At 44.6% G+C, this 72,089-nt stretch overlaps 4 long non-coding RNA genes across 22 annotated transcripts; 2 read left to right on the forward strand and 2 right to left on the reverse strand.

The window, feature by feature from the left end:
* Positions 1–10,745: 10,745 nt before the first annotated feature.
* LOC120097866 (uncharacterized) lies at positions 10,746–11,331 on the forward strand. Its single transcript, XR_005495701.2, has 2 exons — positions 10,746–10,815; positions 11,027–11,331. It is a non-coding gene; the product is annotated as an uncharacterized LOC120097866 (long non-coding RNA).
* Positions 11,332–25,574: 14,243 nt separating this feature from the next.
* LOC134482825 (uncharacterized) lies at positions 25,575–29,735 on the reverse strand. Its single transcript, XR_010059420.1, has 2 exons — positions 29,602–29,735; positions 25,575–25,745 (listed from the first exon to the last, which is right to left on the reverse strand). It is a non-coding gene; the product is annotated as an uncharacterized LOC134482825 (long non-coding RNA).
* LOC108348527 (uncharacterized) lies at positions 28,722–55,296 on the forward strand. 5 transcript variants are annotated; one of them, XR_005495481.2, is made up of 5 exons: positions 28,722–29,074; positions 33,412–33,584; positions 34,389–34,443; positions 38,096–42,475; positions 46,088–55,296. It is a non-coding gene; the product is annotated as an uncharacterized LOC108348527 (long non-coding RNA). The 5 variants fall into 5 exon arrangements; XR_001841841.3 differs by lacking the exon at positions 28,722–29,074 and adding an exon at positions 30,247–30,386; XR_010059418.1 differs by lacking the exon at positions 33,412–33,584.
* LOC102546683 (uncharacterized) lies at positions 33,578–41,941 on the reverse strand. Of its 15 annotated transcripts, none has more exons than XR_005495475.2 (7): positions 41,893–41,939; positions 40,697–40,812; positions 39,243–39,374; positions 38,802–38,905; positions 38,047–38,125; positions 36,019–36,101; positions 33,578–34,257 (listed from the first exon to the last, which is right to left on the reverse strand). It is a non-coding gene; the product is annotated as an uncharacterized LOC102546683 (long non-coding RNA). The 15 variants fall into 15 exon arrangements; XR_001841839.3 differs by having other exon boundaries at positions 36,019–36,069; positions 40,672–40,812; XR_596660.4 differs by having other exon boundaries at positions 40,672–40,812.
* Positions 55,297–72,089: the final 16,793 nt, after the last annotated feature.

Genomic DNA, 72,089 nt, shown 5'->3' on the forward strand with positions numbered 1-72,089 from the left:
GACACCAGTGTTTCCGACATAAACTTATAAGCACTTATAAAAGTATCCTTTATAATTTATTAATATCTCTTTCCTTAAGACTTTACTTATTATTGAGTGACCCGGCCAGACTTGCTAATAAGTGAATTCTTAAGGAAGTTAAGACCTTGGAGAGGACCTGAATTTGGTTCCCAGAACTCACAGGACAGCTCACCACCACCCGAAGGTATCTTCTGGCTTCTACAGGCCCTGCAGGCCCTGCAGGCATACAGTTCACATACACACATGCAGCCAAACACTCACATGCAAAAAATGAAAATAAATATTTAAGAATGTTCATACTATCACAAAGAAAACAGTTACCTATGGCCATGTAAACAAGTTTGTTTACCTTTATGTTTCAGGCAGACAACTGTAATATTTATCTATAGCTTCCATTGTAAACTATTTTTTACTTTATATCATTAGGTAAGGTTCTTTTCTTAAATGCTGGTTTTATGGTATATGGCATCTCTATTGTAAATATCGTTAATGCAGTCTATTATCAGTACAAACACTGGTTAATTTAAAATAAAAAAGAAAGGAGAGAAATCCCGAGGAACGCTTGCCCTCTGGTTAGAGTGCCTCTTCTTTTTGTGATATCCTTGTGCCTTGCACTTTGATTTTTCTTTTTCATTTCACCTCCAAAATTGCATTGAAAACATCTGCTAAGGACTTATTTAAACAGCTAGTTAATGCTTTATAAAGCTCAGAGGTGCGCCCATCTGTTCTGGGAGCGCTGTCTCCTCTCAAGAGCTATGTCATATTTTCTACCCCTTTGACAGCTGGGTTTTGCCTCAAAACTCTTAATTTCTCTTTATGCCTAGCAGTGGTACAGCACCTTGCTTCAAAGCTTCAAAACGGATGTTTTCCCATGTTGTTTTGCTCTGAGCGTAACGAAGAACAAGGAAGCCCCTTCCTCCCTCTCTGGTCTGACCTACATCTCATTCTGTTCTACGTGTTGCTTTTGTTATTTGAACCATCACTCCTGTGCATGTGTCTGTCTGTGTGTGTGTCTGTGTGTATGTGTGTCTGTGTGTGTATGTGTCTGTGTGTGTGTCTGTGTCTGTGTGTGTATGTGTATGTGTGTGTATGTCTCTGTGTGTGTTTGTGTCTGTGTGTGTGTGTGTGTGTCTGTGAGTATCTGTGTGTGTGTGTGTGTGTGTGTGTGTGTGTGTGTGTGTTTGTGGTGTATTCATAGAATAGAAGTGAGGACATAACTCAGATAGGTTTAACCTCCAGACTCTTGCTCTGTGGTCCAGTCTGATATTCGGTCTTAGTGCCAACCTCTTCAACTTAAATCTGGTCAATAGAGAACATTTCTAAGACCTTGATGGAGAAAGAAAGCTTGTCTCAATATCAACGCTGTCCTTGTAGATCACTTCAGCCCTCTGAATGACCAATCAGAACCAGCCTCTGTATTGCCTCACGAAGGGAAACCCATCCCTAGTCACTGAGAGAGCCCTGATGAGGCTCTTACCTCAGTGCAAGGTGACAAAGCTGTCCTTCCTCCACTGTTTTCTTGGGAAGGCCAAGAGCTGGACACAAATTGGCATATAAGCACGATGACACCAGTCTCTCACCCTTTCCTTATAAAACCCCTAGTACCATACTGGGACACGCCCCCTCCCCAGTGATCTCATTTAATTCTGGTTACTTCCAAAAGCTTGCACCACCAGACATCGCCAGAAGAATGGTGTGAACGTGGGCTTAAGCTTCTGACACATCCAAACCATAGCAGCGTCCCAACCGCCACCCACCCCGACCCTGCTCCCGGCTCTTGTCTTCCGTGGCCCATCCCCTCACGGTTTCACAATGAACAGGAGGGTACAGAATTACAGAAAAACTCTTCTGGTTTGTACCTAAACTGCACACATGGAGTCTGCCTCGGATTCTTTAGCCTGTCTGTTCCCAGGCACACTGGCTACTGTTGAACGAGGCAAAATGTGTTCTGTTTTGGCACAGTTATCCCTGTCTACAGTTGGTTGTGTTTTTTTTGATTTTTTGTTTTTATTTTTAAAAATAGTGACAGAAATCCAGTAGTGGTCATTTGTGTCTTGCCTTCATTACAGAAAATTTGGATGACGCCTCACAGCCACTGACTGTGCGGGAGCGGGAAGCCTCATTCACTCTGGGCAGGTCTATTTGTGTTCTGATACAAGAATCACTATTCTCCTAACCCTCCCTGCAGGTGTCACTTCCCATTCTCGTGTCTCTCCTGAGTCTCCTGCAGGCAGGCACACCCTCACTATCTGCTTTCTTTTGCCTCCTCACAGACAGGGGACACTGGAAGGGGTGGTCCTATAATCCACACTGACTTAACCTTTGGGGAATTTTTATTTGAGATTTAATTTGGAGATTTAAAATAAAGGTGTATCTGACACAGGTTTGTCTCAGAAAACAGTATTCTGTCCCCTAGTGTAGAATTCTTTCTGAAAATAGAGCCACTGTGTCTCAGAAACCAACCACAACTTCCTATGTGGTCTTCAACCAAGGAAAACACTGTCTACCCAGTGAGTCAAATACAAGACTGTGTGTGAAGATTCACACGCACCTGCATACACACACACAACACACACACATAGATACATAAACACTAATAAGCACACATACATATACACACATAACACATATATAGTGATACACATAACACATTTATACATGTACACATACACACAACACATGCATGTGCAAATATATAAACATAAACACATACGGATATATATATATACACATACATACATACAAACATGTATATGTATATATTATGCAACTACTATTAACAAATATTAATTTCCAAAGGCAAATCCAGGGAGGAGTGAGAGCATAGCTATCCTGCCCATCACAGAGAAGTGAAGGACATGTCCATGCACACAGACAAGGACCGTGTTTCTCTCTATAAGCCAGTGTCCCAGGAAAGCTCATGATAAGCAAGAACGGATAGTGGAGTGGGAGAGTGATTTTGACCGTTGTGTGCTCTGGGCTGGGAACATCCCTGCTTCTGAGGACCGGTGCTGTCTGAGGGCAGTTTGAGGCAGGAACGTCTTTGTAAGCCATTTCTTGATCTGCAAAGTGAGCCACAACCTCAGGCAAAGCCTGTGGAGAATGGAGCTGCTGTTGAGCCCAGTGTTTTCTGCAGACGCCCTGAGTGAGGTTAGGGTACAAGAGGGGATGTGCAGTGGCCATCCCGGGGAGCGGAGGGATGAAGGGCAGACCGGCCATCTGAAGGACGTCCAGAGGGACTTTCCCTCTGTTCCTCAGTTCCTTTCCGAAGCCTCAGGAAGAGCCGAGGGCTTCACTTTCCCCTCGGAGCAGACAGAGGTAGAGCAGAGGAAAGCCGGCTTTCTTATGTGGTCTGGGAAGGTGTCCAGACCCTGCTCTTAAAGTCATCATCAGTATAAAAGACAAGGGACAAAGCAAAGACTCGGACTCGTTGTGTGATAAGACTGTGTGGTGCATGGTTCCTTCTAACTTGGGGAATCCTTGAGGCTGTCCCTATGGGATCATGTAGACAGTCTCCTGTAAGAACAGGGTAATACGTATGAACTTTGAAAATGTGCCATTTCAGTGCTTCTGTTTAAAAGCTAAATGCTTTTCTGGTTTCATTTAATGCTGGCTTCACACAACAAAAGAGTGTATACAAAACTTCACGCTAAGAATTTAATTACTTTAAATTTGCTTAGAGTAACAAAGTTTTTATTTCTTGGTTTTCCCAAAACAGTTTTACTCTGTAACTCAGGCTGGCCTTGAACTCACTTTCTTCCTGTGTCTAAAAGCTAGGATTATAGACCTGGGCCAACCGTGCATGGCTTTATTCAGAACAACTTTAAACAGTAAAATCAAAAACAAATAATAACAAAGAGCACACTTAATTAGGGAAGACTGGGGAAGAGAAGGGACACAGTTGGTGACATGTTAATGGGACTTCCTCTGCCTTTGAAACAATGGACCCACATTTTCATTTTGTGCGGTGTCTCAAAAATCTACATAGCTATGGTGGGGTGCCTGGCTTCTCTCCCTCAAGACAGACAGAAGCCAAATGGGCACCCGGTGAAGGAGATGGATGTATTGTCCTCTAGAGACATTGAACAGTGCAGGGATGGAACTTGCATGGGCCAAGGAGCTCCCGGCAAATCGCAAGCTCTCCTCCCATTCTCTCAGCAGAGGCGTTCATCAGATGATGCCCTGGTTCACCCCAGGTTCTGGCTTTCCCATTGCTTCATTGTTTTACTTTATAAACAGCCAAGGACCTCAAGGATCAGAGGAAATCTTCCAATGCAAAGGGTCACCAGATAAACATCGAGTCCCCGGGGAAAGGGGACAATGTGAACAACTTATTTGACACCACCAAGCATTTGGGGATGTGGGGATGACTAAACTTGTTGCACAATTTTTGGGAAAGCGCTGTGGCTGGTGGTAGGAAATGACCAGTAACTCTTCAAAGGGGGACGAGAGCTGACCGAGGGTGAAGAGGAAGGAGATCATCAGGACGCATCCTGCCTGACCTCCGCAGAGCCCACATAGTGAGGGCGCTGAGCACTGGTTTATTTTAGAGTGCTGGAGACTAAACCCAGGACCTTATACATGCTGCTCAAGCACACTACCACTATTAAATACAAGTTTCATATAACTATATTTGGAAGCTGTGACTAGGACATGTAGAGACGGGGGAGAGGAACCAACTTTTCACTCAGCATAAGTAGAAGCCGGCAGGTATTTTCTAGCATCTGTAAATCAATGGCTACCCGTATTAAGCATATGACTGAAGAACAGAGAAGTAACTTTCAGAATAAACACATAGCTAGGTATGTGGTTCATACCTATGATCCTCACACTTAGGAGGCCGAGCGAGATGAGAATGGGATTAGCCTGGGCTACTTAATGATATCTAGGTCACCATGCTACCATAGGGTAGGTACATTGTGAGATTGTGTAAGTATTTGTGTGTGTGTGTGTGTGTGTGTGTGTGTGTGTGTGTGTGTGTGTGATTACTTCCTGGGTCAGGGCTTGAAGACAGGGTGACTGATGAACAAACCAGTGGAAGGAATCTCTTTTCACGTGTTGTTTGCATCCATCTGATCTTTTTCCTTTTTTTCTTGTCTTTTTTTCTTTCTTTCTTCCTTTCTTTCTTTTTTCTCTTTCTTTCTTTCTTCCTTTCTTTCTTTCTTTCTTTCTTTTTTTTTTGATAAGCATCTAGTAAAATAAAGACAAGACCAGGACAAGGAAATGGTGTCGGTTTCCCACTGAACTTCCTGGAAGGTTAAACACCCACACTTGGAAGTGTGGTATCGAAAAGGAACACATAGAGTCCTGGTGAGAACAGGCCGGTCCCTCATGGACAGTGGAAGCCTCACATGGCACTGCCTGAATCCAGGTCGGAAGTCACAGTGGACAGTATACATTCTCTACCCTTCCTGTTTCTGCCAGTCATGATCACCAGGTTCCAATACCCTGAGTGCCTGCCGTGCTTGGCTGAGGCTAGATCATGTGCTCATGAAACACTGCCAGCTTCATGAAACTCACTGGGGGGAAATGGCATTTAGGCCTCTCGACTGACTTTAGAGGTCACAGTCCATGACCGACCGCATTGCATCAAGGCCAGCTCTCTGTAGAGGCGTGTGGTAAAATGGCTCACTTCATGACTGAAAAACAAGAGAGAGAGCAGAAGAGACTGGGGTTCAGTATTCCCAACTGGGGGTAGTTACCAATTGCCCAAAGACCTTCCAAAAGGCCCTACCTTTTTTCGACATAATTCTAGGCCTTTATTACATGGAGCTTTTGGGGGCCGTTAGAGATCTGGTGGACAGCCCAAGTATTTATTTGGTTTAGCAATCGTTATTTCCCATTGGTTAACTTTTATTTTAGTGCTCTACGATGGTCAATAAGAAACTTGGAGTGCTGATGGATGTTTGATCTATTCCCTCAAGTTGGGGCATTGCGAAGAGTCAGGGTTAGGGAAGGGGAAGGACGTTATAGGGCAAGAAAGTCCACAGGCCTTGAAAACAACCCGAGGAATGGGCTGCCCTGATCTCGCAGTGGTTACCTATTCATACACATCCATATCATAAATGTATGTGTTGTGCAGATGCACACGGTCACATCTTGTTTGGGTACAACATTTCCAGGCTTCTAGTTCCTCTGCATTCTCTGAGCTTCCGGCTCTCTTACTCTGTAAGGTTTTCAATAAACACTTCTGAGAAGACTCTTCCACCTGGATACAAAGTCATTTGCATTTCCTCTCGTGTGAAGCCAACCGCAGGTATAGGACTGAGTAATTACAAACATCAGACGTGACTTTAGCAAGCGCGTGTCTTGTCTGAAAGCGGCATTGGCTGAGAACACGACTTTTAGGGTGGGGATAGCCAGCATGGGTGCTTGCTTGGAAAAAACCGGAACCCTGACAGGCTGCGGCTTGCTGAGTTTGATCAGCTTAAAACCGTGGGTTGATTCCTGCATTTAATGCAGCTGACGAAGAAGAAAAAGTCATTGACTCAGAGTTTGGGCTGGGGGCAGGTATGGCTTCATGCTGGGCCCAGAGGAGAAACGCATTTAAACAGGTGGCCGTGATATTTGGGAAAAGGCTGGATTGATTTTAAACTGCAGTTTCTTGTGAGGAACAGAATGTTGATACTAGCCGAGTCTGGCAGGCAGTTTAGTGGAGTATTCAGCCCTGCTAGAAGCAGGCTTCCCACAAGTCTGATGAGGTTTACTGCCATAATTGGGTATTTGACAGAAATATAGGAAGTGTTTATGCTCTGTGTTAGCCAAAAGTGGAGTTGTTTGTTTGTTTACAATGTCTCAGGGTGGCTGGCGTGATGGGTGGTGTGGTGGGAAGAAAGCCAGGAAGGTTCGAAATTACTTTGAAGGAAATAAGACATTTCTCACCTTTCAGTGATCTAACGGGGGGGGGGGGGGGGGGGTTGGAGCAATAGCTCAGTGGTTAGGGCCCCTTGTCGTTGGGATCGGATTTCAGATCTCAGCACTCGCAGGGAAGGAGGTCAGGCATCCCGTGTATACCTATGACCTCAGCGCTGAGGCAGGAAGACCTCTGTAGCCTATCGTCCAGCTTAACTGAGAAAGTGCATGTCCCAGATTAAGGGAGAGATCCTGCCTCAAGGGAATACTCAGGGATAATAGAGGAGGATGCCCAATCCCTCCTGGTTTCTATGCCTTTGTAGAGGCACATGCACCCCAATACACATTTACATCTGTACTCAAACATGCACACTGGATAGATAGATAGATAGATAGATAGATAGATAGATAGATAGATAGACAGACAGACAGATGATAGAGATAGATTGATGATAGACAGAGATAGATTGATGATAGGCAAATAGATAGATGATAGATTGATGATAGATGATAGGTAGGTGGATAGAGATAGAAAAGTAGATAATAGATGACAGATTAATGATAGATGATATATAGATAGATGGGTAGATGGGTAGACAGAGATAGAAATACAGATGATAGATAGATGATACATAGATAAACAGATGATAGATGATAGATAGATAGATGATAGATAGATAGATAGATAGATAGATAGATAGATAGATAGATAGATAGATTAAAATAGAAAATTTCTGGGAAGGAAATCACAGGTCCAAGAGTCTAATTGGCTCTTCTGCTGCTTGAACATCACCTAAACATGTTACATATGTGATCTCAGTTCTATTTCACAAGTCGATACAAAAAGGGTCTGCCCTTTCCCATGCAGGAGCCCTTTGTGCAACTACAGTGTGTTTTATAATCACCTGGGTTGACGGTCGGGTATCCCTGTTTCTTTCAACACCGATTCCTCACAGACATTGCAGCCCGTATCTGTCCTCTGAATTCATCTATTCATCAAATAGTCATCGTGCTCTCAGTGCCAAGTGACACATAAGACACTGTCCTTCTCTGGGACTAGTGGTCTCCAGACAAACTTAAGAATAGGCTGGGCTGCAAGAGGGAGGTATGTAGGCTTCTGAGAAAAGCATTTGGCTTTTCTTATGCAGACATTAGCAAAGCTATCTGGCAGCATTTGATGGGGAGAGGGTGAGGAGGGCTTCTTGTATTTCACAATTTTAAGAACTCTCATCTGTAGCTATATTTATGCATCCTATTTCATATCTGTTGATATTTATTTAAGACTTTATCTATGGCTAGCATAACTGTCATATTTGTCCCTTTATGGGTTTTTTTTTTCTGTTTTTAAAACAGCATTTGCATCCTCAAGTGTTTCTTCTACTTTTCAAACAGTATTTCCCTATTTTGGAAAACCCTTGAGATTCTTAGTTTTAATTCATTTTTACATCGAGAGAACTGTTTGAAATCTGTCCATTCAGTTGCTGTGTGGGTCACATTCTGTACGTTTTGATGAACGGGGTGTTGTGGTTGCTTAGTTATCAACAACGTGTAAAGATGTTAGCTTTGCCCCACAGTTCTCCAGCTGAGATCCTATCTGCGCGTTCATGTGAGGCTCCAATATTGTCCGTGTGCCCAGGGTCATTTTCTCTGCAGCATCCCTGACCTCTCCCTGGAGCATCCCTGACCTCTCCCTGCAGCATCCCTGACCTCTCCCTGCAGCATCCCTGACCTCTTCCTGGAGCATCCGTGGCCTCTCCCTGGAGCAGCCCTGACCTCTCCCTACAGCATCCCTGATCTCTCCCTGCAGCATCCATGACCTCTCCCTGGAGCATCCCTGACCTCTTCCTACAGCATTCCTGACCTCTCCCTGCAGCATCCCTGACCTCTCCCTGTGGCATTCCTGACCTCTCCCTGTGGCATCCCTGACCTCTCCCTACAGCATCCCTGACCTCTCCCTGGAGCATCCCTGACCTCTTCCTGGAGTATCCCTGACCTCTCCCTACAGTATCCCTGACCTCTCCCTGCAGCATCCCTGACCTCTCCCTGCAGCATCCCTGACCTCTTCCTGGAGTATCTATCTATCCCCTTGACCTGTGCAGTTGTTGTGAAAGGAGCAGTAGCATTTGCCTCTAATTAGAGCAGACGATAAGGGGATCTGGCAAATGGGTTTGTTGTTTTTCTTCGCTATGTTGCCAACATGAGAAATTTAAGGTCTGGAAAAGACCCTTGCCAGAGCAACCAGTTAAAACAAGAACAGGATTGCACTTAGATTTCGTCAGAAGATGATGAGGTTCCTTGTTAAGCAAGTGGGATGGGGCTGACTTGTGTAAGCTCATCCTCCCACTCATTCAGGGCATGCATGCGCACAGAGGAGCCCAGAAGGCTACAACTCAGGCAGACCACCAGCTGGGTGGCATTTCGGAAAAATGCCATAGCTCACCTTCTCTCCTCTCTTCTCTTCTCTCCTCTACCTTCTCCCTCCTCTCTTTTCCCCTTTCTCCCTCCTCCACTCCCTTTCCCATCTCTCTTCTTACCCTTCCCCCTCCTCTCTTTCCCCTTTCTCCCTCCTCCACTTCCCTTCCCATCTCTCCTTCCCCCTCCTCTCCCCTCCCCCTCCTCTTCTCCTCCACTCCCCTCCCCTTCTTTCCTCCTCCTCCCTTCCTCTCCCTCTTCTCTTCTTTCTTTTTAACTTTCATTTCTTTTTCTTCCCCAATGTCTTTCTCTTTCTTTTCTTTCTTTCTGACAGGGTCTCACCCTGAAGCCCAGGCTGTGTTCAAACTCATGGACCTTCTTCCTCTACCTTGGTTGTGTGCTGAGAGTATAGGTGTCCACCACTGCCCCCAGCTCCCTTTCTCTCTTAAAACCTCTCCATCCTGGTGATGGCAGGTGAGGGCACAAGCCTGGTGATCTGAGTTTGATCCCTGGACCCACCTGATGGGGAAGGAGATGTAACTCTCAAAAGTCATGTCCTGGCTGGTGCACATGCAGGGCACTGGCACAGACCCATGTCTAACCCACCCCAAGCCCCACATACAAACAAACGATTAAAAACATAGCCTTTCCCACCAATTTTCCCTCAAGATATGGTGGGTTTCTGTTTCATAATGTCTCCCCTATGGAAATTTATCCTCGAGAAAGGACCTAGAGCTTGGCATGTTGGGGCACACATGTAATTAGAGCATTTGGAAGTCGAGACAAGAGGATCAGGAGTTCAAGGTCTGCCTTACCTACATTGTGACTTCAAAGCCATCCTGGCCTACATGAGACCTTGTCTCAAAATATAATGGATAAAAAGATTTAAACTCCACAACCAGCGTGTAATGTCTCCTACATTCCACCAAGGCAGTTGTTTTAAAGAGTAGCATTTGAGCAACTGGTGTAGTGAGGACCACACTCCAGAGGCTGACAGGGCTCGCCTAGTACCATTTTTGGCTGAAGAGGATGTGCATCAGCAGAGCAGTGGTCCTGGAGCAGTAGTCACTTGTCTTTGCCCTCCCTCTGGGGACGAGCAGTAACGTCCAAAATCATTTTTGATTGTTCCAATTTGGGGTGTGGGTGCTACTGCTATCCAGGGACAGGAGGCTTGGGTGAGTCAAACGTTCTGTGGTGCCGAATCCCCACCAGTAAAGCGTTGGTCCAATGGTGAGGTCTTACCTTCAGTGTAATCTGGGGGGATGGCCTGCCCTGTGAGGTTCTGCTATTCCAGGAATCCAAGGTGATTCGAGAGAAAGAGCTAAGGACAATGACTGATCTCTGTGCCCTCAGCCAAAGTAAAAGGAGAGAGGCAGAAATATGTTTCCTAGCCGGACTAAGAGAGGAGGAATCAGCGATCATTAGCAGAAGTAGCGCGTGCGCGCGAGCGCGCGTGCGCGCGTGCGTGCGTGCGTCCATCTTAGTTTGTAAGATGTGGTCTCTCATTGGGACCTGGGACTCTCACATTAGGTTAGACTACCTTGCCAGCTCCCACGAATCTGTCTCCCCTCCTCAGTGTGGGATTGCAAACCCGTGGGACAGTGCCTGGCATTTTATATTGGGGTCCACACTTGCAAGGCAAGCACCCCACTGACCGTCTCAGCTTGCCAGTTCCCGTTGAGGCACTTCGATTTTCCGCCTATAAATCTTACCGTATTTCTTTTTCCTTCCTAACCTACAGCACCGATTGTTGAAGGGATTAAATAAGGTAATACTATGTGAGAGTTCGCGGTCCTGGCGCGGAGTCGTCCTGCACTGGGCTTTAGTCGGCTGCCTACGAAGATGAACCCTGCCTGTGTGAACGGGGCCATCGGAATTGTTTTCAACGGCACAGAAGTACTGACCGGGCTCCCGGGGTAATGAGCTGAGTTCACTGGCTTGAATTTGGAGAGTGAACACATACCCTTTGTGTCTGGGAGGTATGCTTGTGACTTCCTTTGTCTCTCCCGGCTTTGAGGGGAGAAGTAAATTTGGCATGGTCTGTTGTGTTTGCCTCCCCCACAGTTTTTTTTTTCCCCCTCAAGTGCAGAAGCCTTTGTAAGATTGCCTTGTTAAAAACAAGCACCATCTTCATGCCTGCTGAAACCCAAGTCTCCTGCCGAGGAGAGGTGATGAACATGGGGGTGGGGTGGGGGCGCGGTGATACCCAGGGCGCAGACAGCCGCCCACAGCCCACGCAGGTACACTGGCCTGGCTGGGCCCACAGTGAGGGAGGCCTTTTGTAAAGAGCCTTTTCTATTGTGCCCAGCACCTCCCCCAACCCTGCCCCAGCCGTGAGAAGAGGAGAGTTGTCAATGAGACAGGCCAATTTTACCCTTTCCACACAATAGTACATTACAGACTTTTCTAAGACAGGGCCATTCAGAGCGAATCACCAAATGGGGATGAAAGGTTTTGATTTGCAAAGGCGCCTAAGCAGCTCTCTTTTTTTTTTTCTGTGTTGGAGAAGGCAGGGGAGGAACCTACCCCCCATTCTTTTTTGGGGGGTCCAGGTGTGCTGGCAAGTTCTGCCTGCGGGAGCTGGGTAAACGCACCCAGCATCCATGCTGCCTACAGAGACTGTCTCACTAAGGGTTCCAGGGCAGTAGGTCCTGAATACCTGATATGAGGTGGGGAGAAATGGGAAGGTGCTGGTGGCAGCCGAGCTAGAGAAACAGTAAGTCAGAAATTGTAACATTAACAGCAACTGAAACGCATGCAAAGAAATGTGTGCAGAGCTGGGAGGCAGCTCAGTAGGCATGCACAAGGCCTTGGGTTTGAAGCCCTGGCTGGGCACAAACCTGGTTTAAGGAAGGTTGCTTTTGCCTGTAATCCCAGGATTCAGGAGGTGGGAGTTGGAGAACCAGGAGTCCAAGGTCAACTTGGATTGGAAGAGGCACTATTTAATTCATAAAACAAACAAAACCCCACAAGTTCTCAAGTGATTCTTTCTCAAAATCACAAATTATCAAGAAAAACGAGGAATGTCTGGGAGAGACAAGGATTAGAAGGCTTAAAGGAACTTTCTTAGGCTAGTCTAATGCCTTCATTCTATAGATGATCAAAAGGTCTATGTGATTTACACACCGGTGTGTATCACACACACACACACACACACACACACACATGCACGCACGCACGCACACACCCGTGCACAACGATCTGTCCGGATGGGAATATATCCTTTTTAAAATATAAACTGTCATCCTATTGGGAAGGATGGTTTATTCTTATAATATGAAATCTGAAATTTGAAGACATATATAATTTTACTTCTAGGAAATTTGAGTAACAAAGGAGAAGGAATAACATAATATCTTAGGGTCATCGAGGGGAAATGATACACAGCTCAAGGCACAATCCCCAGAGGGCAAGGGAACAGGTTTGATGCTACTTGGAGTGTTTGTGGACCCCAAGCCGGGGTTGGGGTGGGGGCAAATTATGTATATTTCTCTCTACAAAAGGAATCCCTCACTCCACCCACCTCTACCACTGACTTTCCATTTTTGCTGCGCCTTGCTCTTACTGACCTGAAAGACTGGAACAGAGCCAGGGGGCTGAGAGGTTGGTATTTCTTTTTTCACGATCTTATTTCTAAGAAGTAGAAAAAGCAAATGTGCTTACACACAGCCTCAGGTTGCATTAGTAAACACATCCGGTTTAGGTTGAGGGAGATGTAAAATGGGTTCATACACTGGGAATGTCATTTCTGTTTCCATCGCTGGGCCAATGACCATCGTGCCTTCAAAAGTTAGAGCTGTCCTGGTAGTGAACGTCTTTCTCCGTCTAACAACGCAGAATCTTTATGAAAGAGAAGAGGAAACAGAAGCTGGGAAAAAGAAACCTTAGGAGAGTTACTGAAGAAAAGCCCTGGGACTTAAGGTCAGGGTGTCTCTGACCGCCTGTGTCCTTACACAGTAACACTGGATGTATCTGAGCGTTGCTTATATGAGGCATAGTCATCAGTGTAATGTGCTCGTGAGCTGGGACGCACTGATTATTCTCTTTTATAGCTGAAGAGACAAGGGAAGCCAAGCTCCCTGAAGCAGCTCTCTCTGCTAGCCTGAGGAACCGCCATCATTTGAGCCATGTCTAACAAGAGAGCTACTGTTTAAATGTCAAGAAATGTAATGCTTTATGCTGTGCTGGTGTTAGGATTTAGAAAGACTTTCCAAGAACTTGCATCAGAAAACTGCATTACCTATGTGTGATCGGGCCAGTGGCAAGTGTCACTGTTATCAGGATATAGTGGGATTTATTGCATGTAATTAGGATATAATTGGGTTAGCATTGAAGTGTTTCAGTATAGAGTTCTGAAAATTCATTCTCTCTCTCTCTCTCTCTCTCTCTCTCTCTCTCTCGGCAGTTTTATATTCAGGACTAGGTCATTTTCTTGATTGACACTGTTGTGTTCTGCAAAGACAGAAGAGGTTGGGTAGAGGAGCACACTTCATTTCCCTCTGACTTGCTCTCCCTCCTGGGTATCCCACCTCTAGCTCCTCCATTTAAACACCTCCACTGCTGTGTACTGTGGAGGCCATATTTCTTTGTCACATCTGGATGGGGAGGCCTTCAGGCCTTAACTTAAAATATGTATTTCCAAAGCCCTACCCCTAGGTGAAGAGCTACAGAGATGAATGGCTGCTGAGGGAAGGAGATTCAGTCTAGGGATAAGGCCCCTAAGAGATTATCCAACCCCATAGTGGTCAGTTTTGGAGGAAAATGTCATCCAAAGTTCACGTGGTCAAAGACGCCAACTATGACTTGTGACTTTTAGAAATGGGCTTTCAAGTTATCAAGTGTTGTTTGGAAATTAACACAGTAGTCAAGCCCTCATTTTAAAATTAAGTTTACACACACACACACACACACACACACACACACACCAATAATTGAAGACAGGGTCATGAATTTGAGAGGGAATTGGGAGGGTGTGGGAGGAGTTGGAGGGTGATAGGGAGTGGTATAAATACAGTACTAGTAAATGAAATTTTTTTAAAAAATTAAATTAAAAATTTTATAAATGTTAAATGGGGTGTAATGGTTCCCAGTATAATCCCAGGACTCAGGAAGTTGAAGCAGAAGAATCCCAAGTTTGAGGCCAATCTGGGCAACATAGGATGACTCTGTGTGGAAAACAAGCAAACGTTAAGCTGGACAGCAAAGCTTAAAACTCAGTATGAAACTGAGAGCTTGACTCTTCTGTTAGTTTCCAAACAACACTGGATAACCTGAAGGCTTGTGTCTAAAAGTCCCAAGTCATAGTTGGCGTCTTAGACCACGTGAAGTTAGGGCGATATTTTCTTTCCTCCAAAGAGGCAGTAGCTTGTTTTTTTGGAGAGTTAAGACAGGAGCCACTGTGAGCTCTGATCTGTTTTGGAAAATGTGAACAAAATCATGTTTACCTGGGAAGTGTTTTCAAATGTCCATTCCTCGCCTTGGCCTCCTTCAGAGTGGAAAAAGAAAGGTGCCTTTGGTGACTTGACTGGTCAGTACGTGGTCTAAAGCTGCTTTGGCAACGATGGCCCGGAGTGCTGGGACCCACCAGTCAAGCCTGACACTGGGACAACTGACACTGGGTACTTTTGTCTTTTCTCCCCCCTGCCCTCCCTCCTCCCATTCCTTACCATCTTTCTCCTGTCTTCTTTATTTTGGAGATCATTGGCTTCAGAACTGTGTCAGTAGCTGTTTACTTTTGCGTGCGTCTGGGTTCGTGGAGATCCTGAAATTAAATTAATTTTAAATGGGCTTTAATTGCTAATGCTCTGGGCCATTGCCTTCAGCAAAGTCAACATCACAATCAGGGTTACCTTAGTTTGTCTCGCAGAGGAGCACGTGCTCGTTCAGTAAACAGTAAACAGCCGAGTTCTCCAACTTAAAAAAAAAACAAAAAAACAAACCAAATAACATCGAACCACAGCTATATCTGACAGCCTGGCTGTTATTTCTCTCTCTCAAAAAAAAAAAAAACCAGCCACTCTTGACTTAAGAAGGATTTTGAGTGTGCATAAAAAGATAATTGTTCGTCCTCGGAGTCTTGCTGTTTTTCCAAGGCAGAGAGAGGGACCTACTGTAATGTTATGCTATGTAAATGGTAAAGCGAAGCTTGAATCCTGACCCCAAGGCTGGCAGTCGGTTCTTAGCTCGGCATCGAGTGCTCTGCATGTGACCACAGAAATTGGCTTAGTTCTCAACACAGTGTCCCTTGTAAATTAAGGGCAATCAACTCCTGGTTCAAAAGTGAAGGGATAATGAGATAATGTTCAAAATGGCTTTTAAGTTTCTACCTATGGAGGTTGAAGGTGAGAAGGGAACAGGATGTCTGTGCTCCCCACTCCAGGGAGGAGGGGATAGCTGCCCGCCCCCGCCCGCGTCCCCAGCGGAATGTTCTATTCAATCAGAGGCCATCACTTGAGTGCTTTGATAATAATAAGCTCAGATTGACTGTAGATAAAAGCGAGGAAGGTTGATTAAGTCATTTAGTCCCCTGACAGTTTTGCAAGCCAGACAATTCTCCTTAGCATCCATCTTAAACAGGGCAATACGCAGCCTGGTCAGATAACGAAAAAAAAAAAGCCTTTCTTCCGCATATTCTAGGATCCTGACTTTTGACAAATCAGCACTAAATTTCCTTTGTCTCACGATACATGGTTGCTGGAGGCAGTCCACACGCAGGTGGTCTTCCTCAGTTTCTCCTCCCAGATGCAAAGTGCCCACACCGAACTCTAACTGCCCGTGGTCACAAACGGGTTAATCCCTTAATCAATTAAATTTATCACTCACTGTGGTAAGTGTAGGGATCCCCTAGGCGGAATATTAAATCTATGCCCCACGTTACGTCCTCCCGGTGTCCAGACGTTCGTGTGGGCAACCATGCGTGTGGAGGGCGCTGTTCAATGGAAAACAAATGGAAATTTGGAGCAAGAACAGCAACTATCAGTTCCTGGGGGTAAAAGTCAGGAATAGAAAAGTAGTATTTCTCCTTCTTCCTTTGTGAAATTCACCCCGGGTTCATGTGTAAGGCGGTTTCCAATTGTGTTCACCACCGACCCCCAGCACACACACATATGCTACATTAATGTGCAAATATGCATAAAATCGCAAGAACGTTACTTATTAATTAATCAATTTGTTACACGCGTCTAATGCTTTCCAGTTTCTTGGGGGGGGGGTGGTGGTAAACTGACTCTTCTTTTCTGTATTTGCTTATTTTCCTCAAAAAGTGTTTTGTTTTGTTTTTTTTAAATTTGCCTGTTTATAACTGTTTTATCTTCGAGCTGCGTTCGTGCCTCTCATTGGTCCACGGCTTACTTGTCTGGTTCACATGGCAAGCAGAAAAATATGAACGTGGGTGATATCTAAGGACACCCCCAGAGTTCAGATTCCATGGCTGTGGGCCAACCGTGCCACAGGTGACACATATATGCACTCAGACGCTTACGCGAGCCTTTAGCTTCGACGGTGCTGTGGCTGGAATGTATAGTCAGAAATCACCTTTCTTTCGGCTCTTCCTTGAAAACAGACTGCACACAATGCCTTTCAGGAGTTGGCCATTACTGGGGACTTTTCCTAAAAAGGTAAAGAGGTTGTGTAGACATAAAGTAGTAAGAAAGAGAAAAACTACTCGGGAGAGGAAAACACGGCAGAGGGACAGAGAGAACGAGGAAGGCTACTCTTTCAAACCCGATGGGCTCACTCCCAAACTTGTACTTACCGGTGCCGTATGTCATTGTGGTCCCTGTCCACTCTTAGAGGACTTGGCTTAAAACTGTATTTTCTTGTTTTGAATAAATACAGATCTCTGTTTGTTAAAACAACAACAAGAACAACAAAAACAAACAAACAAACCAAATGAAACAATGACTGGTACTTTGCTTCCTCAAGTGACCAGGAACCCCAGAATGGCCACGGGGAACCCTAGAATGGAGACCCTGCAAAGAGAGTGAAGGGGTTCTTCACGGTCGCAGCACACAGGGCTGTCTGGACCTAAATGTAGGAGCACCAAGTCTTGGGATTTGAGAGCTGAAGGGGCCACAGGTTCTCCATTAGTTTCTTTACCCAGCCTTAGGCAATTGTAAGCACGGGGAGAACATTTTTGCCCACATCTTGTCACTGCTGTGCTCCTTCCTCACTGTGGCTGTGCTGCTCTTAAGAAAACAAAACCAGGAAAATCAACCAGAAACGTAACTTCTGAGATTGTCCAGGCTTTTCTGGAACATTCACCAGCCAAAGCCCTGACCCAGACTGTGCTTACTCCATGGTTGGCGTAGCAGGCTCTACATATACAAGGTGACCCACAAGAACCTTATGCTACTACAACACTCAAGTGAGGCACCAGGGCATGCTGGGAAGAGAGCAGAGAGTAAGGAGGGTGGATGACATGACATCAAAGACTCCCGGCTGCCAAACAGCAAGAGGAAGCGGCATAAGAGGAGACAGGTAGTCATGGAAACAGGAGTATCAGCTCAGGGCAGTCTTAAGATATAAAAGCGTTTTGAGAAAACAGATATAGGCGGTATCTCATGGATGCTGTGTTAGCCACAGTACCTAGAGCAAGAGCAAATTTTACAGATGTGTATTTTTATATCCACCCTATCCCCCACTTACTCAGTCATCTATTATCTCACTGGTCCTACAAACATTCATGTTTAAGTAACTAGATAAATAAACTTAAAATAAATCTACAAATTCATCTCATGCCAGGGTGAATTCTAGGGTAGGAAGTACATTAAGGAGGCAGAAAGATTAGTGTGTCTTGGGGCAGGGGAAACATGAGAAAACTAGGTGGGATGTTTACATGAAGAGCAGGTTGAAGTGGGACAGAAGGTATTTACAGTGGAGATAATGACAGAGATTATGGCTTTGTTAGTAGTGACCGTGAATAGGGTCAGGGGTGATGATTGACAGGGAGATGATAATGGAGATGATCAATGGTGGTGAGAATGACGATAACGATGAGGATGACTTCGGTGTTGATAATGATGATTAAGGATGGTGACGGTGGTGGTGGTGATCGTGAAGGCTTGAAGAGGTGTCAAAGTCAATTATAAGGAGGGGATGATCAATTGTTGAAGCCCAAGAGAGATATCAAACTGTGATAAGAACAGGAGAGTGTTCTTTGCATTATTAGACTTGATCAGGTCAAGGGTGGTTGCGATGTCGTGTTTGGAAAGGACATTGCCTTCAGTGGGTTAAGGAGGAGAAAATGGGAGAAGGCTGCAGGGAAGACGTTTTGAAAGAGTTTGCCAATGAAGAAAAGTGGTAGATAGGTAAAGACTACAAAGGAAATGGTGTAAAACTAAGGTTTGTTTGTTTGCTCTGATTTCTCTTAGAAACCACTTTGCCTGTCTGTCTGTCTGTCTGTCTGTCTGTCTATCATCTATCTATTTATCTATCTATTTTTTAAACTTGAGACTATTGCCGACTTGGGCTTCCTTGTGCTGACTAGGGAGGGGGCTGTCCTGTGAGTGGAGGGCAGGCAGCAGCTGACCTGGACTAGACCTTTATAAGCCATGTCTGGGTGTTGCAGTCACACACAGCTCTAGCTAGATGGCTTCTGGAGGCAAATTTGTCCCTGCTTGGGGATGATTGCTCTCTGACAGACCCTGTGTATGTTTTCAGTGATGGAGAAAGAACTGCTGAAGAGGGAGGGAGGAAGGAAGGACTATAGTCTAAGACCCTCCCTCCAGTCCCAAATTCAACGTGTTTCCCTGGGAGGAAGAAAAGATAGAACTAGGAGAGTTAATAAATGCTTTGTTTTATGAGTTGAAGAACAAATGTTGTCATTCTAAATTAAAAAGGGGCATTCAAGCTGAAAATTAAAAGAATAAGATATATTTGTTGTAACAGTTTAGAAGTCAGCATGCAAACTTTCAAGGAAATGAAGTATTTTTTTTTTAAGGGAGAGAAATCATTAGTTGAATTAGGTGAATTAAAACAAGCAAGCAGTCTGAGTTGGTGAGTAGGTCTGGCGGTCTAAAACTTGTCCCTTGATGTAGGATGATCTTGTTTTGAAGGCAGACTTTTTTTTTACGTGTTTTACTTTTTATTAAAAATACTTTCTCATGGGTATGAGTTTAAATAATTCATCTCACTCCCATCATCAGGTGACATTAGCATCATACTTGCGCAGGATGAGCCTTCTGGAGTCGTAGTTGGCCTTTGGACAAATAGTACATGGTAAAAACAACTTAGCAGCCGGCTTCTCTGGACAGAATGTACTTGTAAGCTCTAGGAGGGCAGGCTGGGTTCTGGGTTAGGTATACCAAATTCAGAAACTGGGGAATGTTTAACAGCATTTCAGACCTGAGGGAGATTACTATGATTGTTTTCATAAACATCATGTAATTTTCCAAGTTGCCATTTCAAGGGTGATACAGTGAAAAATCCACAAAAGTACCCTGGCAAGGCAGCTCCTGCCTATAGTCTCAGAATTCAGGAGGCTGAGGCAGGAATCTTGCAATGAATTCAAGATCCAACCAGTCAATATAATGAATTCCACTGTAGTATTTGCTGTAAACGTATTGTGTGTGGGGAACGATGACATTTTCAAGGCCTCCTTATAGCTCGGTGAGCCACATATGCACAGCTTTACATGAATTTATCCTGAAAGACTCACAAGTGTAGAATTATTTTATGCACAAAGCTTATCTTTGGATATTCTTCTGCAAATGACTTTTTACCAGTTTCTGATATGACTTCAACTCTTTCGAGTATCAAACACACAAACTGAAATGTACTCAGGGTACATCTGGGTAGTCTCCGCCTGGCCATGGAATGGACTTGATTCTGGCCAAGACGCTTTCATAATGGCTTCTTGGGCCTCAAACCGGTTGTTAACAAGTACTTCTCTTTGAGACTTGAAACAAAGAATGGGTGGGTCTGGGATATGGCTTAGTCACTTAAGTACTTCCTGATCAAGCATGAGGATTTGAGTGTATCCCTAAGTACCCATGGAAAAAGCCGGGTGGAAGTGTTGGCCTGCGATCTCTGTACCAGGGAGGCCAGGACAGCAGGACCCCTGGAAGTCTAGGGTCAGTGACAGGACCCAGTCTCAAAAAATAAGGTAGTGAGAGATTGAAGAAGACACCGGACACTGACCTCTAGTGAATGCACACATGTGCATGGACATTCTTGTGCACGTGTGTGCATGCACACACACACACACACACACACACACACACACACACACATACACACAAAGAAGGGAATGAGTTTGGTCTGCAGATGAGAAGACAGTCAAGACTGCTTTAAATTAAGAACGTTTTATAAAGCTGGAGGGATGGCTCAGCGGTTAAGAGCACTGACTGCTCTCCCAGAGGTCCTGAGTTCAATTCCCAGCCACCACATGGTGGCCCACAACCATCTGTAATGGGACCTCTCTTCCGGTGTGTCTGAAGATGGTGACAGTGTACTCACATATATAAAATAAAACTTAAAAAAAAAGAAAGTTTGTTACGTTGCAAATTTGTTTGCCTTTGTGACACCTGAAAGAAAGCCCTTTGATCACGAATGCCTTATTAATGATATTTATATTATAAGGACCCTCCCTTTCTTTGTGTGACACACTCTAAGCTATTTCTTTCCTTCACTCTCATACTGGCTCTTGCTATGTAGCCACATTTTTCATGTATATTTCCTATTTCAAAGATTCAGCTACTACGAGCTTGCTTTTTCTTTGATTCCTAAGAGCCCAAACATCCCACCAGAACCTGCCTATTCTATTTAGCTTCCAAGAAAAGCACTGCTTCAGGATTATCCTCACCTGTCCCAGACCTGTAAAAAAGGATGCATAGAAGTGATTTAAAACAAGACTCCATGTGTAGATAGAAGCTTCAGTGTATCCAGCACAAACCTTTCTCCACTCTCCGTCAACCGAACAAGGAATTGGCCCCAAGGAGCCTGTGGAAAATACTTTTCCAAGGCACAGGTGGGTGGGCCAGCAAAGGAGATGGGAGCGCAACCTTGGCTGTGGGGTGGTCAGGCAGAGGCCCAGCCCCCTCTGCCGACTCCCGTGGCCATGGGTACCACTCTTTCTCCACACAAAGACAATTTGCTTTTCATGTAGTAATGAAGAACAATGTTTAACAGACAAAGGAGCTTCTAGCTTACTATTGTGCTGTCTTTGACTGGCGCTAGATGCTGGGAAAATGGTAATTGACAGTGTGAATGCTTCTTTTTCCCTGCCTTACGGGTTATGGCTGAGCCCGTACATTGTACATTGCAGATGGGACAATAGTAAGCAGTGTGAGAACGAGCCAAGAGTGAATTACGACCTGTTTTTTTTTTTTTTTTTTTTTTCTTCTTCTTCTCCTGCCGGTCAAGAAACCAAGAATGTCTTCACAAGGTTTTTTATTTTGTGTGTATGTGAGGGACTCCTTAGCAATGTGCACTGCTGGATTCCAATAGATGGTTTTAGATTTAGAGTGTTTAAATCGATGTCTGAAAACCGCCACGGAGCTGGGAGAACACCTGGGCTGCTCTGCTCTCTTCCCCGGCACGCCGAGGAAGGCACAGGTGACGCCTCATTAAGCTATTTCATGCAAATAAAAACATATTGCAGGATTTCTTCTCCTTAACTACATAATCACTGAAACATGACTGCATTGATTAACGAACAAACTTTGGGAGGGAAGAATTCCGCATCTCCTGTCGATTCCCCCTGCCTTGAAGGAATTTATGATCCACGTAAATCTGATTTTAAAAAGTGGTGTGAGTTTGTCTTTCTTATGCAAAATAAATGAATAAAAGTAATCCCTAGTTCATCCCCCCCCCCTCTCTCTCTCTCTGTGTGTGTGTGTGTGTGTGTGTGTAAAGACACTTACAATACAGGATGCAGAATCTGATGAAGAAAGATCAAATATCTCATATGGATGGAACCACTGGAAACCCAGAGGACTGATCTTGCACAGTAGGGCTACACGTCTTGATTGAGTGTTCAGATATTCTCACCAATGTTTTTCAGAGAGTGGCGTCGACTTTGCCCTAGAAGCCATGATAGAAGAAAGCCAGTGTGCATGGGGGCGCTTTTAGAGCTGGGGAACCATCCCTGACAGTGTCCGAGGAGTCCAACACAACCGTAAATAGTCTGGGACCGGGTTTACGAAGGGAGTGAGTCTGCATTTAAAAGTCCTTTGTGATATGATTTCTCTGTTTTTAATTTATTGAATTAAAGCCAGATTTATTCAATTAAGATAATACACTTCAAGGTTAACTACCATTTGCTGTTCATTTAGGCAAGCTATTGTATAGTTATGTAAATTTCGTGAACAGAGACACTACTGGAGTATCTTAATTACAAGCAAAAAGGTGCCATTTAAATATGAATTGGGCGAGTGGTTGCTGCATTTCCTGCTTCTGAGTTTTCTGTCTTCCTAAAACCTAAATGCCCAAGGACCTACATTGCTCCGTAAGATTTTACTCCCCACACCCTCATCTCCACCCCGTACTCCCCAACCCCCACTCCCCCACCCCCACGAAGGAAAAACACTCCTCTTCCTAACTCTTAAAGAAAGTGGAGAAACGTGGACCCGTGTTTTGTTACAGTGATCAATCTCTGAAAAGCAAGCTGTCCTGTTAGCCAATGGGAACCATTTCCCCAAGTGTTACTGACTTTAAAAAGGATCCCAGCTTACATGCGTTTGGTATGAATGTCCTCACTCAGGTTCTACAGACGTGCGACTTTACATCTTGAAATAGATGCTTTGAAACAACTCACTCATAATGTATCGAAACACACTGTTTTCAGAGTCTATCAGTGGTGTGTGTGTAACACACGTTGTGTACACACATACACACACATGCACACACACATGTACACACACACATGTACACACACACACACACACACACACACACACACACACACACATTTACCGTTCCCCTGCATCTGCCGAGATGTTCGTTCTCAATGTACAACTGTCCTGACTACAGATGTGTTTAGTGAAAGTGACCGGTGACCTGACCCTTGCTGATTTTACTGAACCGGTTCCTGTGCATCTCTTGGATTTACTAACAGATACTGGGTTTGTCTGTCTCTGGGTTTTCAGATGATTCCTGTTTGTAAGAACAACCGAGAGATAAATCTGGCATTAATCAGGAAGAATGGGAGGGATTCGCAAATGAGTTCATGAAAACCACACAGGGTCCCCTAGAGTTGGTTCCCAGCTCCTGTCCCGAGCCTGGGACACAGGCTCAGCCTGGGAAGATGTTCCCAGAGCCCCCCAAGGTGGCTCCTGCCTGCTCCCCACCCCCCTAGGAGACCGAATCTCCCTATTCAGATAGCGCTTGCATCACCCTTCCCAACATGTTCCCACTGATACATTAAAGGAATTAATCGCTCATAATGATCTCAGCATCTGTTAACAGAGGTTCATACCTACAGGCTGGTGGCATGTGGTGGTTCTATTCAGGGATCAATAGGCAACCGGGGCAAAGGCTTTCCCACAACGCCTGTCTTTGCCTGCTGAAAGGGGTTGGTGGGGGGAGAGCTTGGTGCTGGCCATCTGCTCCCTGTCTTTCTCTGTGAGACCTTGACGCTGTCCAGCACAGCTCTGATCTGACTGCAGTCCCATTGGAATGTGGCTGATCTGAGAGCCTCTCAAAGCTGTGAAAGTGAGTCAAAAGGAGATGCCCATTGTCCGGCATGGCTGAAAGAAAATGATCACTTTAAAATTCATAACTCCCAGGTGCCTGCCATCTATTCATGGGGAAAAAAAAAAAACCCTCTGAACTTCTCTTCATTAAAGGGAAGGGCAGCCCTGCTAAAAAAGAGAGAAAAGGAAGTAGTTTGTGGGAATGTGTGGGGGGCTTTCAGGCTAGACAAATGAGGAATTTGGAATTTTCACTCCGCATTGAAGGAGCTGTGCATAGGGAAGCCCTAATTTTAAAGAGAGGGAGACAGAGACGGACCTTTCCTGGGGCAGTAAGCATGAATGAAGACCTTCTGAATATTTGTCCAGGGAAATTTAAAGATCATTCCGTCCTTTTAACTTTTAGTGCCCGGAAGGGAGAGAACTTTGCCTGGTTCTGATCAATATTCTAATTTCCACTCTTGTCCCACATAGGAATGGAAATTAGGTGTTGAATGGGAATTTAAGGAAGAATGGGAGTCTGGGAAATTCCTCCGTGCGCCACAGGCTTTCTGGACACAGCTGGTTTCCCAGGTTCCTCGGGTGTTTCTTAGACATTTAATCCGAGGGGTTACCCACACCCATTTTTTTTATTGCCTTGAACAACACAGGAGAGTAAGAAACCGTACAGAGACAACAGATCTCTGGGTGCAGACAAGATAAGATATAACGGGGTCGCCAGGTGTGGGGATTGGTCCTGGTGGATGTTGGCCATTGGTCATAGCAGAAAATCAATGTAGCATCTGCCTCACAGGAACTCAGATAGGATTTATGGGTTAATGGACGGAGGGGGGAACAAAGGTGGGGATATTGGTGCTCCTGCCCTGTCTCTTGAACATTCTTCATTTTAGACGATGACTCTAGCCTCAGAGGTGAAGTCGGGTCTTCAAAGTTGCCCAGGTCTCTCCACAGAAGCTGAGCTCTTGCCTATCGGCATTTTTCTTTCCCAAACTACGACCATGTCTCCTCAAGTCATGTGGGACTTAAGCTAATTTTTTGTTCAGCTTTCAAGTCTAATAGTGACGATGGCGATGGCGATGACGAGGATGAACTTTACTACTCTACAGAATTTGGCAGTTTCTTTGAAAATAATTTATGAGCTATCGGGACAATTATGGTGGCCAGAATTCATCAATACACACAAAAAGAGTCATCATCTAAGATGAGGGATGTACAAGTAAGATACTAACTTCTGACAGGAAACATGGCCGTGGAGCACGGAACTCTCTGGGGAAGAGGGGTCAAGCTGAATTCTCTTTGAGAGCAGTCACCAAATGCAGAAAGTGGAAGGGTAAGGCATTGAGGCATGGCTGTGGTCAACTGAGAGACAGAGAATCGCTCCGTTGGTAACAAGGGCAAGCAAAACTAAACAAACAATTGAGATGTGTCTCAGGCAAAGCAAAAGCATTTAGGCAACCCCGAAACAAGGAACAGGATCGAACGCACTACCGTCCACATCTGAGGGCTGGCTGCGGCTAACTCTGCCTCGTACGTATTAAATAATAACAAGGTCTGATCATGGCACTCCTCTTGCCCTACCTAGGACTTCATTTGGAGTCTGCAAATGAAAATACTTGACCTGTTTTGACTTTTAAAATGTGGGGATTTTCAAGTCGGACCATTTAAAAGGATCCGTTTATTTATCGTTTGGTTGGAGTCGGGGCAGGGTCTCACTCTGCATCTCTGGCTGGACTGGAGCTCACTGTGTAGGCCAGGCTAGCCTCAGACTTAACAAAGCTCCATCTGCCCCCACCTCCTGAGCGCTCGCATTGAAGGTGAGTGTCATCATGCCTGCAAAAAATAAAAATAAAAAAAAAAAACACTTCAGTCAATGATATATCATGAGCCTCTCACCTTACCAATAAAAGAATAATCTAACATTCTCTTATTCTCTGTGTGTGTCTGTGTGATGGGGTGTACATGTATGTATGTATGTTTGCATGTTTACCCACACATCTGTGGGGGTGCGTGGGTATGTATGTATGGCCTGCAGTTGATCCTGGGTGCCTTCCTCTCGGTTTTGCTAGATGAGTTAGGGTATCTTGCTGTACCCAGGGCTCACCATTTCTAGCTAGTCTAGGTGGCCAGCTTGCCTTGGGGCTCCCCTATCTCTGCCCCAGATGATGAGATTACACCTGGATTGCCATACCTGCCCGGCTATTCACGGGGTACGTGGGCTCCTCCAGCTCTCCTGCTAGACAGCTGGGGCTTTACCCACTGAGCCATCTGTCCAGTTTCTTCCTTCAAAACTGTGTTAAATGGACTCTTACACAGATTTGACGATCTTAAGAACGTTTTTTTGAATGGACTCCTGCACAGCTTAAGAATGCTTTTGAATAAGTCCCAAATATTCTGAGAATCTCGGCTCTCTTCGATGTTGGATTTAGAATTATATGCACATGTCACATTTGAGTCACTGCCATGTCGGTTGAAGGAACATAGATCATTAGATGTTTGCTTAAAAAGCTTGGGATATTTATGTCTTCAGTGAAATATTAGCCTCTTCCCCACTGATAAATACGCCCCCTTCACCATTCAAACCTTATCATGGGCCGTGCTCACAAACACTAGAGAAGGAATATCTGAGAATCCCCCTTAAGAATGAGACGTAGAAAGACACTAGTTTAAATACTGATAGTGAACACAGGAAAAACACCCGCTCAAACAACAACAAAACAGTGAAACACAACTCAGAACCAAGGGCCAGACTCTCCTGGGGGACAGGGAAGGGGTGTGGGAGGCATGGGGGGTGGGGTGGGGGGTGGGGAGAACAGATAAGGAGCGTGACAACCAACTGCTGGGACTTTAGGTCCCGAGGATTTGCTGTGCTGACTTGCAGAGGAGCGCACATCTGGGAAGCTGTGGACAGCGACTGACTTCCAACCTCTGTCTCCCTGTCACATGACTCTGACACTGGACAGCCAGGTTACCTTCTCATGTCCTTGTTTTCTAGATTTTTTTTTCCCTCTCTCTCTCTCACAGATATGACTAGACCCAGAAATGCCCATCGTTTCTAGAGGGAAGCTGCAGCCCCCTGCCTCTGGCCTCTTTCAAGGAACATTTCTAACCCTTTAAGCTATCCCGTTTTTTGAATTTCCTTTTAAACTTGACAACTGTCCTTGTCCTGAGTTCACACATCCTCAATCACCGGGGACTCAATTTTCCCACCTTCTTGTGTTCAAAATTAATAAAGTAGGGAGGGTTTTAAAAGCACACAGGAGAATGAACTGCACTGTGCTGCCCTCTCCCACTACCCCTCCCCCACTACTCTCCCCCAAGCCTTCCCTTGAGAGCAAGCACAGGCCTTGTAGGGTTAGCTGGCCCCTGGGTTTTATTATCTCCCCTCTCTTATTTATTTATTTCTTTTTCTCCTTTTTTTAAAGAACAGTGCAAGGAAAGCAAATGTTTACTAGGCGCGAGGGTTCAATGACTATTTTCCCCCCTCGAACAAATTAATCTTGTATAACCTGCATTAGAGAGGGGGAACTTTAAAAGGAGGAGGAAATGACCACTGGGGCCCCGATTTGGAGCTCTTGTGGGTCTGAGTTCACATTTGTACCAGCCAGAGATTTTCAATTAGCAGTGCCTTAGAAAAGCGGGGAGCCAGGCCTTTGTCAGTATCCTGTGCATGGACAAGAGCAAATAAATTGGAAATGGTCTTAGGCTCAGGTTCCTGGGAAAATGTAACAGGTGTTGCGGCTGTGCTGGGTGTGAGATTTATAAAAAAAAAAAAAAAAAAAAAAAAAAAGCCCACTCAGGCTCTGCCCATAGAATTCTTCTTTCTAGCCAGGGCTTCAAGTAGGAAGAAACTAATGACTTCATTACCATCTCAATTCTGGGAAATGCAGCTCCAGACCTTGACTCATTAGAGGGAAGGTATAGACCTTACAATATCAAAATGTTATTTAGGGCTCTGCCCTTAGTGGGGGGAGGCTAGCCCGAACAGAATGTATATGACTCTGTGGCCGGGAAAATAAGAAAAAAGCCCAAGCAGGCAAACAAACAAACGAACAAGAAAACCCTCAACCAAGCCCATGCAGAAACTGGGAGGGAGACAGAGGAGGAAAAGCATCCTCTGTGCCTCACACTGTGAAGTTTTCTCCACTCTCGGTGAAAAGCCTCCGCTTCTACCACTCCTTGTCCTGTGCCGTGACACATTAAATGGCTCTTGTTGCTGCCCTACTTCTACTAGATTGTAATTGAGGATGAGCTGGAAGGTAGGAAAGATGTCAAATTTCCACACAATGGCAAAGGAAAGAAATCCCTTCGGTCCCTAATAGGACTTAACAGGACTAACTGTAGTCCTGCTTAACTGGTATCAATTAACGGTAAATTTTTTTTATTACATAATTGCCTCTCTTATTAATCTGCAATGGGAAAAAAAAAAAAAAACAGAGCCTAGGAGAGCCTGCTCCTGTCCTATTTACTCTCACAAAGAATCCTTCCGAGCCATTGTACTGCTTCATTTCCCACTGACTGAAAGAGAACTTGGCTAGGGACTGGCAATTCTAGTAACCTTCTCACAGTCCATTTATCTCTAAATGCCAGTCCCCTGGTGGGGGTCCTCCATCCCCTCAGACTATTTTTTTTTCATTACGTTCCCTATATGCTTTGCTCTCCAAAACACCTTTGAGAAGAGAAAAAGAAAAGGCAAAACAGACAGACTCCGGAGCTTTAAGGCAGTGACCTTGCTTTCGACCCACCCCACCCCCCATTCCTGAGAAAAAACGAACTTCCCATTGTTTAAGTCCCTGGTCACCATGTCCCTTCTCTAGTAACATAAGTCATAATGCCTTCCCAATAGAACTGAGTATCTCTATGTCCTGGAGTCACACTGAGCCTTGGCCGGACCTAGTCGGCTTTGGGCATCGGTGCCAACGTGGGTAGCAGCCGCTGAGTCAAGCGATTTGGATGACCGAGCGGCTGGAGTGGCAGAGCAGAGCTGCCATGTGACTCGGTTTGCTGGCAGAGAGCTCACCTCACTTCCACTCCCGAGGCCTGGACCAAACCAGGCATGGTGCCACTGGCCTGTGATCCCAGAATCCAGGAGGTGAAGGCAGGAGGATTAGAAGTTAAAGCTTGTCTTTGGCTGTGAGTTCAAGGCCATCCCGGAGGGCTAGGTGAGACCCTGTCTCTGATTAAACCAAATAACAGAATACTTTATTATAATAGGTGTCCTTGGAAGGTATAGTTTATCTCCTTTCCCTTTTGACCAAAAACAAACAAACAAACAAACAAACAAACAAGCAAACAAACCCCCAAAACCAAACCAAATCAAAAACCATTAGCTGCTAGAGGTCAAGTCTGCTGTGATGTTCCAGTCAGGAAAGAAGGCTCTTCTGCTGCGCGAGAGGAAGACTTTTCAAAGACGTTGCTTCATTGCTCTCCCCTCGTCTCCAGCTCTTTACATCCTGGAGCCCCCAAGTGTGGAGCCCCCTCTGCTTCTTTCTATTTGTAAAGAAGCCTCTTTTCTGCCATCGAATTCTGTGCCCTGGGATTCCCAAGGAGCATCTTGCGGCAAACACGTTGGAACCTGGTAAATCTGGGAAAGTTATCCATCACGGGCTTTGCCACAGTTAGATGCTACCTACCAACCTAACGCGCGACCAGCGCGTGGTGGCTTCTGAAGCTCCGAGGCAAGACTTACCGCAGTCTCTACCCTTTGCTTTCACTGTTGCTTTCTTGGAGCTCTGACCATTTGTCTCTCTTGTAGCGTGGGCAGGGGGCTAGGAAATTCTTTTTGGGCATGGAGGTAGGACATTCTTTTGTGAGTAAGCTTTGCCATTCACGAATTAGGCTCCCTTGAGCTCTTCCTCGCAGCTCTTAGCAACGAGCGAGCTCTGGCAAACAGGAAAGGAAACAACAATCAGAGAATTTGTTACTTGAGCTTCAAACCCAGCACTCTTGGAGAGGCCTACCAAAGCCGCAAGCTGCAAGCCTCAGAGAAGAGTTTAGTAGCAGTTGCCAGGCAGATTTGTTTGTTTGGGTGGTGGTTTAAATAGGAATGACACCCATTGACACCCATATACTCATTTCTCTTTCTTTCTTTCTTTCTTTCTTTCTTTCTTTCTTTCTTTCTTTCTTTCTTTCTTTCTTTCTTTCTTTTTCTTCCTTTCTTCCTTTCTTCCTTTCTTCCTTTCTTCCTTTCTTCCTTTCTTCCTTTCTTCCTTTCTTCCTTTCTTTCTTTTTCTTTTTTTTGAATGCTTGGCCCATAGGGAGTGGCATTAGTAGGAGAGGTGGCCTTGTTGGAGGAAGTGTGTCACTGTGGGGACAGGCTTTGGGGTCTCCTAGGCTCAAGCTACTACCAGTGTGGCACACAACCTCCTTCTGCAGATCAAGATGGAGAATTCTAGGCTCCTTCTCCAGCCCCACATCTGCCCACATGCGGTCATGCTTCCCACCGTGAAGATGATGGACTGAACCTCTGAAACTGTAAGCCAGCCCCAGTGAAATGTTTTCCTTGATAAGAGTTGCCGTGGTCATAGAGTCGCTTCCCAGCAATGAACCCCTCAGACAGTTGATTTGTGTGTGTGTGTGTGTTTGGGGGAATTTTTTGAGGCAATTACAAACTTGATACATCGCAAGAGTGACCTTGAACTTCTGACCCTCCATCCTCATCTCCTTTGTGTTGAATGCTGGGATAAAAGCCTCGTTTGTATTGTGCTCCAGATCAAACCCCGGTGCTTCTTGCAAGCATCCCCCCAGCTGAAATGCAACCCTAGTCGCCCAACTTTGTTTCAATTTTATTTTATTTATTTGTTTGAAGAGTTCTCAGGCTGGCCTTAAACTCACAGTGATCCTCCTGCTTCAGCCTTCCAAGTGTAGCCCCATTTCTTTGGTTCTAGGGATCAAACCCAAAGCTTTATGCACACTAGACAGGCGTTCTACCAACTGAACTATGTCCTCTCTGTTGAGTCATGATATAGTCTTAAAGCTCCTTCTCAGTGCAGGTTTAAAGGCAATCTGATACATTCTTTATGGTGCCAGCAGAGACATACCTTTGAAAATTGCTTTACTCTCTGCCCCTTCTGTAGGCTCAGAAGCTGTTTTTTTTTTTCATCTTTATTAAATTGAGTATATCTTATTTACATTTTAAATGTTATTGATTTTCCCGGTTTCCAGGCCAACATCCCCCTAACCCCTCCCCCTCCCCTTCTCTATGGGTGTTCCCCTCTCCATCCTCCTCCCATTACCGCCCTCCTCCCAACAATCCCGTTCACTGGGGGTCCAGCCTTGGCAGGACCAAGGGCTTCCCCTTCCACTGGTGCCCCTACTAGGATATTCATTGCTACCTATGAGGTTGGAGCCCAGGGTCAGTCCATGTATAGTCTTTGGGTAGTGGCTTAGTCCCTGAAAGCTCTGGTTGGTTGGCATTGTTGTTCATATGGGGTCTCGAGCCCCTTCAGCTCTTTCAGTCCTTTCTCTGATTCCAGAAGCTGGGTTTTGAGCAGTAAGAGAATTAATGTTTGTTCTAATGTCAGGCAGGAGTTAACAATTCATAAAATACGTAGGAAGCAGATACAGCAGATAAATAGTATCCCAGCCTCAGAGGGCAAGAAATGGAGGGACAGAGCTGTCAGGGGAGGAGGCTTTGTTGGTGAGAAGAGGCAAACCTTGACGCTGTCCTCCTGGGGGCTAGCGCGTAAATTGCCATCGTTGCCTTGTGTGCCTTGCTTCTTTCTGGCTGTGGGAATAAAAGCATCCTGGTGAATGACCAGAAAGTCTGGATTCAGGATCTAAGGTTTTTGCTCTATTTGCAGAAAACAATCAAGGGTTCTAACGGAAAGGAAGACTCAGCTTCTGAAGCTGGGAGGGGAGCTAGGAGAGCCAACAAGGAATACTCATCCCCCACCAAAAACCAACTATAAAAATAAAGGAAAGGGGGAAAAATGACTTGCTAAGCTTGAAAAGTTGTTTGCTATTCATTCAAGCCCAGGCAGTAGCATCCTAGGGCACAGCAGCATCTTGGGCACAGCAGCATCTTGGGCACAGCAGCATCTTAGGGCACAGCAGCATCTTAGGGCACAGCAGCATCCTAGGGCACAGCAGCGTCCTAGGGCACAGCAGCGTCCTAGGGCACAGCAGCATCCTAGGGCACAGCAGCATCCTAGGGCACAGCAGCATCCTAGGGCACAGCAGCATCCTAGGCACAGCAGCATCCTAGGCACAGTAGCATCCTAGGGCACAGCAGCATCCTAGGCACAGCAGCATCCTAGGCACAGCAGCATCCTAGGGCACAGCAGCATCCTAGGGCACAGCAGCATCCTAGGGCACAGCAGCATCCTAGGCACAGCAGCATCCTAGGGCACAGCAGGGTGGTAGAACAGAGCCTTCTTCCCACCCGTGGAGCATCAGCTTGAACAAGCATTCATCCACCAGGACAGAATCACAAGAACTGAGGGAGCTGTCTCTGGGTATGGCACACTGGGACCACAGAGGAGGGCCCCAAGGACAGTTTCTGTTTCTTGAATTACTCCTCCCCCAGATTTCACGGAGCAACACAGTTGAGATATTGTTTGCTGTGGGAAACACTAAATTAGATATGATACTTTACCTTCAACCTCAGTACTGGGCTTGCCGCAGTAAAACCGAGGGCCAGGAAGACCCTGTAGAACCCTAATCTCTGTGCTGGTACCCACAGGGCTTAAAGACAAACCTTAGCACCAAAAGAGGACCTCAAGACAGACGTGGCTGTGACTGACATGAGAGACAGGACAGTCTCCTTGATGACATTGGGAAGCTAGATGTCCACATGCCAAAGGATTCAATTAGATCCTTCTTCCTCACCATGCATTCAACTCAAAATGGGTTTAAAAAATGTAATGTAAGATTGAAGTATGAAACCACTAGATGAATATATAGAGGAAACTCCATGATGTTAGTCTAGGGGGTGGTTTGGGTTATATTTACAAAGCAGAGGCAACAACAACAAATGGATGGACGGAATGATATTGAATGTATTCTGGCAGATAATTAAGACAGTAGATACAAATATGAATAGATAGTTCAGGAACGAATGCATATAAATGGCCAGCAGGTGTAGGAAAAATGCTTCACCCTGCTAATTACCAGAGAAATGTAGATAAAAGCACATCGAGTTACTACCCAACTCTTGTTAGAATGGCTGCTTTAAAAAAAAAGTTTTATTTATTTTATTTATTTTTTGAATGGCTGCTTTCAATACGACAAAATAAAATAAATGTTGCTGAGGCTGTAGAGATAGGAGGCCCTGGTCCACCCTTGGTAGGAATGCAAACTAGTACGGCCAGTGTAGAAAGCAGTAAGGATGCTTCCACACCTGACTACTAGACCCACCGCATGCCTCAGTGACCCCACTGACAACTCTGTGTCCAAAGAAAATGAATCGGCGTGTTGAGGAGGAATCTCTACGTGCATATTTATAACAGTACTATCTGTAAAAAAACCAAGATGTGAAATCTATGTACGTGTCCTTCAGCTGATGACTAGAGGAAGAAACTGTGGAACACAGAAACCATGATAGGCACACGGACATGAAAAAGAAGGGACTCTGCCAGTTACAACAGGATGGATGAAACAGAAGGACACTCGCGTAAGAGAGCCATGCGCCGAAAGGGAAGCTTCACATGCTGTACATAGGCAACGTCTAAGGTATTGGCCTTGTGTCAACGAAGGTAGAATGGCGGTTCCCAGAGTCTGGGGGATTCCTCAGAAGGAAAAGATGGAAGGATGTTAGTTAGTCAAAGGACACATGATCATAGATGCCAGAGAATAAAAAAAGATCAGTTGTTCCCTGTGGTGAGAATAGGAAGTGATTGCTGAAATACAGAAGTTAGAACGCTAACTGTTCTGACAAAAGCTATAGCTATAACGAGACCATGTATTTTGGGATTAGCTGGATTTACCTCTTCCACAATATATCTCTATCATCTATTATCTATATCAATATCATCTATGTCTATCTGTATCATCTGTATCTATCTATCGATGTCAAAGCAGAATATTCTTTAAAATTTTTTCAACTTCTATTTTATTTGGGGTGTGTGTGTGTGTGTGTGTGTGTGTGTGTGTGTGTGTGTGACAGAGAGAGAGAGAGAGAGAGAGAGAGAGAGAGAGAGAGAGAGAGAGAGAGAAAGAGAGAGAGAGAGACGCCGGCATGTGCATGCACATGTAGTTCCTATGGAGGCCAGAAGAAGGAATTCCTTGGCGTTAGAGCTACTGACAGTTGTAGGTCACTCAAAGTGGGTGCTGGCATCTGAACTCCAGTCCTCTGCAGGAACAGCCAGCACTCTTCACCCCTGAGCCGTCTCTCCAGCACCATGTTCTGGATGATAAATAAAATGTTGCCAATTAAAAATTAAGGCAATCCTGGTTTATAACAAGATTAACAAAGAGTTCTAATTAGGGATCTCAGCTGCTACCTTGATAACAATGATAGCCTTTTTTTTTTAACAGTTTGTCCCACCATGAGGAAAACAGATGAACGAGGTCATCCCTTCTTTTGAAGGAGGTAAGCAACATGAATTAAGTTTGTGGAGCATTAAAAGTTGACCAAGAAGATGCCAAAACAGAGCGTCAGTTATCCATATTGGTAATGGGGTGACCTTTAGATGAGAGTTTTCAGATTAGCTTGCAGAAGCTCGGGACCTTAAAGTTTGTTTCCAAGATGAGTGTAAGAAAGGGGACTGGAGTCAGCTGGTGTGTGGGGACTTCCTCTGCCCAGTGTTCTGTTCTGCACCAGTCACAAGCCATTCCCCACTCTCTGTGAAAGTGGTGTGCCAGAGTCAAGAGTGAGTCATCCTGGCATAAGTGTCACTTGACCATTTCACAAAAATAGAAACAATGTCACTGTGAGCTCCTTGACATTTCTGCTTCTGCTGATAATATCCTATTAAATAGATATAAATGATGCCACAGGCAATTATCAGAGCTGCACTCGGGCTTCAGAAGAAGCTTAGAGAGAAACTTCAGGCCTATCACTTTGTTTTTAGTTGACGTCCTACTTCTGAGTTGGTTTTCGTGTTTGATGTCAGAATCAGGACCCCTGCCATGTTATTATTTCCAGGTTAGAATATGGGTGGCAGTCTACTCAGAGAATGGGCTGTTTCTCTATTTTTACCATATCCTCACTTGCCAATGGGAGGATAAGATATGCCTAGGAACATAAATGCATTTCCAAATCATCATGGGGCAGATGAGAGGCTAGACTAGGAATGACCCCTCCAAGAACTGTTTGTGTGTATCTTCTCATGAGAAAATGTCTTACTCATCTTAAATACCATAGATTTCCATAATATCGTCTCACCGTATTAATGGTCAGATTCAGGGCGTGCCGTTGTTTGAGTCATTCATTCACTCACTTAGTTAAGATATTTGAGAACAAGGAGTTCAAAGATGCTTCACCTAAGGGAAATCTAAAACTGTAGGGCCATGTGTGGCCACCCTCATTTGCAGACACTGATACTGATGTGTGTTCTTTTTGCATCTATTTGCTTCTCTTGAGAATGGGAAGATCCAGGAATGTCAGCTGCTTGTTTGAATGAATCTCTGTTCAGTAGCTAGCTATCCCAGTTTGCTTTCTATTTCTGTCATCGATGCCATAACCAAAAGAGTCTTGGAGGGTTTGTTTGGATTACACAATGTGGTCACAGTTCATCATTGAGGGAATTCAGGGCAGGAACCCAAGGAAGGACCCTGGAGACAGGGAACACCAGCAGAGACCATTGAGGGACACTGTTTACTGGCTTGTAGTCTATGATTTTCTCAGTTTACTTCTCTGTACAAAACCACCTGCCCAGGACTGCTACCACCAGAGTAGTAGATCATGCCTTCTAACGTCAATCACCAATTAAGGAGAAGCCTCCATAGACTTGCCTACAGGCCAATTTGATGAAGGCAACTTATCAATTGATGTTCCTAGATGTTCCTAGTCATCTCCTAGATGACTCTTGCTTGTGTCAAGTTGACAGAAAACTAACACCATAGTTTCTTACTCATAAGGACTAAGGCTTTGCTTGGATTTTTTTTTTTATTTGATTGACTTTCCAAGGCTGCTATTGGAATAATAACCCAATCCCTTGTTTACCTGATGGCTCAGTTCCTCACTCGTTTGCGTCATATGGTTATTCAGTGTAGACTGAGGGAAAGATTTAAAGTCGGTGTGAGAACCTACAAAATACCAACAGAAAACCTGTAATAACAGAGTCTCTGTAATACAGATGGCGTTTTGTGTCAACCTTGGGCTTTTGTGCTGAAGGTGGGTGTATAGATAGATAGAGGGGAATCAATATGCCATTTGCCGAGGGGAAGGCTGGCAATAAATAAATAAATAAATAAATAAATAAATAAATAAATAAACAAACAAACCAATCACCTTTTAAAAGCGTCACCTCTGATTAGGAAAAAGGAACAAAGAGTAAATTTCTCATGAACGGTGAGGCCACGGGATATCCCGAAAGGGCATTCAGTTTACAATTGGTCAATATGACCTGAAATTCTGCCTGTGTGCCTCCCAGCTTTGGGATTGTGGGAAGAGTCTTGCTTTTCTTCTGAACCATTGTTTCTTTCTCTTATACTGAGCAATGAATTCCTGGGCACCTCTGGAGGATTAGGGCACTCAATGGATTACACTGCGAAGTGTGTTCATGTGTTTTCGTGATCAGGTTAATTTTTATTGAACACCCAAAGTAGAAAGTAATCAAGATTTTCTATTGAGTGTGGGAATGTGACTTTATTGTAACACATTCTTATAATGTGCATACAACTTCAGAGAGCTGCAGGTAGGCGAATAATTAGTTGTTAATAATACCTTTATCTAGTGTGCGGTAGTCAGTCACCTGTGTGGCAGTCAGTCACCTTTCTGAAGGGGCCTCTCATACCACAAAACTACCTAGAGGTGACAAGTTCCTGGTGACCATGTTCTACTGAGCCCCAGGTGGTTTTCTGGTCCAGGATTTTGGGTAGAAATATGAACCTGCTAGCCTGTAATTCACAAAGATCTGCCTATGTCTGCCTCCCAGATGCCAGGTTTAAAGGGTCCCTGCCCTTTTCATTTTAGCAGTGTCATCAAGTCATTCTGAGACCCAGATTCTCCACAGCAGCCAGCAGGTCAAAGGACAGCGTGTGTTTATGTGTGTACCAGTGTGTAGGTTCCACTTGTGCGTGTGCACGGAGAAGCCAGAGGACACCTTCAGATGTTACCTACTGGTACTATCCACTTGTTGTTTGAGACAGTCTGTCACTGGCTTGGAACTCAAGAAGTAAGCTCGTATGTCTTCAGTTCATTGTATCTCTTCAGACAGAGAAACTCACCGCTGCCGTCGGAACAGCTAGCCCCTGGGGTCCACCCACCTATACCTCTACCAATGCATGGCTTCATCTAGCCAACTAGCCTCTGGGGCTCCCCCACCTACACCTCTACAAGTGGGTGCCACCATCATGCCAGTATATTTTCTCCCACTTATGAGTCCTGGGAATTAAACCTCGGTTCTTGCAAGGCAAGCACTTTACCAATAAAGCTCTCTCCCCTGCTCAGGGACATATTTCTTGTGAAATCAAATTCTCATCTCTTTTCTTTGATGGTCATGGCTCATTTTTCCTTCTCGCTGTACTGTGTCTTTGAGCATTCTTTCTACTCCCTGTATTTTAATGCATAGCACATCACGGAGTAGGACAGCTCTGTCTCTATTATTGACCAACTCCAGAATTCCGTTGAACAGTTACTGAAATTCCTTGAGCCATTTTTTGTAACATGTCTAAAGTATTTCTAGGCTCTTAATGCCATTGAAAACATTTCTTGGAAAACATATATAAAATGTGCTATATTTGGGTACTCATAAACATGAGGTTGTTTCCCTTAAAAGCCGATGTGTTGTGTTGGTATTGCTGGCTCTCACAGTGCCTCAGGCATCATGGTTGCTCCATGCATGTTTGGTGATGGGGATGGCCCTGGCTTCTGATCCACGGTGATCAATCCATGGAGATTTATTTTCTTTCTGAGGTAGGATGTTTGCTGTGGGAATCTGTTGGATTGCATTATGGCTTCTAGTCTTTTTTTCTTTTCCATAGACAGTGAAATCTGACCATCTGGTTTTCACAGAGGGCTTTGACATACCTGGGTCGATGACAGGCAAGACATGGGAACATTTTCTCTATCTCTTCAGACAGGGAAACTCACTGGTGCCATCGGAACTCTGAAAACGCCAAGAATTCTGAGAATGAAGAAAACCCAACGTGATACCCACCCTAAACCACCAGTTACACAATTGTCTCAAGACTCCGAGATAATCTAGGTTCAATCAAGTTTATTTATTGGACCTCATCATTACATATATCTGGAAGCCCAGTTCTCTAACACAGTCCAAGAGATGAGATGATAATCTGGAGACCTTATTTGCAGTAGGGTGGGACAGTCTTGTGTCTGGTCTCTTAAAACAAGCAACATGACTTTATGATCGAGGGAGCAGTGCCCTTGACCATCAACCATATGGGGAAAAAAATCAAGCTCATGGAAGCCATGTAAACTTGTTAAAGGCCTTTGCCAAGCGATTTGTAGATTTCCCCACGTTTTCACATGTATGCAAACAGACAAGGGCAAACTAATAGTAACACAATTTTCTTTGTGACTGAAGAGAGAGGCAAGAAGTAAGATGGTTAAAACTAGGCAAGTCGCACCCATCCCCCACTGCATCCCCCACCACTACCAATTTCACAAGGCCACCCTTCCCTGACCAGTCTTCATCTTCTGTCTTCCCTTCCCCAGATAAAATCACCACACATTCTTTAATAATGCCACCACTATCCTTCATACAAATTCCAAAGGGATCAAGGCCAAGGGTAGCAGTGGCCTTGTGATTTACTACTACTGACCTGAGTTTGGCTCTTGAGTGTATCAGACAGGTGTAGAAATGAAAAAGAAGAGGAAAAAGAAAGAAGAGCTCCGGTTGACAATGAAAGTGCTTCCTGGAGTTCTCCTGCAAGTGAAAGGCAAGTTCTGTTTGCCATCAGTAGAACATTTGACACCAAGCAGGGTGTCCCAGCACCATGAGTCACTCATCAATCTCGACATCTTTAAATAGAAACAAAACGATTAGTCACTGGTTCAGAACTATCTACTAGTGACTGAAGATAGATGGTTAAGGTAGCTGAATGTGAGGCAGTTTTCATACTCAGCGAAGGGAGCACAGGACAATCCGTAGGCGGGTCAGGGGAACTGCAAGATAAAGACCTCTGGTTTGGTCTAACACTTATCCTTACCCTTTAGGGGCTAAAAATAGCTTCAATGTGTAAAGAGTGCCTATGTCTACTCACCTTTCTTTCATGGCCTGTTATCTGGGAGAGTTTACCCAACTCTGGTGTCCACGCTCCAGTAGCCTTGTCTTCTCCTCCTCCACTTCAAGTTCTATATGATTTCTATTTGTTCTCTCATCTCCAGAACAGGCCCTGCCAAGAAACCATGGTTCAATTTATGCTATTTTCTCATTTTCCTGCCCGCCCGCCCTCTCCTGTGCAAAGGACACTCACAGCCCCTTTGAGTGTACCACGGTCGGTGATACGTCCATGATCTCTGATGCCCTTTCTTTATGTATAGAGACATGCACTTCTCTGTCTCAAAGGCCTGTGCCTAATTCAGATCACAGTGATCATAGATCCTGGGAGTTCAGGAGAACCTTGTGTGTAGACACGACACAGTCCACTGATGGTGTGCACTTCAGCAGACACAAAAGTGATGGGAAATCTGTATGTGATGTCACAGAGCTGTTGTCATCCATGAGTGGACACTGGCTAGTTATTGGTCTTTTTTGTTTAGAACAGTTATGTAAAATATATTGTCTGACACGATATAGTAGTAAAGATTGCCACATATTTTAGCAATAATATTAAGCATTGAGTAAGACCTGCTCAGTCACGAACTACTCTTGTTTCATAGCAACTGTAATTATTACCACCAATAATGTCATTTAATAACCAATGTGCATTTATGTGTACTTGATGGCGTGTTAAGTATTTCACGCGTATTTTCTCATTTAATATTACTAATAAGCCCAAAGGGCTGTTGTTCTGACTTCTACCTATCTTTTCTGGATGAAGAAAAGCTATGTACGTAGAGTTGAAACAAAACACCATGGGTTTGTTCTTTGAAAACTCACAGGACAGAGAGCAAGGTAAAGCCCCACCACCACCACAGAGCCTGTCCTCCAAATCTCTGGCACCTGGAGAAAGAGGCAAAGCACGCCCTGGGGAGTGATTCCAGGGCTTAGGGACTTTGCACTGGGTGAAAGGCACTTAGAGCTAGAAATAGTGTCTGTGAGACTTGTACACATTTAACCTGAACCGACATTGTGCTATACCTCCGAGCATGCAAACTTCCATAGCTGAGATACAAGAAGCTGTTATTATTTTTTAAGAAGAGGGGATAATTCACTGTAAGCCTTTATTCTCCCCCCAAATAAGAATTTTTAAGCTTAATGTCATTTGTATGATTTGGCATGTAAATGCACTCCAGAATGTAGTGGTCTCCATCCTTGTAGTGAGCTGCTGGCTCTGGGAAACTCTGTCCTTGAGTGCCCAGGTAGAGGGAGACAGGGGCAGTTCAGGACAGAGACACAGAGAACTGACCAGAGCAGCGGTGACTAGTGGTGAGTCAGTAAGAGTGACTAGCAATGGCGAGAGGACAGTGGGGCTGTCAGAACACCGTGTGAGGCCTTGCCGGTTTATAAAGATCTTGATTGCCTCCCACCTGCTACGATAAAGGGGCTGTTCACCAAGGACAGGAGACTGGGATTCTGTCTTGAGTCTGCATAGACACAGATGCTTCCCGGAGTGTTTGTTTTCTCTTTAGCTTTGTCCACAAACTCCAGACCGAATGTGAGGCTTTATCCTAGATAATGCAATCTTGAATTAATACCACCTGTCCCACTTCAAGGTAGCTCCTACCTCTTAATATATAGCCACCAATGTCTGTTCCACCACACAGACTTGCAAAGGGATAGTTCTTGGGAGAGTGCAGGTTCTCAAGGTAAAATCTACCGTGTCCGGTTTTATTGTCACTACACTGCCGCACTTAGCTGCTGTGGGTGGAGCTGTGTTGTCTGGTGCCTGAGGCGGCAACACCCCCTTCCCCAGCCCATGCACAAAGCAAACAAGGACTACATAACTTGGAGAAGCCATTGATGAAAAAGACAAGATCGGGAAAGTCTCCAGGTGGTCAAACTGAGTGCACGGGAACTGATCACAAGTGTTCACTTGGGTGCTTGAAAAGTGGCTTGCAGGCTGAGAGGATTGGTTGCTCTTCCAGAGAACCCGGGGTTTAATTCCCAGCACCCATATCAGGCTAACAACTGTCTATGACTACTGTTCCAGGGGAAACTATATATTGATATATCACATGTTGTATATATTAGAAATTATATTTATCATATATTATTTTTACACAATATTATTATATCAAGTATAATCAATGTATTAATAATGTTGTTAATGGTATTATCATAATCACATTAATGGTCGAAATGATTAACTTTCTTTGAGACAGAGGGTCATGTATCCCAGGTTGGCTTTGAACTCATGATGCAGCCAAGATGTCTCTATATAAAGACGTCTACAGCATGGGCCTTTTTTTGGCGCACAGTGATATACAGACAAACATGTGTTATTGGGGGAGAAACTGGGCAGAGGAGCATTTGACCGGCCCGCACGTTTAAACGGGGTGTAGCCACCTCTGTCTTAGGATCGACCTCTAAAACCCCAGCCTTATCTGTCATAGGATCACCTCGTCGCCCCCAAGGTTCCTGTCTTAGATTGGTCAAGGGTCAGAGGAAGTTGCCCGTCCCTGAGGATAGCTACATCAGGTCATCTTCTCATTCCTCTCACTTGAGCCCAGGGGCGAAAGAGCAAGAGCCAGATGGCATTAATATAAGAGATTGTGGAAATTGAGCCTCTCCCGATAAGTTGTAGGCACCTCATCTTGTTCGTTGTCTCTCTGGTTCTCCTCAGCTGTTCCGGTCTCCAAGCGATGATAATGTACTGAAACAGAATTTCTAGGCAAAGCAGAATCTATTTGTGATTTAATAAAGCGTGTAAGTCGTTGGAAGGCCCAAGGACCAAAGGAAATCAACAAAAGTAGGCCCACAAGGGATCCCAAAATTGAGGGCAACAAGGTAGAGAGCCATGGGGATGTAGAAAACCAGTTTTGGTACCAAGACTCTTGTTGTTTTCTCTCTCTCCTTCGTTTTTCTAGGCTATCTCTCACCTTTTTTAGACTGTCTTCTACAAGTCCAGTCTTATCTACATAAACACAGCATTCCTCTTTTAAGGCTGCACAAAGTCCTCCTTGTTGTAGGAAGATTAAGTCTAGGCCTCTTCTATTTTGTAAGACTACTTCAGACAACGAGGCAACTGAGTCTTTTAAGTTAGCTAATCCATCTCTTAATTCAACAATATCCTTATCTATGGCTTCACTAAGCTGGTTATAGTATTGATGGGAAGTAACGAGGGAAGCGATGCCAGTGCCTGCACCCGTGGCCCCTAGACCTAGGAGAACGGTGAGAGTGATGGCAGTTACTGGTTCTCTTTTTACCTTGTGAGGCATATCCGAGACTTTTCCCAGGATTTAAGAAAAGTCTCTGGCTCATGTATGCTGAGTCTGGGAAATAATTGAACCAGCACACAGTAATCTTTAGTCTTTAAAAATTGAGATGTTATAACATATGTGGTTAGACCAGTGGAACATGCTAGATAAGTATACTTGGGGGCTTGTAAATATGTATTTTGATTGTCAACGATTATGGTATGATTATATATTTCTAATAATTGTTTAGGGAGGAGCATGTTCTTCCCGAGGAGGCAGCTTCCTATCCCTGAGACTTCTGTGATAGTGAGTTCTATGGTGTTCCAAGAGAGACCACCAGTGTTATTAGTATATGTGATGTTGCCAAAAGTGGCTATACCCTCATAGAAAAGAGGGTTAGCTGAAAAACACATCCAGCATTCCTCATAAATAGAGGTATTTGTTTCCTGTTCATGATATACCAAGGCAAGAGCTGAGGCGTTAAGAACAGATAAAATCAGGCTTGTGGGGGACATTGGCCCAACAGGTATGGTGGGCTGAAAAAGGGTAGTTGGAGGACTAGAGGTGTTAAAGGGGGGCTGAGTCACCACCCTGGGTGGCAAGGAACCCTGGCTATGCAATTGAGGGTTAGGCCCAATGGAGGCCTTATGTAAGTTGGGGGTGGTTTTAAATAATCTAATTTTGAAGGTTACTCCGGGGTCTCTATTGGCAACATACATCCGGAGACCCCACTCAAACCCCCTATGCCAGTTTTCTGGGGTGATCTTTTTCCCAGCATCAGTAAAAGTTATTGTAAGAGGGTTGTACCAGCCCTTGGAAGGCTCAGTGTTCCGGCATTCCTGGGTTAGAGTACTGTTTCTGTTAGAATTGTGCCACCCCTTTTTTACTGTGATATAATCCCAAGAGGAGGTAGGTTTCCAGTATGCGTCTCCTGTGGTTTCACACCCCCAGGAGGCACAATAGAATTGATCCCTGTATCCACACTTATAGTTTAGGGATCGATCTCTGTGGGATCCGGGACAGACATAAAAGTCAGTTTCCCTAATGTTGGTGCGTCGATGGACAGTGTCACAACTGACATATCTTTCATTAAAACTAGACCCATGAGGGGCTTCAATTAGGGGTAAGTATTTGTCTGCGAGGCCCCAGTAAGAATTTCCTCCTGCAGCTAGTTTACAAAAATATGGAGTTAATTGTGGCCAGGTGGGGTTAGGGCCAGTGTGGGAGGTGGTAAAGGTGGTATCTCCAGCCTCATTTATAATTACCCAGGTGTAATTCCAAATCTGATAGGGGCTTGACGTTCCGGATGTCAGCACAGTTAGAAAGAGAAGTTTCAGTAGAATCCAGTAGAACTTCATTGCTCTCCCTCTCCAGTGACGCACGAGCTATACGGTCTGAAGAGTCCTCGATTCCCGCTGCAGCTCTCTTATCTCCGTCGTCCTGTAGTCGGCCTTGCTTCGGGGTCCCTGTTCGGGCGCCACTTGTCCCTGCCAGCGGGGACCCAGTTATTCAGGGTCCCGAAGAGGCTTTCTACCTGTGGGCCAAAATGGGGGTGAAGAGAAGGAGACCAAGCAAAAGTTCTGTTGTCAAGGTCTCGTTTATTGGGATGAACATTGCAGCTTTTAAGGCTTTCAGGTAGGGGGAGTGACCTTTGTGAAATATGAAGGAGGGGGAGATGAGGGTATAGGCGGTGATAGCTGGAGGCAAAGAACTCAGGCGATGAGGTCAGGTGGTGGAGACACTGGGTGTTGACTGAGGAGATAACTGGTATCTGCTCGAGCTGAGGCATCCCTTGAATGTTATACTCCTGTGCCGTAAATTCATGGGAGAGGCTTTATCCAACAATCTTAAGATTTATGGCAGTCATCTTCGGGGTGAGTCTCTGTGGCCAAACAGCCCAGAGTCACTTTGAACCATGCAGTCAAAAAGCAGCTAGGCCCAAATCCAATATGGCTCCGTGCACAAACAGGCAAGCAAAACACCTATGGACGAAATGCAAATAATCAAATCTTTAAAAGCTCTCACAGCCACGAATGCTCACTTGCTGTTAACACACACCGGAAATTCTCAGGTTAGGGAGAGATCTCTGCATCTCAATGGAATAAATTACTGAAGGGGTAACTTAAGCAAACGTTTTTTTTTTTTTTTTCCATTGTTTGCTGTGTTAGAAAGCACCATTTCCCCATTACTATATCTGTATCTGTATCTATATATAATATGGTGGGTTGAGCATGTATGCATTTATAATCTGTAAGAATATTGATCAGTATTGGAGTAGGGATATGGCTCGGTTTGTAGAGATCACTGACTATGCGAGAAGCACCAGGTTCTAGTCCCAGCACTGCATAAACTAGGAATGGAAGTACATGACTGTAATCCCAGCACTTGGGAGATGAAGGAAAGAGGTTCAGAATCTAAGGCCATCCTTGGCTGCATCACGAGTTCAAAACCAACCTGGGATACATGACCCTCTGTCTCAAAGAAAGTTAATCATTTCGATCATTAATGTAATTATCATGATACCTTTCATAACAGCTACTAATATATTGATTATACTTGATACATTATATAGTGTCATATGTAAGTTTCTGATACATACATGTGAAATTATATTGAACATCTATTATAATCTATTTGTCTATGTATCCCATATATAGATCAGAGGTGAACATTTCTATATGAATATATGAGATAGCAGCCTTAATATATCTCGGGGCTGCCTGTCAATTTGCTTATCCTCCTGCCTTAGTTCCAGACAAACAGAATTTTCTAGAGAAAAGAAAAGGACTATTTAATTCTCTCTTTGAAGTTCGGCAGCAGTTTGATTTATTATGAGGAGGAAAATTCCATTTAACATTTTCTTTGAATTTGGTGCGATGACTGTCATGCGAGAGCTGCTGGGTAAAGGCAGAACATTTCGAGCACTTAGATTTATCTTTTTTATTCATTGTTTTGGATAGAAATTGAGTGCCAACTCTTTCACTTGCTATACGATTTCCTGCTTATTAGTTTGGGAGCATAAGTAGCAAGCCTGTCCCTTTCCACGCTGGATGAGGTGACAGTGTTTTTGCCCTATGGATCAGATTTACAGAAGTCTTTCTGGAGCTTTTTTGACAGTTTGGAAGTGCATTGTCCGTATTTGGATTTCTCTGATTTTGCCACTCCCTGGCCACTGGCCCCTTGTTTACCTCTGATATTCAAGGGAGATTTTCGAAGGCAGTATTCAAATGAAAAACAAAACCAAGTAGAAACACGGCTGTGGGAGGACAGGGAGAGTAAGCGCGGAACAGCTTTACTGAATTAGTAAGCGTGTCTCTGCTAAAAGCTTCCTCCACCAAACGGCCTTTCTACCTTTTCCTATTGAGAGTTTAGCCGTGTGGGACTTCCGAATGTCATAATGTCCGATAACTTCCGATTGCATTAGCAAGTTTCCATTTGGCTATTTGGTTATTTAAAGTTCTTGAAGAAGCCCTGTTTCCCCCGCACCTCCACTATGGCTGTGAGGTGAAGTATTGCCCGGTTCCTCGAACTCTTGTATTATTATATAACTGTAGCCAACGTGATAATATACAGCATGTTCTTACAGAGTCTCTGTGGCATATTCTGTTCTGAAAACCCTGAGGCCGACTCAGAGAAAGAGCAACAGGAGAGACAGAGGCACAGAGCCGGAGCAAACCGGCAGGGCATACCCTTGAAAGAGTAAGCTGACCCCCTGGCTGTGTAATGCACTTGATTCTCCTGGGAAGAATGAAAAAACCAGGAAACTGCTCCCTTCCACATAAACCAGGGTTTCTGGATCACAAATCATCGCTTCCTGAGTCCAAGGCGGGGTGCTTGTCAACAGGGGAAGGCCATGAAGAAGAGCTCACCACATTAACATGGTTACCTCATTTCCACTGACTGGACTACAAAGGCATTTCAAGCTCAGTACTTCTATTGGGCACCTCCTGAGTACTACACTTGGTCGTGTAGACACAGAAACGAGCAGGAGTCTGCTTGTCGCCCAGCAGCTTGTGACACTTAATGATAACTGCCCAGCGTGGAGGTTGGAGTGTGGGAAAATACTTATAAGACATTGTAATAAATGCTTTATAATAAATAAGTGGATATATAATAAACGACATATCAAGAGGGATTAACAAGATGCCTTGAAAGTGGAGAAGGAACTTCAGATAAAAGAAGCACCCCAGGGAGGGGAGGCCTCGGAAGGAGGTAGGCACAAATCAAATACAAGGGACAGAATGTGTTTGGAGAGCGTTACGTCATTGCTGAGATGGCTGGGAAGTTGGCTTGCATAGCTTCTTTGGAAGTGTAGCAACCCATCCCTTTGTGTTTTGGGATTCAGAAGGAAGGGTGTGGAAGTGGTACACAGGAGAGGACTATTGAATGTGCACAAGACAACTGCAAAGGACAAAGTCAGGGGGCAGCAGTGACAATCCAATGTCAGACTGCACCGGATTCGAAGAATGCATTTATAAAAATATGTACTAACAAATTAGTGCGGAATGCACATCTTCAGACTTGGTCTGCATATAGAGTTTATCTAAAGACAACCAACTTCAGGGATAGAGGGGACCATGGAGTTTCTGGCTTGCTGGGGTAGGTTGCTGGGCAGCCCACATGGCAGATAAAGGGACACATTGGTCAGCGAGTATGCTTTTGGGACTCGTTGAGGTGAGGTAACTCTCAGGATACCCGGGTGGAAGCGCCCAGATGATTCTATATATAGGCATTTGTTGCTAAGGAAACTTTTGGCTTAGTTCTCACATCAGTCTGAGCTCCGGAGAGGGATAAAAGAATCCAGACATAGTAGAGAAGGAGCCTAGGAGCCTGGGGGGATTTCTTATACCTGGTCTTTCTTCCAGCCTATCATCAGAAGTACAAGGAAGAGACTGGTGAGGGACCCGTGAGGTGAAGGGGAGGAAGGAGGAAGGTATACACTAGGAGCTTAAGAGATCAGAATTTTCTGGTGACGGATCCAGCTGCAGCAGACACTCTTGGCAAGTCGTGAAAAATAAGGGGCTGGGAGAATTTATTGACAATGGCACGGGAGACGGGACAAAGCACAGATCAACTATGAGTCAGGTAACTTCAGAGTGGAAAAGGTATTGATCTCTTCTCTATGAAAATAAGTCATTCATTTCAGTCTTCAAACGTAGGGAATGTTTGCCCCTCAGAGCCAAAGGCTGACTCCACTCAAGTAACCATTATGAGAGTAAATATTACTGTTCATCATAATTTCTAAGTAAGGAATGTGATAAACTCACTACAGATAATAACCCAGACCCCTTAACACACGCTTTCTTTGTGATGAGTAAGCAGAAACCTATCTTCTTTGTGTGTAAGAGTTGGAAGCTGGCTCATTACCCTTGAACGATGAGGCAGCCCTCTTTCCTGGTGGCTTATCCTAATCTAACCTTCAGGAAAAGTACATTATCAAGAGCCTCTCAAAGCATCATAGAATTTGTTTTGGCTTTGTGTGCTGTGACAGATACCTGAGATGATTAATTTATAAAGGCTTATTTTGCTTCCTAGACTTGGAGGCTCTGGTCCATGACTGGTCCGTGCCATTTCTTTGGTCTTGTGGTATAGTGAGGAAACAGATACTTCTCAGCCTTCCTCCAGAAAGAGAAAGAGCGAAGTCTTAAAAGCCACCTAAGTACAGTCACCTCAATGGCCTAAAGAATTCCAGCTTCTGGCCTGCGTTGGGCAGTCCCATCATCTGCCGCAGCTGACACACAGAGGCCAAAGCCTTCACACACAGGCCTCTGAGGAGCAGTCAGGACCCAGTCTCCCTCCCAATTCTGACTTTTTATCTCTGTCTCTGGAAAGCCACACGGATGTTATAAAATATTATGAAATACAGTGGGCTACAGCACTGAGAAACACTGACTTATTTAAAAATTAAGTTAGGAACAGATTTCCACAAATTAAGGAAATGCTAGAAATTTAAGTACAATTTTCAGTGGAGTTGAAATAGTAAGTAGCTTCCTGTTGACCTGAGGTGAACCAGGAAGTGTTTTATTATACCTTGTCATTTTCGTTAATTTTAGGACGTTCTAGATATTTGCAAGACAAACTTTCTCTGTGTAGCCCTGGCTGTCTTGAAGCTCACTGTGTAGACCAGGCTGACCTCAAACTCAGAGATCCGCCTGCCTCTGCCTCCCAAGTGCTGGGATCACAAGCATGTGCTACCACTCCAAGATACTGTAAATTTTATACAAAAAATTGCTCAGAATTGAGGTTTTATCCCAACAAGAGAAGTTGTAGTTGGTCATAGATCTGACCTTGGTAGATATAAATGGAAGGAGCATTTGTGCTTGAACATAAATTATTCTCTGTACATAGTCTCTGATTTGCTTAGAATTTTCTCAACCGTATATAAAACTGTGTTGTTGGACATGCTTGGGAAGCCAGTGTGTGCTGTGGTTCATAAACCTAAAGGGCAAACCCCACTGACATTGTGTGGCAAACAGGCGGACACTGAGCTATATCTCCAGGCCCATTTTCTCACTGTTCGTCTCGATCAAGCCCTTCCTATGTGAGCTTCCATTTGCACGGTGGTTCCACTGAAAAACCTCTGTTGTCGGTGACATAACCGTCACTTGCCAGATCCTTTGGCAGTTGCCATTCTTCATCTTATTCCTGTGACATGGGTAACTGTCCCCTCCCTAAGGCAGCGGTTTCTGCCCCTGTCCATTCCCTACCTTGCCTTGTGTTCTCTTGTCTTCCTAGACAGAACCTATTGGCTTCATTTCCTCTCATTCCCTAACCAGTGTGTTCAACAAAAATATAGCATGATCCACACATGTGATGTCAAATCTCCCACTGTTTGGATTCCGTGTTGTCAGTAAAAGAAAACGGATGACATTAACATTAATAGCATGTTTAAATCAATCTGATATGCCCCAAACATTAAAATTTCAAGAAATAGTAAGCATAAATCAATATACCAGTATGATAATATAAATTATTTTCAAATTATACATATAGTTCTCAAAATCCAGTGAGTCATCTGCACTTTCAGAAGAGATTAGCTTGGATGAGCATAGGTTCCCATAGCCACTTGTAGCTGCCATATTGGATAGCATAGTTCTACATGCTAGGATGCTCCAGGACCCAGCCCCTACTCTGTCTGTAAGTCTTATCTAAATAACCTAGGTGAGCATAAATTTTCTATAGACTGACTTAGTTATTTGGTAAGTATATGTCAAACTAATATGTTCTAAATACTAGTTGTCCGACAGTGAGCAAAATAAATGAAGACGTGAATAAACAGAGTTCCTTCCCTGGTGGAGTCCATTTCCTAGTAGGAAAGAAACAGACAAAAAGCAAGAAATTAACAAGCATGTTAATTATATGACATAACGGAACATGCTGAGAGCTGAGGTAGGGGCGTGACATTAGGGGAGCAAAAGAGGGATTGAGTGATGTAGGGCTTTTTGTGGAGCACTAAAGTGACTCTGGCTTTTACCTCTAATGGCGAGCAGGAGAAACCCATGGCTCGACTTAAGCTATGAAGATTGTTTGGGCTGTCGCACTGAGAATACAGAGTAGCAGGTGGTGGGGTGGATGTGGCCAGACAGCTGACTGCTGCTGTAATCTGGGCTGAGAGATGCTGATGCTGGCTGTGGTGGTTCACCTCTACCTCTGTTGTCAACTTGAGCAGATCTACAGCCCCCTAGCAAACAAACCTCTTGCTATGTCTGTGAGGAAGCTTCTCCAATACAGTTCAGTGATGTGAGAAGACCCACACTAACTGTGGGAGGCAACATTCTGAGGACAGGGGCCTGCACTCAATAAAACGGAGAAAGGAGACCGAACAACAGTGTTCACTGCTTCTTGTTTCTTGACAGAAGATGAAAAAAAATGAATGAAAATAAATAAATTAATATAACCAATACACAGACTCTCTGCCGTAATGGGGTTCTGAGATCAGCAACTGGCCCTGGCAGGATGGACTCTCCTTTGGAACTGTAAGTCCAAATAAACCCTTCCTCCTTATGTTGCTTCTTGGCAGGCATTGGTTCATAGCCTTGAGATAAGTAACAAAGCGATGACCTTGACCCTGTTACCTGGCAACGCAGTAAGAGTCCTAAGAAGTTCTCTCACAGCACCTGGGAATCAGCTTCACATATCCAGCCGGTTCAGGGACGTAGAACAAACGTCTTGCTGATGGGTAGTCATTTGACTTTTAATTAAGTTAAGATTCAGTTCTTCACAAACACTATCTTAGCCCTGTTTCAAGTTGGTAGCCTCTGTCTTGGATACCACAGACACATACTGCTTGTCTTTCCAGAATCGTTCTGAACAGCTCTGATGTAGGCGGAACCGAGACTCCTGTATTGCTCTCTAATCAACTGCCTGCTGGGTGCCTCTACTCCATTAGGTTTTGATTGTGTCAATCTACGTCTAACAAGAATCTCGAGGAAGGCGGTCCAGATGCCCGATTTCAGTCTTTAAAGCTGTGGTCTCTGTTGCCCATCAGGTTTGCTACCATTTTGCTCATTCCATAAGTGGGATCACTCTCCACTGTTGCCCCATTGCTTAGGAATCCTTCCTGCTTCCCACATAGGGTCCCCACTGACCCTTGTCGCCTTTAATCCATTAGCATATGCACATTCGCTTTCATCTACAGGACCTCTGAGTAGCTTCTTTTCCATCACTGGTGAAAGCTATCACATCTCGCACTTGGACCACTGGGACAGTTCCTAAATGAGTAGTTTGAACCGTGACCTTACATTGGAATCACGTGGGAGTTAATCACACAGACCTATCTGCTCAAGGCTCACTTCACCACAGAAACAATGTCCTGGCTCTGTTCCATGCCTGCAGGTGGCGGTTGTCCCCGGAAAAGCTTTCTATGTGATTTCTCTGTGCCTCCAGGCCAGTGGGTGGACCATTGTCACAAACTTCTCCTCTAAGCCCCATTGTCTAGCTTCCTCTGCCCAGCTAGTGTGCCTTTTCTAAGTCAAAAATCAGGTCTTCTTGCTTCAAAGGTTCAAATGATCTCTCCTTGTTCGGTGAGACTCTGAAACTTCCGACCTCCAAAGATCTTGTCCTGCCTGTGTTCTTACCTAGCTGGCTTCTGCCCATGTCACCTTAGAGAGGTGTCCTGTCCTTGTCATAAAGGACTGTTTTCTCCTCTTGTTCGGACACCAACCACCCTCCTTTCTCAACTCCCTGCTTTGTTCTCTGTATGGAAGCCATTACTCTGCAATGATCTTGTTGAAGAATTTTCATGTAACATACAAGGGCTGGACCCAGGCCTCCCTGATCATATGTAGCAAATGTGTAGCTTGACCTTCCTGTGGGTCCTGAACAACTGGAGTGGGGGCTGTCCCAAAACTATTGCCTGTACATGGGATATGCTCTTCTAGCTGGGCTGCCTTGTCTGGCCTTTTTGGGAGAGGAAGTGCCTAGCCTTGAAGAGCCCTTAAGTGCCATGGTATGGGAGGATTCTCAGGGTGCCCCCACCTGCTCAGAAGAGAAGATTCAGGTGAGGGGTGGGATGAGGGAAGAATGTGGGAGGAGCTGACCTGCAGCCCGGCAGTGAGCGGGATGTCAAACAAAATTATTAAGTTAAAAAAATGTTTTATTGCTTTTCTCTTCTTACCTATGACTAAGATATTAATTCCATGAGAACGCTTTCATAAGTCAAATCCTGATGATTTGTCCCAGAGCAACTTAGGAATGAAGAAAGGCCAAAAAGACAGACACCAGACACACAGACACACATACACACACATACGTAGAGAATCTGGGATCAGATGGGCCATGCTCACTATGACAGAGGGTTCTTAATAACCGAAAGCATCACAGTGTTTAATGTGTGCAGCCTCAGGGCGGGGTCAGTTGGTCTCAGTAGGAGGTCTCTGTGGGGGAACAATCCCATGTTGCCATCATCATGGAAGGGAAACTTTCGGTTGCTGTCCTTGCACACGCCGGCCAGTCCTTTGTTGACCCTTATACTTGAATCAGAAAAAAGGCTCTGCCATCCCTCAGAGCCCCATACCTGGAAGGCTTGCCCGCTCCCAGGAGTCTGAGGCATTGACGTCTTGACTCAGCTGTACTCATGCCAATAAATATTCATCCACTCCGGATCTCTGCAACCCACAATTGTGTTTATTTTCCAACTGTTTACCTCCAGCCACTAGAATAGGATCTGACAACAGACCAATATACCCGGACGCCCTTTCTCGTGTTTAAGCTGATAATAGAAACGGCAGCACCAGTGGCTTATGGTGTGCTTGCCACCTGTGCGACACGGCGTTTGCTTGCTCAATCATTTTGGGGGTCTCCTGAGATGGGCACCCCACATCCTCTTTACTCATGACAGCACTGTCTGTAAAGCCTGTGAACTGGAACATGACTGACCTACAAGGGGAGCCAGAGCTGGAACCGGAGTCTGTTCCAGGCCCAGGTCAGACCTTGATAACAAAGCAAGCATGGCTTGTGACCATTTACTAAAGACTTGGGAAGCGAAGACAGGAAATGACAACAGGTGCGTTTTAGAAACTCCCCATGTCGGATAGTTTTTGAGCAGCGTAGACAACTTTCCTTTCCAAGTGGGTCCACCTCTGGGGTCACTAAAGTGGCATTCTTTTGGCCCTGTGAAGGACTTGAACGCCTTCCGCTTTGCCTCTGTGTTTTTTTCCCCCTTCTGTGCAGCATGCAGTTTGGTCTAAAGAATTCCATCTCCAAGCAGCTACCAGGGCTACTTGTAGCCTCAATGATCTTCTTTGAGGAAAGGAAAAAAAAAAAAAAAGAATCTCTGAACTTTGTAATACAGTCCAGTGATGCATGAGAAACCTTTGTCAGATCCAGGAGGAAAAGGAAAATAAAAATACTGTTCTCATCTGGGGTGTATCCCAGGACTGGACGGGAATGCTAATACTGACCACAGGGAAGTAAGTTTCCAATCAAAGCACCCTTGAACTCCATGAGAAAAGAGGTTGCAGTGAGCGAGATCTATGGGTGCCTTCTGGGAATCTCTGAGCCACACATATCTCCTAGAATCGATTCCCCCAGACCTGCGGCAGAGATCGGGTCTAATGAAAACGCAGAGGAGCGCACAGGTTTTCTAGTGGGAGTTTTGGGCTTTTTTTCCCTACTTGTAACTAAGCCACTTCGCTCAGTGTTTTTGTTAATGACTCCAAATTTAATGTGACTGGATGTGCTTACATTAGAATTGACTGGATGGGGGCTCGGGCACCCATACGGAAGGTGGGCCAGGACACTAACAAAGATGTGCTTCTCTTTTATAGCATGCATGTATACATGCGTGCGTGTGTGTGTGTGTGGGGGGGTATTCGATGTATATATGCACGCACATACCCACAAACCCACACCCACATGTATACAGGCAAGCTTTCACACATACAAGGACATGTGTGTTTTGTGTTCACAGATGTTCACTCATGCATGTGAACGACATATGTATGTATGTACAGAGAAGCTCACAATCATACTTACATGCTCAATACCCTTATGCATATACCACACATAAGAATACTTACATGGAATAACTATGTCCTCAAACAGCACACACATATCTGCATATATACATATGTATATACATATACATGTGTGCTTATGTATGTGAGCACACACCGACAGGATACCCTTTGCCCTACAGACTACAAGGCTCAGGTGCACCATAGTTGGGGCTTCTTGTAGCCAGCAACCTTTGGAATGTGCCTTGAGACCTAGGGATGCTGTCTGTCACCAGGGACGCCTCACTGCCGCTCCCACGTCCCCAGCAAGGAAGCAGGGCGCATGCCCGCATTCCTTTCCAGCAGGACCGGGTGCCTCTGCCAAGGGTCTAGGGGGCGGAGCAGTGCACAGCCCGAGCCCAGATGGCAAAGCAGCCCCAAGCGGGGACATTTTCTCAGGCTTTCAAAAAGAGCACTTTCTTTCCTGCCTAATATTTAACTCCTTCAAATGCAAATTGAGAGGTTGCGCTCCAAAGTTAGCATGACAATTATGGGAAAGCTTTAAATCTGATGCGTTTGTTTACTCGGTGAAAGGCGGGCAGGACCCGGGAGCTCGGAGGCCCCGGCTTTTCAGCAACTATTTTCTAACTAGTGAACTGCGAGTCAATTTTCGACCACAAAGAAAACCAATTTATATCACAGCGTAGGCTAATTTTGGAGGGAGTTCCACGTTATTTTCGTTTTCTTTTTAAATGACCGCTGCAGAAATAGGAAAGAAAAATCTTCCTTGTTCTGAACTTTGGTGTAAGCTAATTGGTATTAACAATAGACAAGAAGGGTTTTGCTGTTGTTCTTGTTCTTGTTTTTGTTTTTTGTTTTTGACAAAATGAGAACCTGGAATGGGACAAGAAGAGATAGAGAATTTTCTAGAGATTTCAGTAAGGGTGAGTGCGGGAGAGGTTTTTGATACGAATACATAAAAACATGTCCAATAAAAAAACCGCGCTTAATTTTTCCTCAGCTTAAAGTTTATCTTCCCAAACCTTTAATGCACAGACAAGGGAAGTGAGAGTGGTCCAGGTGTCCCTGTGTGCTGTGTGAAGGGTCAGAGCCCCTGAGGCCTGTACCTGCAGGGAAAAACACCCCTCCCCCTCTCTGAGGAAGTCTCCCTCCCCCATTTTCCTCTCTGGTCTCTTTGCTTTGTTTCATAAAACATTATGATCTACAAGTACATACTCTAACAACATTATCCCATTTAGAAGGGGATTTACTGATCATGGGAAACATGCCTTCATTTTGGAAGACAGCCTGGAAAGGGTGGTCCTCCTATTCTGTTTTTCTGAGGGTTGGGATTATACAGTTCTGGGCCACCATACTCAGCTGATGTCAGCCATTTTCCAAAAGATGGTTCAGAGACATTTTTTTTCTCCTTGTCCTATTTATGCAGACAAGCCAGTCGGCTTTTCTTTTTGGCAACAGCCAGCTTCATGGCTTGACAGGTATGAGGCAGGGGGTTTTGACTCCCATAGGCAGCTAAGTCTTGTGAAGACAGAGTTTTGAGCTGCACCTTAAACATGCGACATTCATCAGGTCTGGGGCAGAACCTGGGAGCTTCTACTTCTCCCATGCATGCTACCTGCTGTGCCAGTGTCTAGGCAGTGTTCGGTGGCTTAGCTCTCAGGATCACCATATCTGATCCTTTGGAGAGAGAAGGGTTGTGCTGGCTCTGTGTCAGAGGTGTCAGTGGGTCACTATGAGGGGGATGGAGGATGTGGCAGAAATCACAGGTCACGACAGGAATTGGTGAAGAGGAAGGAGTTCTGCTGTCTTTCTCCTTCCCACCCGTAAGTCACCCGGGCCCCCAGCTCATGGATTGATGTCACCCATGTTTAAGATCTGTCTTTGCTCTTGAAATGCCCAGCAGACACACCCTGGAAATGTGCTCCACCTTCAGAAGTGACTCTAAATTCAGTCAAATTGACAGTGAAAATTAGCCATAACAGTTGATGTGTCAAAAGAGAGGAGAGAACAATTTAGGAGAAAATATCTATTTTGGCTCGCGGTTCGTACTGGCTGGTTTTGTGTATCAACTTGACACAAGCTGGAGTTCACAGAGAAAGGAGCCTCCCTTGAGGGAATGCCTCCATGAGACCCAAATGTAAGGCATTTTCTCAATTAGTGATCAAGGGGGGAGGGCCCAGCCCATTGTGGATGGTGCCATCCCTGGGCTGCGGGTCTTGGGTTCTATAAGAGAGCAAGATGAGCAAGCCAGAGCAAGCAAGTCAGTAAGCAGCATCCCTCCATGGCCTCGGTATCAGCTCCTGCTTCCTGACCTGCTTGAGTTCCTTTGGTGATGAACAGCAATATGAAAGTGTAAGCTGAATAAACCCTTTCCTCCCCAACTTGCTTCTTGGTCATGATGTTTGTGCAGGAATAGAAAACTTGTCTAAGACATGGTTTTAGACATTTCAACACAAAATTGGGTGGATCCATTGCTTTGGGCCCAGGAAAGAGAGGTCAAAATGACAAAATAGGAGGGGGAGGGGGAGGGGGAGGGGGAGGGGAGGGGAGGGGGAGGGGGAGGAACAGGTCTCCCTAGTTGAGACAGGGTCAGGAAGAATAATGCATATCTTTACACTACCTACCCCTGTAAATGATTTTCTTCCTCCAACTAGGCTTGTTCTCCTAATGTCTTCTACCTTCCAGTGCTGCCAGTGTGTCATGAGTCCATAAAGGGAAGTGTCTGTCCATAAATTAGCACCCTCATGATCCAAGAACCTCTCAATAGTGCCACTAGCTGGGAGAGTAGCTTCAACACAGAGACACATTAGGGACACTTGATGTTTGTGCCATAACTGACGATCCGTTCCTGACTACCCTCGGAGAGTCATTAGCTTCAAAGGATTGGGCAAGCGTGTAATTTTTAGAACTTTGAGAGACTCGGGAGGTTAGGACTTTATGTGGAGGAGAGGGATAAAATGAAGCTATGACTGCTGATGGAGTTGAGTGGGAACTGCGCATTTTATTCTTAAACTGAAAGAAAAAAAAAGCTTTCTAGTGTAAACTTTCAAAGATTGCTGGCTTCGTTTGCTTAGGAACCAGGGTATCAGCCAATATAATGCCCCAAATTAACCTGTAAACCCCACCTACCCAGGGGTGGGGGGAACCACTTCCTGGAATGCTGGGAGTTGTAGTTCTTGGAAAATAACAAGGTCTCATGGGAAAGTATGGTGGTCGTCTATAGGTTTGTCCAGGTAAACCCCTGCAACACAGTGCCTCGGGCCATTCCAGCTGGGAAACTCCGGGGAATGGTCCTAGCCAAAGTCCATCTTTAGGTCAGCATTTACTATTAAATATAGCTTTCTTTAAATTTGGCCGGAAATGCTGGAATTAGCTTTTCTTGGGCGAATCTCAGGATTAACAGTGGATGCTAGAGAAACATTATTTGTAGGCAAATGAATGGGTTCTTGGAAAATGGTGATACAGTAATAGAAAATATTGGTCTAATTCATGGGCTTTACGGCTCTGGAGTGTGCCCTTAGCTGTCTTAGCAATGACTCGCTGTTTGTTACCCACTCTTCGCATTAGTCTCCTTTGTGTAGACCTTTTCCTCTAAAACCCTTTGCAAGCTGCTTCTGGTTCATTACCAGGACATGGTCTATACCCAACACCCGCAATAAACCTTCAAGACAGAGGGGCAGAGACCTGATTACCCTGAAGTGAAACCTCTTACCCGTTCATCCAGCCCTTTTCTGTACGCGGATACATTTCTCCACTTCCATTGTGTTGGCCGGTGATCCCCGTGCACTTCCTCTGCTCTGCTTTAAACCCAGTATTTTTAAAGAAAAAGGCACTTTCCAAACTCTGACTTTTCATAGTACTCAGAATAGAGTCACACGGAAATTCCAGTGGACTTACATCCCAATGAGCCATCATAAATTAAAAATATCGTGCCTGGCGGAGGTGGTACACAATTCAGCACTTGGGAGGCAGAGGCAGGAGGGTCTCTGAGTTCAAGGTCAGCCTGGTCTACAGAGTGAATTCCAGACAGCCAGGGCTACACAGAGAACCCCCGTCTTGAAAACAACAACAGCAACAAACAAACAAATGAAAGAAAGAAAGAAAATATAATATTATAAATTAAAAAACTACAATTGATACCAATCCTACTGAATAACAATTGCCAAACTGAGACTTGGTGGTTCAGGCTTCCGATGCTGAGGCCAGCCCAGACTCTCGGCCCACTGCTGGTGTAGCACCATCAAGAGAAAGGGTTGGAGCACGTGTCACCAGCCTGGGAGAAAGAAAAGATCAAAACTCTAACTATGGTTCCTATGAAATGTATTTCACTTTTTGCATCACTGTGTAGTAAAAAAAACCCTGAAGTCAAACCATTGTAAATTGGAGTCTTCCGTGGATACATAAAACCAACAGTATGGGGGGCTAGGTATGGTAGGGAGCCCTTCGGGGAGATTCAGGGAGAGTGCCTCAAATTATGTCACCTCCCAAGTTCAAGGACAGTCGGGTCCGTACAGCGACACCCTGACTCAACAAACAAAACCAGCATCAGAATCAGATGGGTTTTATTTGCTGATATTGATTTCTCATTAATGAGTTGGCATTAAGCAAGTTTCTGTTTGTTCGGGAGTGGATAGGAAGTATCCTCCGTGTGTAGCCTCTCTTGTCCCTAGTTCCTTGATGAGGGTTGATCCAGGAGGGAAGGGTTCTCCAGGATCTGCCTTTGTCATTTGGGTATTGAAGATGGAGGGCAGTCATGGACAGTAACAGGACCCACTGTTCCTTGTAGCTTTTCTCCGCCTCATTTGACTTACCTCGGCCTTATACATATTCATGTCAAGGGCCAGCACTGGTTTAAACAAGTTCCTCTATTATGGCGATCCCATCAACACCCATTAAAATTCTTGATCCCTCTCACCCAGTCTCCTTGGGTCTGCTCTGTTGTGTAAGGGAGTCTTGTAAGTGTTCTCTTGAGCAACTGCTCCCTCTGCTTGAACATCCCAGTTAACTGGGAGACATTTAATTTAGGGACAGAGCTGTTCTTCTTCACCCTTGCGGTCATCCTATGTCACAGCTGACTGCTTTAGTACCAATAAAATGTAAAGGGCTCTGCCTTTACTGGGTGAAGCACCGAGTGGTGTAGTCATTCCTATTAAATATTAACATCATTTACTAAGAATATAATTAGAAATAAAATAAGCTAGCACATAAAACTTGTATCTTAATCATCCTCTGCTCTTATTCAGGTGGTGAAAAAGAGATTTTTCAGTGCTGCATGTAGTCAAGGGTTGGAATTTTAAAGGTATCCATAGGGTCGGCAGGAAGAGGCAGTGGCGTTTCTGCATATTTTGAGAGATGCATTTTTGAGACAGCCAGTGAAGAGTGTGCCAAAAGAGTGAGCCTATGTATGCAAAAGTAATCAAATAAATATGTATTTCTAATTCTGACATAAACCAACACGTTGACTCTCTCATATCAGTTATAAAGAAGTATACAGTGTAAAGAGCAGATAGCCTGAAAACAAGGGCATTTTTTGGGGGGGGAGGGGAGGCAGAATTAACACAGCTATTGCATTAGATGAAAACAGCCGTCTATGACTGGGGAGACGGCTCAGTTGGTAACGTGCTTGCACGCAAGTGTGAGGACCTGAGTTCAGTCCCCATAACCCACATTACAAAGACGAAGGGTGGTAACAGTCTCTGGAAATCCCAGCCCTGGGAAGCAGAGGGAGACAGTCAGAGATCTGGGGCTCCCAGGCCAAGCAGCCTCGCCTAATCTGTAAACCCAAGGTCAGTGAGAAAGTGTTTCAAGGAACAGATACAACAACAGCAACAGTAACAACAACACCGTGAAGCTGGTTTGATGGCACAAGTTTTCATCACTGCACTGGGAGGTGTGATATGACCAGTATACTGGCTGGTTTTATGTGTCACAGAGAAAGGAGCCTCCTTTGAGGAAATGCCTCCATGAGATCCAGCTGTAAGGCATTTTCTCTAGTAGTGCTCAAGGGGGCGGGGGGGAGGGAAGACCCAGCCCATTGTGGGTGGAGCCATCCCTGGGCTGGTGGTCCTGGGTTCTATAAGAGAGCAAACTGAGCAAGCCAAGGGAAGCAAGCCAGTAAGTAACATCCCTCCATGGCCTCTGCATCAGCTCCTGCTTCCTGACCTGCTTGAGTTCCTGTCCTGACTTCCTTTGGTGATGAACAGCAATGTGGAAGTGTAAGCTGAGTAAACCCTTTCCTCCTCAACTTGCTTCTTGGTCATGATGTTTTGGGTAGGAATAGAAACCCTGACCAAGACAAACAAGCGTCCAAGCGACAGAAATATGAGAAGGAAGGAAGGGACCCATCCACCTCTTCGTTATCCATGGGTAAGGTAGCCATGGAAGGTAATTTGAATCTTGCTTGCTTTCTATCTGTGGGTGATGGCACAAGTTCATTGTGCTACGCTTGGGTGTATTTAATGCTCTGTTCTTTTATGGTACTGTAGTTGACCATATGTGCCCCAGTACTACATGTTCTCTACTAAGGGTGGCTTCCCATTTTCCCATCTGCCAGAGGATAGATGGAGTCTTACTCCCTGTTCCTCAGGAGAGACTTGGCTCTTGATATACATTCCTGAGTCTGCTTTATCTGTTCCACACAATAGTCCTTTCTAAACTTTGGTTGCCATGGATTCAGTGTGGTTCAGTGTGGGGAGAGTTGATTTGGTCCTCAAAGCTGCAATATTGACTTTCCTAATCCACACACAAGAGATCCATCTGTGTATTTTTTTTTATCTTCTTTAATGTCTTTAAACAAAAGTTGATTTTTTTCTATTAAGGATTCAAATGCTTTTGATTCTAGCTCTTTTAGTTGTTTGATGATATTCTAGACGGTTCATTTTAAATTTGTTAAGCATTCTGCTAGCTCTTAGGGATGTGAGCCTTTTATATATTGCTCAGTTTGTGTTTGATGTGAGAAACACCTTGACCAAAGTAGCATGGGGGAGGAAAGAGTTCATTTCACCTTACACTTCCAAGTCACAGTTTGTCACTGAGGTGCATCAGGACAGGAATTAAAGTTTGTGAGTCCTTGTAATGTTTCACTGCTGAGTAAGTATGCTTTTGTAGTGTGTGTGTGTGTGTGTGTAAATAAAACCATTAGTTTTGCAAAGAATTTCATTATTCCTTCCTAAAATAAAAACTATTGATTTCCACATTTTCCCACTTCTTTCAATAACAATATTATTTCCTTTAATTTGTTAATGTAAAAATTATGTTAATTTACATTATTATTTTCCCACCTTCCTTCCTTGTCCTTCAGTCAGTTCCTCCTTTCCTCTTTTCTTCTTCCCTCTCTGTCTCTCTGCCCCCTTCTTTCTTTCCAAGCATTTGTGGGTGCTCCTTCACCCACCCCCGCAATAATGGGAAAAAGCAATACTTAAGCATTTTGGTAATAAAGAAGAAATTAGCTTTCATTCCAGGGAAACAATGTGCATATGTGATTTTCTTTTAAGCAATTTCATATTGCTGGATACATGTATACTGGTGATTTTCAGTTATTACGTGTGTTTCATATTGGTTTCTTGGCTTTAATGGGCCATTCAAGTAACGCTTTTGCTATTAGTTTTTGTTGTTCTTAGTGGAAAGTAAACAACATTTTGTTATTATTAAGAAAAGCATATTGTCTTGTATTTATTTTTTGTCAGTGAGTAGCCGCGCTCTTTTGTGGTCATGGTGTCTTCTAGTTAGCATTGAGAAGGTATTGGTATTTTTACCAAGTTGATCATAACGTCCCTAGGTTGCCTGTGTAACAATCATTTGGCACCTTATGTTTTATATAGCCTTTTAGAAGGACCTCATGTTTGAGGCTTCTAGTCTCACAGAAACTGTGCCATTTGGCCTAAAGCCAAAATATTAAAATTTATTATTGGAAAAAGTAGAACATGTAGTTGTAGTGGGTTATCGTTCGGCTTGAAATTCATGGCTTTTTTTTTTTCCTCTTCTCATTGTAATGTCCTTGTCCACTCTCAAATGAGTAGTTTGTCTTTTGGATAGGTTGGGTAGGGTAGGGTATCATTGTTCCCAGCCTCTGTTGGAGGCTCACTGGTGTGTGGACAGGGTAGGGTAGAGAGTATTCCTGGCTTTAGTAAGGTCAGAGTATAACCTAGAAGTCAATTTCACTTCCTAGGATGGGGATACATACTGTCTCAGTCTAACTGCGATAACCTGAAGGCTGTTAAATTACACTGGTTTTTCTCTAAAATTTTGTGTACTTTTATGATTCACCTTATGTTAAAAACTCATTAGTATTTGTTACATTATATGATGCAGGCAGGGCTGTAACTCCTTACATAGCACAAATTGACCTCCAAATCATGAACCTCCTGCCCCAGTCTGTTGTGTACTGGGATGGCAGGCCTGGACCACTGTATCTGCTTATTTATTCCATTTGTAATAGAATACACAGCAATAGTTTCTTTCAAGAAAAAAAAACCCCACACATTAAAAAGATTGTGGCTTAGAAAACATCAAACAAGCCCTAAACTTGACTTACATGATTCCTGTGTTCCTTCATATTTGCAAAAGAATTAGCATTTAGATGTAATTGAGGTGCAGAGAACCAGGTAAAACACAGCACGGTGGGAGGCCCATGTGCTGTGGAAAAGGGCAAAGTGAGCTAACTTTCGGACATAGTTCTTGGGTCCAGTGTTGGAGCAGGATTGGAGGAGGCAGGCTGTGCGTTTGGCATTCTAACTCCAGTGTTAAAAGCTCCCAATGCAGCTCAAATTAAAGCCCCTGATTCTTCTGACATCTGATATATATATATATATATATATATATATATTTTTTTTTTTACAGGTTTCTTCTGTTATTGTTTCTTTATATTTCTGCATCCTAGAGTTGCAAGGGTGGTTTTTGGAAATACCTGCACTACCCCTTTCCTATGGAGTAAGAATTTTTAGAACGTTTACATTTTGAATGGCTTCTTTGGCTAATTGTGGTAACTGTGAGTCAGCAACCCCTTATCCATAAATAGCAACAGAGATAGCTTTCTTCTGTTGGTGAGTTCACATTAGACGTACAATCAATTCACGATCTCACATCTCTGAGTTAGCTATTGATCCAGATGATACACTGTTGGTGTGAAAATTAAATACATGATAGTAAATAACCTCTAAAACAAGAAGTAAAAATGGAATTGTCGATTAATTTTTAAACCTGAACAGATATAGGTAAAGGCTTAGTCTTTATTTTGGAAGTCTGAGAACCACATAGTCATCAGTTGCAGTATCAGCCATTGACTGCCTTAAGTTGTTGAGCATTTACACAAACATATATTGTTCTTGTTGGTTTTCTAAATAGAGAACTAGAGAGTTGTTTAGGGAACATGTTTGGGATCCTCTTTCATCCTCTGTCCAGCAGGAATCATGTGAAGAAAGTGCCCGTTTTGAATGTTGATCCTTTGTGCAGAAAGACATTTACCATGAGAAAAAAAGGCATCCTTAAAAAAATGTTAACATATACTCTATTGTGATGGCTTGTACATGGTTGGCCCAGGGAGTGGCACTATTAGGAGGTGTAGCCTTATTGGAGTAGGCGTGTGACTATAGGTGTGGGCTTTAAGACCCTCATCCTAGCTGCCTGGAAGTATTCTCCTAGCAGCCTTCAGATGAAGATGTAGAACTCTCAGCTCCTCCTGCACCATGGCTGTCTGGATGCTGCCATGCTCCTGCCTTGATGATAATGGACTGAACCTCTGAAACTGTAAGCCAGCCCCCATTAAATGTTGTCTTTATGAGAATTGCCTTGGTCATGGTGTCTGTTCACAGCACTAAGACATGTCATTATCAATTTTCTTTTTTATCATAAATACCATATGGGACTTGTCAGCACATCAAGGAAGAGAATCATGAAAGTGCTGGAGTTGTGTGTGTATGTGCACATGTGCATGTGTGCGTGTATGCATGTGTACGTGTAAGAGGAGGCAGAAATCAAGAAAGAAAGGCTTTTTATTTAATTTCCACATTCTTAAAACCACTTTCCCCAGATTTATTTTTCTTTGTGATTAATTTCTTAGACATATTAGTTGGGCCTTCTTTCCCCCCTAACCTCCTGTTTATTTATTTGGCTTATAGGTTATACAGAACTGTTTTCTCACTTCTCTATAGGTCTATTGGAACATGATGAATTAGGCCTCTAGATATTGACTCGTTTAGCTTTTTGTCTCTAAATACGTTTGAAGATTTTCGAACTTGGAAGTAAACTCTTGCAGGTCAGGACCTCTGTTAGTTCTACGTTAAGGGTCTTTTCAATATGTGCATTGACAGGATACAGGATGGGCAAAGAGTTGTGGATGCTAAGAGATGCAGAGAGCCCAAGAAAGGCTTCTCTTTAAACTAGTCTGCTTTAAAAAAAAGGAAGTCTTAATCTGGCAAACTAATAATACCTCATCTCTCCACATTCTGTATCAAAGCAACACAAAAAACAAAAATTGGTCTCCTAATTAGTGCTGAGTGGTAAAGCTGCAGGAACTCTGCATGCATTTGGGAAGGGAAAGCTGTAAGAACTTCACATACATTGCTTGTGAGATAGAAACTAAGAAAGCAATGTCCAATTTTGAATAAAGGTAAACTTTGATATCTATGTCCTAATGATCCCACTCTGCTGTATGTCCCCAGTGATTCCTGTTGCCAATCATGGAATAAATCAAAGACTTTCAGACAGCATCATAATGGATATTAAAATCTCCATGCATACACACTTGCTCATTAGAAACAAGTCTGAATCCCTACCCACAATACAATGATTAAGTCGACGGTGACATATATTCTGGAGTCATCTGTGGATAAGTTACAAGATATGCAGAAAAACATGGGTTGACCAGAAAGACAGGAGCCTGACATAATGGATATATTCAATAGGAATTGAACAACACCAACAGAAAGCCCAGATTCTGTTGGAGTGTGCCTGGCTTGGTTAATGTACTCTTCTCTGCGTGTATATTCGAGGGTTTAAAGTAAAGTAACTGAGCAATTAGAAATGAAATCAAGACGCAGTAACAGATATTAAGATAAAAGAATGTTTTAGGCTTAGGCTTGAAGTCACAAGAGCAGAGACAGTGTCTAGGAATGACAATCCGTTGTGCCTCTTATTGTGGAACACGGGGTAAGCTCGGACATGATGAGGAGTCCCCTGCAATCGTTTCTGGTAATAAAGCAAGGCTGGAGAGGAAGCGCTATGTCTGAGTGAGATTGAGGCAGACTTCATGTTACCAAGGCACAGTCAGAGTGAGTGTGTATGCATGTGTGAGTGCGGCTGTCCCCGTATGTTATTAGTACTGTAGTGTAGTGAGAGGAGTACTGGAACTCAGTACCAGCCATGGACCTGGGACACCCTCCCATATCTGACCACAGCGAATATAAGTTACTGGCCACTAGAGATTGCAGTAAAGACCCCTTTGCGTCCTGGCATGGAAGTCGTTGTCAGCTTCATTTGGATTCTAGAAGTGCTGCTTGTCTGGAGATTAATGTGTGGGTGGATTGACTTTCTTTTTTTTTTTTTTTTTGTAAGAGCTGTTGGTTTTGCACTAAATGTGTGAAAAACAAATTTCAAATAGCTGCCCTATGGCACCTGTCTTGTGATTCATATTATCACCCTTTTAGGTTTCTCAGCAATACTGACACTTATTAAACTTCCCTGGGCTTGCCTCCATCCCTCCTCTTTCGGCTAAACATCTTTTTCTTTTTCTATTTTTTTCCCCCCAGACTTCCGTGGAGTGGAATTTTGTGCTAACCGAAGGGTTAGTTTGTGCATATTCCTCATTCTGTCAACGTGTAACGGTTCTTTGATTGACTTGTGTTCAAGTCTCAGGAATGTTTGAGAGAGTAGAGGACTCTTGTGAGTGCTTTGCATACAGGTCATTATTCACTTCGAAAGGGGAATGACACCATATTGCGTTTTTCTCAGCTTTAAAATGTAGTGGGCACATATGTAGCTGGTCTTTGCTATTTGGTGGGTTCTTTTTCCCACTCTTTATCCACCTACTCCCGAACCCTGGTTTCACTCTCTATTACTAGGTAGAGAAAGGATAGAGGGGGAGAGAGAGGTAGATAGAGATCCCTGAATCTAATTTCTTTCCTTTTCTTCCTCTTTTGAGCACAATATTAATAAATTGTAACCAACCTCCCCAAATGGCCAATCACCCGCCCTACCTCTTGAGGCCCTCATATTTATGTATCCTCTGAAAAGTTTCCAACATTCCAAACATCAAACAATTGCAGAAACTATTTGTGGCTGGCAAAACCGTGCCTCTGCTGGAGCACGGGGCATACCATAATCAGCTGCTGTGGACAGTCCAAAGCATCCACACCCAGCATTAAAACAAAACCACATTCTTACAATATTTCCGTGTTTTTGAAAGAAACTAAAATCCCATAATTCTCAAGAATGTCACTGCACACGCACTTTCTAAATATAGATATTTTTCTAGTATTAATTTTTCATGAATAATATTTTCTATGTGTTGTCTTATACATGGATATATATGTTATACCGTCAGACTGTAACAGAGAAGACTTAGGTTCTTACCAAATTCTAAATGAACCACAATTAGAAATAATACAGCCGATACAAATGGGCTAGACTTTCATACTCAGAAAGGTAATCACTTTCAACAATTCTTCACTCTGTAGTGTAGATCCCTTGTGCTCTCTTGAGTTGAGAGAGTGGAGGGTCTCAGGAAAGCAAGCATGTGAGAGTTTTCTAAATCACAGGTAAATAATTACAACACAATGTGTGTTTTTGAGATTTTATGGACTCTCAAATGTATATACTTATAAAATATATAGAACCCCATGTGTTTTACTGAATAGATGTAACTCATTTTATTTCCCATCATAAAAGGATGTGTTTAGTGGTATAGATATCACTAATGGTAATGTCAACTTGGTTGCATTGAGATTAGTAATGTACACTTCTGGGTATTTCTGGGACAACTAACTATAGGAGAAGACTGAGTCCATGTTGGTGGTATCATTCCTTTGGCTGGAGACCCAGAAGGAATAGAAGGAAAAATAGAAGACTTTTTTGTACCCAAGCTCTCCCTCTTTCCCTCCCCCCTTTTCCTTGGCTTCCAGGATACCATGAAGGGAACTACTGTGTTTTACCACAGCTGTGCTGCTGTGATGGGAGAAACCACTGAAACCATGAGCCAAAACCATTTTCCTTTCTTCCCTTGTCTTACTTCTCTTAGGTATTTGTCACAGACAAAGAGGATCAGATATGTAGATGATCGACAGATGAAGAGGCTCAGATTTATAGAAGATTGATACCAGAGAAGTGAGGCTGCCGAGACTTTCTGAAGACGAGACTTCTAATTCTTTGGAATGGGCTTGTGGGAGGCATTTGGAAAAGTTAGGAGACACAGGGTAGGAAATGCTTAGAACATTCTAAGTGGAGAATAATGGGTGGTTTTGGTGGGATCTCAGAAGACAAGATTGCTGAACAGAGTGTGTCTGGTGATTATTGTGTGTAGAGGACTTGACAAGGAAATGAGGGATCTGTAATTTCCAATACTGGGAATCAGACTAGAAGCCATTCATATTACATCATGACAAAGTATGTCTCTTCATTTTGCTCATGCCTGAGACTTTTTGAGTGAGATTGAATTTGAGATGAGGAGGTTCCAAGATAGCACAGCAGTAAGAGCTTTGCCATGGTTAATGCTGGCTGATTTTAGTGACATTTACAGTGAGAATTGGGATCAAAAAGCAGAATAGAAGGATATGGGGAAAAAAAGAAAACTACAAGTAGATCTTCTATTTACTGAAAACTGTGGGCTTTGCACTGACACAATAGGAAAGATGTCTTGATACCTATGTATATGTCTTACATATACCATGTCAGGAATTGGCTGGACCCCACTCATCACAGGCCGAAGGATATAAAGAGTTAAAGAAAAATCTATGCTTTGACAGAGAGCTCTCGGGTACCCTGCTTACACGTGATCAATTAGGAAACAATTTCCCCAGGTTCAGCAACCCAGTCACTCACTCAGAAGCTTCTATCTGTGGATAAAGGAGGTGGGTGTGTCTTCTGGTGCCAGACTTTGCTGTCACCCACATAATTCTGATTCTACAGTTATGCAAGGGTTTCAGCATCTTGGAAACTTCCAATTTCAGTGGAGAGTCTTGGAGGACATGTGTTGTGTGGCAACGCCATTTTCCCTGTGGGTAAACTTGGTTGAGAGATGATGCTAAAGGTATAATCAAAACTCAGGAAGTGACATGGGCAGGAACGTGGGACCTCTGCTGGGGAGATTGTAGGGATTCCGAGACATGGAATGAACACGTCTTGCATTGTGAGATAGACCAGAGCCTCTCAGAGCCCAGGGCTTGAGTCTGAGTTAAGGCAGTGTGCCTGGGGATCCCGTTGACAAGAGGTTGGTTTGTGATGGCTAATTTTGTCAGCTTGACCGGATTGGAAGACATGGACGGTGTGAGGTTCGTCTGCTTCTTGGGGTGTCCATGAGGTTGTTTGCGGGGAAGATTTGCCAGGCCAGGGTGTGGGTCTTTCTGAATGTTGTCTAAGATGCATCAGGCTGGGTGAGATAGATATGAGGAAAGAAGGCGCGGCTAGCATAGGCATTTCTTCCTTTCTTTTATTTGCTCTCCTCCCCTTCTGCCTCATCCTCTTCCCCCTCTCTCTCTGCCACAGTCATGCGAATCTGTGCCCGGCCGTACCCTTCCAGCCATGATAGATAGAAATATCTTGACTGTCAGCCAAGATAGACATTTCTTTTTCTAGACTGTTTCTCTTACATATACCATTTGCCACGGATATAATAAGGTTGACCAATACGACCTTTGTATTTATACACCGTTCAGATTTATGCTAATTTAGTGTCTGGAAGCTGTCCAGAGGGAATCAAGCAGTTTCTATTAGTTGGTGATGGAACCCCAACGAAAAAAAACCAAAAGTTGGAAGAAGAAGACATCCAGAGACCTGCCTACCTCCATGCCATGGTGGGCCATAGATGCACAGAGGCCCCCCCACAGTCAGGCCACATGGTTCAGGAGGGCAGATGACACCCAGCGGCATGACTGGGAGGGAGCGGGAGCCACTACGATGTGTGAGTTTGTGGTGGACAGATGGGAGAAAGAGAAGTGGAACAACTTGAGCATGAGGAAGAGAGGAGACGCAAGGGTGGAGAGGAGCAGCCTCTTGGGAGCAGTCGGCCTCACCCCTGAGGCCATAGCGAAGTCCCAGTCCGTGCTGCCACCGAGGGCCATGTCTGGGTTCAGGGGTCTGTATTGATGTTCATGGTTCATATTACCACTAAAGACTATGCAGACGTCCCTGGTCTGGGCTGCTGCCTGGGACCATGTAGATGTCCAAGGACTGTGCAAAACTGGCCCCACCCCTTACTGGATGAGGCCCTCTGGAGAGCTGACCCTACTTCTCACCTGCTGCAGAATTCGGGAGAGCGAGAGGGGGCCTTGTTCCTCCATCTGGAAGTGGAACTGACCCTGGTGGTGGTGGTGGTGGTGGTGGTGGTGGTGGTGGTGGTGGTGGTGGTGGTGGTGGTAGGGGCATGGATAATTGGACCTCGAGGGAGTAAGCAGGGGCGGGGGGAGAGCTGGTGCTGCCATTCATCTGCTGTGAGGTGGCATAGGTACAGAGGTGATGCCCTCCCCTCCTCTTGTTCCTCACCACCTGCAGCAGTCAGGAAAATTGACCCTGGGGTCACGAGAGCAGGAAAGCTGTCCCTACCTCTCACCAGCTGCAACACTTAGGAGAGTAGGCCCTGTACCTCCCCCTCGTGCATCATGGTAGAGCCTGGTGGTGGGGGCACAGGTGAGCTGGCCTTTAGGGCATGAGCACGGGAGAGCTGGCCCCACCACCTGTGAGGTGATGTCGGCACAGTGGTGATGCCATTTGTCCCTCACCCTTTACCACCTGCAGCACAGGGAAGAGTGACTCTGGAGACATGGGTGCAGGGGAGCCACCTCAAGGGTGTAAGACCAGGAGAGCTGACCCTGCCCCTTGCTAAGTGCAGCATAGGGTGAGCTAGCAGGGCAGTGCCGGAGATGAGACAGGTTGACCAACTGAGCTACCCCCAAGGCCCAGATCCAGGGCTCTGAGTTGGCTCGCCCCAACACCTATCTAACCTGTGAACTGCTGGAGCGTGCCATAGGACTGGTTCTGCAGATTAAAAGCTACAGGATCTCCATGATGCAGGACAACAACAGGATAGCTGAGAGGAGTCCTGGTGAGGAGCCAGTATTGATAGGGTAGCAAAAGCCAGAGACCTCGAGCCAGACCAAATGACTCATTGCACTGAACATTCGCAAGCAGAGACGTGTGGACTGAAGGGTACACCGTGGGACACTGTGTCATACTACAGCTTCCACAATGAGGGGTTCACTAGGCTTTTGTTTTGTCTATTTTATTTTTGTATTTTGCTGGGGAGGTTGCAAGGAAGGATGGGGAAATGAGTGGGATTGGAGTGCATAATGTGAAACTCAGGAAGAATTGATAGCAAGTACCATCAAATATGAGCAATATATCCTTTGCTCATTTAATCAAATAGTAAACTCTATCATATCATTTATGGGAATATGGGGCTGCCACTACACCCAGCTTCCTATGGGTGCTGCATGGGCGCTGGTGATCCAAACTCAGGTCCTCATGCTTGCGTAGAAACTATTTTTCTAACTGAGCCATCTCCCCAGCCTGCCACACAGAGATGTTGAAGATGCCAAAAAAAAAAAAAAAAGGCAGGAGGAATAGACCTCCCCTGGGCCTTGGGTGGTCTGTCTGAGGTGAAGGGCTTTGAGTGAGAGGTGACCCGTCTGACACTCTGAGAGCTAATAAGAAATGCCATCAGATGGGGTACTGAACTTCATCGAGGTCTGTGAAAAGCTATTTCTCTTCCAGGGTCAAGTTTCCGCCCAGTTTCCCTTAGCTGCCCATGACTCACGAAGGGATGAAGAAACAGTTCTAAAGGCTTGCTGGCATCTTCGTTTGGAAGGAAGTATGGTGGTTCCTTAAAGGCTGTTCTCACTCTCTGGGCCCCAGACAAGGAGCGAGGACATTGACAGTAGAGAAGCAGTATGTGCTTGAGGGGTCACCTAGTGAGGACGGGGTGGGAAGCATGTGTCCTGGTCACTCTGTCACAGGCTGTTGTCCCACTAGTCTGCGGCTGTAATTGAGGTCTAAAGTGGTGGCTACAGTGGGAACTGTTTACTGCCCTGACACTTGAATGTGAGCGGGAGGCAGCCATGCAGTGCTGACGGGCCTCACCACAGACTGGTTTTCACCAGAATTATATATATTATATATATTTGCACACACACACATGTAATTTGAATCCATCTTTTTTCCCTTCTTTGTATTTGTGTATGTGATCTATGTATGTGTGTGTGTGTATGTAAGTATGCTAACATGCCACAACATGCATGTGGGAGTCAGAGGACAACTTATCGTGTTAGTCCTCACCTTGTCTGAGGCAGCGTCTCTCCTTCACTGATGCTCATGCCAACTCAGCAGACCTGCGAGCTCCCATGAATTCTCCTGCTTCTGTCTCCTATCTCACTCTACAAGAGCACTAAGATTACAGATGCGAGCTATCATGCCCAGTTTTACCTGGGATCCGAACTTGGGTCCTCATGCCTGTGTTACGGATGGGCACTTTACCCACCTGCCGTCTCTCCAGCCCTTGGGTTCATTTTGGACATGCAGTTTTGTATGTTCTAGGACTGCATCTGCGAGGCTCGGGTTTGATACAAACCCTTGAAAGAGGTGAGTTTTTAAACATGCGGTTTCCTCTGTGTGGTACCACCCGGATCTTTTCTAGATGACTAATCACTTCACGTGGCCAGGTACCTTTCCAGAGAGGTAAAAACTATCAGATAACACTGCCGCAGCTAATTTTAGGATGTGAAGAGAGCTGAACTTCTTGATAAAATCTGGAAGCATTTGCACTTTATAAAATAAGATACGGTTGCTGAGAGTTTCAGAGTAATAGACCTTAATGACAGATCAGGAGGTATTTTTATATCCGGGCAACAGAGATAATCAGGGATAAGGAGATCTTGAATTACACCATTTGGCACATTGCTTTGAGTTACCGGTGAGGTTAGTCTTAGTCAT

The sequence above is a fragment of the Rattus norvegicus genome, chromosome 17 (genome assembly GCF_036323735.1).
Source record: "Rattus norvegicus strain BN/NHsdMcwi chromosome 17, GRCr8, whole genome shotgun sequence".
NCBI classification, from domain to species: domain Eukaryota; kingdom Metazoa; phylum Chordata; class Mammalia; order Rodentia; family Muridae; genus Rattus; species Rattus norvegicus.